Here is a 72,089-nt window from a genome sequence, read left to right as displayed (position 1 = left end):
CGCAGGTGAAGATCTGCCACCGGTGGGAACCAAAAAGCGAGAAACAGCAGCAGCGCGGCGGTTCCGCCTGGACCGGGCGTAACGGAACAGGCTCTGGCTTTCCCGGCATGCGATCCGCTTCGGTCGCTGGATTTCCGGACAAGTGTGAACCCACCCTTAGAGTCAGGGGGAATTTTGTATTCACTGGAAAGATAAAACACGAAAGAGAGAAAGCCGTAATAATTCAGGCATTGCATCAAATGCATAAGCTTGTTCGCTTGGTACAAACGAACACCAAAAGCCAGGTGGCCGTCAAAGGAAGGATCTGAAGCAACTGTGGGTGCGCCTTGCCGGAGAACATGCCTGTGTGAGTATGTTTTTATTTATTTATTTATTTAGAACATACTGCAGGCCTACAGTAGGCCCAAGCAGGAGGGGCGAATACATAATATATGCAAAAAAGAACAGGTTTAGCAAAATTGAAAAATGTTAAATACAAGTTGTAACACAAAATACAGCAATAAATACAAGGCTCAGATGCAAAATACAAAAAGTAAACGTAGAAATAAATGGCTCTCAAATTAAATGCTGTGAAGAAAACATAGAGTCAAAAGAATCAGCTCTGGTTAAGAGATCTGGCGGACACCTGTTCCACTCCTCAATGGTGCGTGGAAAAAAAGAGTATTTAAAGGCGTTAATCCTAGCACTATAAGGGGTTAATGATTGTGTATGATGATTTCGTGTTTGGCGCGTAGTGTTAGGTTTAAGGAAGGGGTCTGCATTCATAGACACTTTATGGTTTTTTAGTAAGAAAAGTAGTTTCAGTCTTTGAATTTTCCGCCGCAGCTGTAATGTTTCAATACCGTGAGTTCGCATGAGGGTCGTTGGTGAGTCAGTTACACGATACTTTGAAAAAATAAAACGGACGGCTTTGCGTTGAATCATTTCAAGGGCCTCGTTGTTACGTTTAGTGTAGGGATCCCAGACGGTGCACGCATATTCTAGTGATGGTCTTATTATCGAAAAGTAGGTTAATTTTTTAAGTTCAGGTGGGGCAAGTTTTAGTTTATGTCTAAGAAAGCAGAGTTTACGAGCAGAGTTTACGTTGGCGGTGATGGGCGCAGATTTTATACGTTCTTTTTACGGGGATCACCGCTTGCAGCCCTTCCCATGCTCTCAGCCAATTAGTGGAAAGAGACGGGGGCGCCCTCTCTAACGATGGACTACTTGAATGACAGCAACACTGAGAAAGCTCAATTCCTCCTGCACTTTTTCCCAAGTATATTTGCTGTTGCTGTCAGTAGCAGTGAGCCTTACTAAGAAAAAAAATTGGACTCAAAACCGAGGAGTTCCATGGCGGGAAGGGCTACACAGATAAGGGGCGAGCCTAGCTGATGAAGATTTCTCTCTAACAGTTGAGGCAAAGGGAGATTGGAAATTCTAGGGAAGCATTAATGCACGCAGACTTCACAGGAAATGAACTTGTTCCTAGCTTTTGCTTATTTTCTTCAGCCCATTCATTGAGTGAGAGCAGAAATTCGAAAGCCTTTCCTTTTCCTTTCTTTATTTCTCCCATTTTCATTTTTATGTCCTGGGGAGTAGGCTTAACTATGTCGACGTCCATGGCTCTTGGACGCCCGTTTCCGAGACGGGCAAACTATGTCGCGTTCATGGATATCGTGACGTCCGAAAGACCTTCGCGTAACTCGAACCCACGATATTGCGGCATTCGAACCTATGACCTTCAACAATGATTCGAACTCAAGACCTTTTTGATATCTCTATCATCATCACTATACCCACTATCAGTATCACTCTCAGCGTTGTTATCACCAACTATCACTATCATCGTCACTACTACTATCTATCTCTAGCACTGATCCCGAGCGGTAGCTATAATTATCACTATCAGTAGCCATCATTATCACTACCATCACAATCTCTACCCTCTATCACTATCATCCTTATAACTACCACTATCTCTAGCAGTGTTAATAATAATAGATATCGTTATCACTATGTATCACTATTGTTTACTATTTACTATCATTACATATATATCTAGCATATCAACTGCTGCTTGATCAACTTTCACACGGTATTTTATCACCATATATATACCACTTATGGCAGACAGTTCTTGCGGACAGCCTGTGTCTACAACTTCCGTCCACGTCAATTATGAGCCAAGAAAGGCTTCTCTCTCGATCTTGTAGAGGGAAATTGCGTTGATGATGATTAATGAAGGATGCTTGACGTCTTGCAGATTCGATATTGCTCATTCACGTCGCTAGAGGATACTTCTGGAGAGTTTACCTTTATATTAAAAATTAAAAAAACAAAGTAATATGCCAGACATTAGAAAACTTATTTACATTTGGCTAACTCGTAGTTTTACTCGACGAAACCAGCCCTCGGTCCTGCCGAAACAGCTGGTTTTGAACCCAATGTCCCCGCCCTCGATGAAGACTGTAACAAATCAGGTAACTCTACAAACATCCCCCCCCCCAATTAATCATTGGGGAAAGGAAAACATAATCAATCATCAAATGGGAACGGACAACACAGCCAATCAATGATTGGGGAAAGAGGATAACTCATCTCGACAAACACTGTATAAATATGTACACATTCACCGTCACGATTTCGGAGGGTTCTACCTTCCTCCCGTGAGCTTCGCGAACAGGACAGTCACCTCAAGGCCCATCTGTTCAATACTGTCACTTACAAACTGTCTTCAAGCCTGCTGCAATGTCCTGTTGACCGCGCCTCAAGCTGTCAACACGCGCCGCTGTAGACTTGGGACAAAAGCTACGCGACGCGACGAGGAACCGCCTCGCCGCAAGAACGTGCACAAGGGGTGCGACCTGACGTACGAGTTCCCGGAGGGGGTTTGACCTCTCCCGTTTTTTCGGAATCCTCTGCTGTCCGGTCCGCCCTATCCCGCTGGGTAGCGAGTGTGACTCACCGCCTTCTCTGAAGTTTTGCAGAGGGCAGAAGAAAAAAAACGCAATAGGCATTCCTCTATCGCGAACCCGGGCAATGCACAGCACCGCGAACTTCACTCCCTTCCTTTTGCTTCGGCTCGGCGACCGATGCTGTTGCCGATGTCTTTGAGGTGCAAGTGAAGAAAGCCCGAGGAGCCTACAACTATAACGCTCTCAAACCGCAAAACAAAGTGCCAGGAATATGGGGAGCAAGACCTACTGAACTACTGACCTGCACATATGGCGGGATCCTATGGAGCAGATGGAGCAGCATGCGCCAACATTCGTTAGCTTTTTGGCCGTTGAGGGCGCTCGGTTGACCTGTTCGTCTGCTATAATCATCATCATCGTTTGCCATTTTGTGCATGCTCTTTAATACATTTGTTTCGTCTTTTTTTTGCTATCTTAACATCAGCAATGAAAACAGCCATAATAACGACTTTTCGCTCTCGAAAAGTATAGAAAACGTCTTCCTTTTTATCCCCTTTCTTTTCGTCGGCACGGTGGCCGTGCCTAGCATAGATAAATGGATGATAATGATTACGTGGACGAACGACAAAACTGCCCTTTTTGAAACAAAATTACGGAGGAGGCCATTTTCTCAACAGGTATATATTAGCGCCACGCCGCCAGTAATATTTGTATCCTAGCGGCAAAAGGCATGAACTAGAACATGCGCGCTGGAGAAGGGCCATTTGTGCAGGTCTGTAGTACAGTAGGTCTTGATGGGGACTACGCGTATATGCGGACACTGCCGGCTGGAGAACGTCGTCTGCCCCTCCCACACAGATGAGGGTTCGTCGCAGCGCCGCAAGATGGCGACTCTGCTCGACCGCTACAGCGCTAGCACAAGTGGAAACGTGGCAAAGGCGCAAAAAAAGGCGCAGCGCAATGACAATCCTGCCCATAAAGAGTGTGACGTTCTGGTCTGCGGCGATGGAAACTCCTGGCGGGTAGCAAAGGCCCTGCGTCGTCAATTCAAAGGCACTAAACTTGTGGTCAGCCGCTCCGTCCGAGACGCCACGACTGCCACCACGCGCGAGCTTCTATGTCAATATCTGGATGGCACAGGACATCGAGCTAAGGTGGTAGTCATACATGCAGGACCCACTGATGTGATCCAAGGTGCACATCCTGAAACTGTTGTTCAGGCCATCAGAGAGTAGGTTGTCCCGCATACAACAAGGCTAATAATAGACACTTTTAGTTGGGCGTACGCAGTAAGCTTGCGCACGCATCGCTTACTACGTTGCGTACGCTGTAAATAGTGTAAGCACGACACTTTTAGCTGGCCGTGCCGTAGCTTCTCTCAGGGGCTGGATGGATGGATGGATGGATGGATGGATAGGAGCGCCCCCTTTGAAACGGGGTGGTGGCAATTGCCACCATGCTCAGCTTTTCTTTATTATTTTTCTTGTTTACTGTGTTGGCAATTCTCATTAAGATTCTCCATCACCTTTGCCTACGGTTTCCTACAATTCTAACTTTATGCCACATCTCTGCTTTTCAGCCACCAATCCTCCAATCGCTTTTTGCTGACTTCCACTGCAGATTTATTTACAAGACCATTGTTATCTTTAAACCCTAGAGCCTCAGAAAGAGCGACTGTGCCTGCATCGACATCCGGATGGATACCATCACATCTGATTATGAGGTGTTCAACTGTTTCCACAGATCTACCACACACTGCACATGTGTCATCTTCGTTAAATTTCTTTTTGTAGCTGCGCGTTCTAAGACACCCTGATCTGGCTTCAAAAGGTAGGGCACTGCCTCTTGAGTTATCATAGAAAAATTCTTTCCTGATCTGCCTTTTCCAGAATCGATAAAGTTCTACACTATGTTTCTTTTCCATTGAATTCATCCAATTTTTAACTTCCGCGTTTTTAACTTGTCGTTTAATGCTCTTTCTTTCTCCGTCCTCATGACCGGCATACTTACTGGTTAGTTTTCTAGTTCTTTTCCGCCACTGTGAGTCAACGTTCTTTCTGTATAAATATTTAAAAACCTTAGCTGCCCATCTGTTATCGTCCAATTTCCTCAGGCGTTCTTCATATAGTATTTTACTCTTAGCTTCCCGTGCCTCGAACGATGCCCAGCCCATATCCCCTTGTACTGCCTCGTTTGTGGTTTTACCGTGGGCACCTAGTGCTAATCTTCCAACAGCTCTCTGATTTACGTCTAATCTCGACTGAACTTCTGCCCTTAAGCACAGAACCGCATTGCCGAAAGTAAGTCCCGGCACCATTATTCCTTTCCAAATACCTCTTAGTACTTCATATTTGTTGTACCCCCATAATGCCCTATGTTTCATTATCCCGGCGTCTCTACGTCCTTTTGCCCTAAGAGCCTGTTCATGCTTTTCCGTGTATATCTGCCCTTCGTTTAGCCATATCCCGAGGTATTTGTATTCGGCCACTTTGGGTATTTCGTGGCCTTGTATTTTAAGCACCGGATCAGTTGTATCGTTAAAAATCATCACACCTGATTTAGTTGCACTAAAACTGAATCCTAGAGCGTCTCCTTCGTCTCCACAGCAATTAACCAAAGTTTGTAAATCTTCCTGGCTATCTGCTAACAGTACAATATCGTCCGCATACATTAAACCCGGGAGTCGCTGCTCAACTACATTTCCGCCTAATCTATACGATAGATTATAACCCAGATTACTTTATTCTAGCCTTCTTTCCATATTTATCACGTAAAGCATGAACAGCAGCGGTGATAAAGGACAACCTTGCCTTAATGCTTTGTGCACCCCCACAGTTGTGGTACTTTTTTCCCTTCCCATGTTATTTCAACTTCATTATCTCGGTAGATTTCCTGTAGAAAATCAATTACCTCATCACCAATACCTAAATCTTTCAATATGCTCCACAGGAGTTCCCTGTTCACGTTATCGTATGCACCGCTTATGTCCAGAAAGGCTAAAAACAGAGGTCGATTTTCCGCCTTAGCTATTTCTATGCATTGGGTAAGCACGAACAGGCTATCATCTAACCGCCTACCCCTTCTGAACCCATTCTGAAGTTCTCCGAGTATCCTATTCCCTTCTACCCATGACTGCATTTTTAATTTCACCGCCTGCATTGCCAGCCTGTACATAACAGATGTTATCGTAATCGGACGGAAGGATTTTATGTTCATGTTATCTCCTTTCCCTTTATAAATCAAATTCATTTTACTCTGTCTCCAGCTGTGCGGAATTTGCTGATTTGTTATGACTGCCTCCAATGCTTTTATCAGCGCGCCCTTGCTTCTTGGGCCAAGTTCATTAATCAGCTTAATTGGAATTTCGTATATCCCTGCGGATGTGGTTTTAGGAATATTCGCTTCCACGCGTGAGCGGTAGCGCCACGCGTGAGCGGTAGCGCCATCTAGTGACAAGACGCCAAAGCACATCAACGCTGTGTTGAAGAAATTTTCATCCTTAACTGCTGATAACTAGGATGGGTGCACTGCGAGCCTTTTTCGTTCCAAGAAGAAAAACTATGCAAATAGAACCAAATGTAACAAATGACTAAAAGCTAGACAACTGCTTCGCCAGGTGTCGTTCTTGCGAGGTAAACACAGGACATTTAGTTAGGCCTAAGAGCTTTAAAATCGGCGAATGATTTGAAAAACCGAGGCTAGTTATCACTTATAGCTCTACGCGTGGGCGAGAGTTTGTGAAATAAAAGTGAACCGCTACCATTTGAGCGAGCTATCGCGTCGAAGAATCCAGCGGTGGCATGCATTTATTCCGAAGCGGGCGAGCAGGGCGCCGCCATCTTGTCAACGCAACATGTAACGCGCCCGTAGCGCACGTACGCAACGACACGATACGTGCGTGCGTACGCAAGTGGGCCAGCGGTACGGAACGTTTTGCGCATGCGCACTCGCGACCCGCAACGCTCCTGCGTACGTAAGCCCGTTTCGTACGGCCAACTAAAAGTGTCTAATCTGTTCTGTGCCTGAAGTGCCCACAAAGGGGAAAGAGGCGCAAACTCAAGCAACGATGTTGAACTCGCAGCTCCGAGCGCTCTGCGCCTCTTCTGAAGCCCCCGGAACAACGTTTCTGGACCTCACACAGACTGCCCAAGGTGAAGGGCGCCTGACTCAGGATGGTTTACACTATCGTGCCGAGACAAGTCGAAGCGCTGCTACGCTGATAGCTACATTGGTCGAGCCTTTTTTTAGGCGTTCCGAGGGGGCCACGGAACACAGACATCGTGTATTCGCGGCGTCAAAAGGAGAAGGCCTATCCAAAAGCATCCTTACCCCGCCAGCAGGGAGAGAGAGCGGTCAAACGGGGACACCTGCCGTCAGCAGCGACCGATGTGCGGGGAATGAAATCCCTACCCCCCAACACAACAGTAACACGCCTCAAATGGGAGGAAATGCAACGTCAGAGTTCATAGCATCACCCCCATTGCCGTCAGCACACGCCCTCCCCAGTCACCGATAGCGAACTCAGGCCTGCTGACTCAGCAACCACAACAGCTCGGGATGACAGTGCAGTCATCCGCACCACAGCAGTTCTTCCAGAGCCCTCTGCTTTATGCTTCTGCCGGCCCATTACCGTCAGCACACAACGTCATCCGGCCTCAGACACTGGACTCTGGCCTACTGGCCCAGCGTGCTCAGCTTCCCGTGCGGTCGATCCAGCTGCCCCCACCACAGCAGTGCTTCCAAGACTTCCCTCCGACTCAGTCTGAAACACCTGCTGCCAACTTGTTCGGCATAGTGGGCGAATATGTACGACACCACCTGATGCAGCAGTGGCCCCCGACGCGACAGTAGACTACCTCTCCCGGCAACATCCTAATGGGTTGACGGGGGGGGGGAGGGGGGGGGGGAGGGTGCCATCGACGAATGCGGCCACGGATTAACATGTCGAGGCCGAGGATTCAGAGGAAACGGCACAAAAGGAGGCAAGCAAAGGTAATGGTAGGTTTTCTACACATACATGGTGGCAGGAGGCTGGCCAGGTGGCAGGAGCTGTACAGAACTTTGCTTGAGGAGGATGTGACGCTGTACGCAGTGGCCGAAACGCACCTACGCGATTTGGAAGAACCGCGCACCAGCCAACTGTGGTGTTGGGCTGGCAGTAACCGATGTGTTGGTTCGCGTAAGGGGGGGGGAGTGGGTTTCCTGCGGCGCTGGAACAGTACATGGTTGCACCTGGAGGGGGCCCTGTACCGATCACACATGGGTGTTCGGGCATATACTTGGTACTCCGGTCGCCGTGTGTGTCGTGTACCTAGGCGGGGCAACGGGTCTCTCGACAAGGAAATGATTGTGTTCGGTGACTTCAACGGGCCCATCCAAGAGATGGACGGGTACACCGATCCCATTGGTGAGCTCCTGCAGACGCTAGCTCAGGACCTTTCACTGGAGGTCACTAATCTGCGGGCGGACTACCAAGGTGCGTTCACGTGGTGTGCTCGGGGGAGTCGCACCTGCATAGACTATGCTCTTGTTAGCAGGCGCCCAGCTTCCCTCATGTGTCGCGTGCACATAGATGAAGAGGGCCGCTACAGCCTTGGAAGCGACCATAACCGCTGTTGACGCTGCCACCAGTTGTTGGCGAAGATGGGTCGGTTCGGCGTCGTTGCTAGCTCGCTGCTGCTGCTGCTCGCTTGACGGAACCGTGGTCAAGCTTCGACACCCGTTCCCACCACCACCGGGACAGGAGTGCCGCCAAGTCAAAGAGTTAAGGTGATGGGAGGAAGATTACAAGAGGGTTTATTTACATCTTTTTACATCATGGTTAGGTTCCAAATGAGGCTCTATGGGAGGCTAAGAGAGGCTTGAAATGAGCTCTTCTGCCACATACGTTGTCGACATTTATAGCCTTCTCGTTCCCCAAAGTGTCTACATTGAGGACGCCCACGCCGGGGTGGGAGGAGCCCAGATCACAAACAACACAAACTTGTGTGCACAAACACACCACTGCACTTAGGGTCACGCCCCCTTCACATGTGGAGTCTGAGGGAAAGAAGGTTGTCGTCGAGGTAGCGTCGACTGTGGTAGGTGATGGCCTCCGGCCAGTCGAAGGTTTCTGCGGGTCACCGACATCTGCTGATAATCAAAGACACCCGCCGCTCGAGGCCGGAAATGGTTCCCCGTGCCTGGAGACGTTCGCGAGGGTCGGAGATGATGCCCGCCAGCTTGTCGCGGTGCTTGGCACGCCAAAGAGCAACAGGAAACGAGACCCTTTGTTCCCTGGCACGGTCACGGCAAATGGGCAAGATAACGTTCGTCTCCCCGAGGCGGCGGCGGCGTTCTACACGTGCAGACCTTTCGGAAAGGGGGTCTGGTTTTGGTCCTGTTCTCCAACCGGGCAAACTCCGTAATTGAAGTCAGCTGGCACCTGGGTCCTCTCGGTGCGTGCGGTCCATGGCGGCAGGCCCGAAAGCAATCACACTCAAGTTGCTCGCAGCCATACACAGCAGAAACAGGTGTGCTGGCTGGCTCCAAACGAGACCCGCTGACGTCGATCTTAATACCGCATACGACTTGAATTTACAACCTCCGCGAGGCGCAATACTCCGAAGGATCGCAGGCGGTCTCCCAATCGCTTCCTGCCCATTGTTAAAGATGAGGTAGCATGGTCGGGCGCCGGAGAGGGAATCTAGGGAAAGGGAACTCTTTAAAACCTCGGCAGCGGTACGGCCGAGGGGCTTTTTCATCCGATGGTCTCATCATGTGCGGTTCTCATGCAGCGTTCCAGAAGTGAGCGTCTCGCTACCGAGCTCACTTGTAAATAATGTAAATTTTGCTGTGTAAAGTTTTCCCTCCTTGTCTTTTCCCGTATCCTCGTCTCCGACCTCCTTCATTCCTTCTCCGGCGCCCGACCATGCTACCTCATCTTTAATACCATCAAGGCTTACGAGGCTGTTGCAGAAGAATTCGAAGCAAGCCTGACCCGCGAAGAGTCCGCGACATACGACCAGTACGTGAGTGAACTGCTTAGCATCATGGCAAGGCATGAGACTCTGGCCCGCTCGAGAGGAGGACGGTCCAGAAAAAGGCGGTGGGATGATGAGGTGAAAGTTGCCTATAAGGCGCGAAGGCTTGCAAACCGCCATCACCGCTATGCTCTGAAGATGCTGACCACAGATGAGGCACTTGCAGCCTGGGGCACCTACCTCGAACGCAAGCACGAAATGCAAGTCATGATGCAGCGTAAGATTGCCGAGGCAGATCGGCAGACGCTCGGAGAGATTAAGTCCGCTGGTAAAAATGCAGCAGCTAAATTTTGGTCGTACGTAGCGTCTATGGACGGCAGAACATCAGACCCGCTGATCAGAGATGAAGCAACGGGAAAGACGGGCGATCTCCACCGCGTACTGACAGACCACATGAGGCAACTATACACAACTGACGGCATGCCATACGTCTTCGAAGGCGTGGAAACACCCTCACGACCTCCGGACGAGGGACAGTGGAAGGGTTTCGATTGAAGCGGTCGACAGAGCCATAGGCAAAATCAGCGCGCGTACAGCCTGCGGTTTGGAAGGCATCCCCGCTGGCCTCGTCAAGTGCCTCGGAGCCCAGTCAAGAAAACAAATGGCGAATATCTTCGGTGACATTCTGGAAGGTGCACCGATACCAGCAGACTGGCTTCGTGCAAGAGTGACACTGATTCTCAAGAGGGGTGAGGACAGCGGCCTTCTGCGCGACTACCGGCCTCTGACAGTGACAAGCGTAATGTACAGAGTGTTTACGCAGGTGTTAAAAGTGTGGATGAGTGGCTGGGCGGAGCAAAATGGTCATCTGACGGAGCTCCAAAATGATTTTCGTCGAGACCGGCGGCTGGAAGATAATATTTTTGTCCTCACCCAGTGTATTGAGGTTGCAAGAAGGGAAGCTCGTGGGCTGAACTGCCGTTTTATGGACGTCGCGAAGGCGTATGACAGCGTACCACAAGAGCCTCTAATGCAACGCCTAGAGTCATTGGAAATGCCCTCTGCCTGGATCGACGTGCTTCGTCGCGCCTCTATGCACGCTGCACAGTGGTGGCCACAGTGTGCGGCGTCAGCTCGGAGCCAGCGGTCGTACAGAAGGGGTTGAGGAAGGGCTACCCGTTGTGCCCTCTTCTGTATATGTTGTACGCTGCAGGGGTGGAGCGCAAGCTTTTGGATGCGCATTTGGGATTCAGGCTAAGCTACATCAGCGGCGGTGTAAAGGACCGATGGATATTGCCAGGCCTAGTCTTTGACGATGATGCCGTATTAATGGCAGAGACAAATGCGGAGCTCCAGGCCCTCATCAACACTATTGTTGATGAGGGCCACTATTGTTCCTATTGTCCACTATTGTTCCTTATTTACTTAAACGACTTAAACTTCGACTCCCCTGTACGGTACCGTTTTTTCGCTGGCGTCTGCGTTGTACATCTGCCTATTCAAAATGCGGAGGATCACCGTGTGCTGAATGACTACCTGTCAGAGGTCTCAAGGTGGTGCCAAGTCTGGCAAATGTCACTAAACACGTCTAAGTGCTCAAAAATTACATTTACGCGTAAAAAGTGCGCTCTTAATTACACATACACAATTAACGGTGCAGCTGTCTCTCCCGTAAACGAATACAAATACTTGGGGGTTGTATTCAATAGTAACTTGAGTCGGAGTTCGCACATCGGGCATATAGTTTCAAAGGAGTCCAACAGGCTTTGGCTGTTAAGAAATCGTCTAAGGAACTGAACATCTAAAACAAAATTAGCAGCTTACACTGCACTCGTACGGCCATTACTGGAATACGCAGATGTGGTTTGGGATCCGCACACCCAAGTAGATGTACAGCGCATTGAAGGCGTGCAAAGGAAGGCGCTTAGATTTATCTACAACGCATATGGAAGGCACGTTTCGGTTACTAATCTATTGAGGCAATCTGAACTGCAGACACTTCAATCTCGTCGCAAGTTGCACCGTCTAAAAATGTTGCATGGTATTGTTAATAACTTAACAAGCATTCATTTTTAGACCTACATGGCATCTGTGATGCGCCACCAGCGCCCTTCAGCACTAGCGGCGGCCTCACGCTCGCTCAGGCGAGGGAAGGAAGGAAAAAAAAAGAAAGCCGCGGGGCGTGGCGCAAGCGGCGCGAGGAGACGAGCTCGGGGAACGGAGCAGGCGAGGTCACGGCTGAACGGCTTCTCTAACCCGGGTGACCAGGCCTGGGGAAGCCATCCTCGCCCAGTCCCGCGCAACCAGGAGCCTGCTGTCTCCTGTCTCCCGCCTGCCTCTCGCTGTCTTGGAGAGCGGGCGCCGTGCCGGGCACAGGCAGGTGCTGCCTGCCCGGGGATCCTACCGGCCTTGCTGTCGGATCGCGCCTGCCGTCCCGTGGCTGGGACCCCCTGCGGTGAAAGGGTGCCTTCCTGGCCGTGCCCGGGTGTCCAGACCTGGGCGGCCGTCTCCCCTCTGGTGCGTCGTCAGGGCCACTGATGCTGGTGCTCCGCGCCCGACTTCCGGCAGCAGGGAGAACAGCCCCGCGGTGGTGCTTGGCCCCGGCGCCTTTCTGGCGACGGGCAGCGGAATCTCACACCGGAGCCACTCCTCGACCCTCGGCCGCAAAGCACCCAACCCATCAGAGACTGCTCTCCTGTTTTAAGTAAAACCTTTTTGTTGTATCTACAGACGTGCTCGGTCTGGGGCGATTTTTCTGGATCCTCCGGGGCCCCACCTCGGAGGACGCTCGAACCTGCTGGGGGCCTTTTCCCCTCACAGAATCCAACACTTCACGACCAACGCGGAATAAACACAATTTGACAATCATGGTGCCACGGTGCCGAACGAAAGCGTATCAGTTTTCTTTTTTTCCAAGAACGATATTGGAATGGAACGGGCTTCCGTGTGACGTGGTCCGTTTGACAGATCCGAAGTCTTTATCTGCTGTCATATCGTCATTTTAAGCGCAGTGTATTCATTCATGCTCTTTTGTTTGCTTTCTTTTGTATTTTTAGGTAACCGAGTGCATTTAATCTTGCTCATTGTCTTTCTATAAAACTCTGCGTGTTAGCTTTTGCTTCTTTGTTCGCATTTTTACTTGCTTTGTTTTGTCGCGATGTACGATGTATCCTTGTACCGCTCCTGCCTTGGCTACCAAATGGAGGCTGGCAGTATTGAACAAATAAATAAAATAAATAAAGATATGCGCTGAAACCATGGCACCACTTGGCCTGAGCTTCAACTCAAAGAAATCGGCGGTGCTGTGTTTCTCAGCGCCGCTGGACGCCGAGCAGCCGGTCCACTTATCTAGCGGGGACGTCCTCGAGATGGCAACGGCATACCGATACCTCGGCATTAGGTTCAGCACTCAGCCAGAATATGCAGCAAGACATGAGGAACACTTGAAACAAGCTTCGCAGCGAGCGGGAAACATACTACGAAGGCGGTGCCTATGGGGCTGCAACCGATTTGTTATGGTCCTCGAGCTGTGGAAAGCAGTTCATGTGCCCGCATTGTCATTTGCGAACTCAGTTATCTGCGTGACATCGCCCACAAGGGAATGGCTTGAGCGTGGTCAACGAGCGGTGGGACGTCTGGCGCCGGGGTGCCATGGGCGGGTGGCTAACGAGGCGATGCAGGGACACCTCGGTTGGTCTACCTTCGAGGCTCGCGAAGCAAGGAGCAAAATAGCCTACGACGGCAGGCTGCGCCTGATGCACACAAATAGGTGGGCGCGCAGAGTCTATGACTATGTAAGTGAAAACTGCCTGCGGACTGCATGTGTGAAGCGGCTCCAACACCTTCGTCGCAAGTTCGGCTTCTTCAGAAATGAAGTACAAGCCGACAGCGCGAGGAAATGGGCCAAGACAGTTAATGCCCAAGTGCGTGCTCAGGAGCGAGAGGCGTGGAGGGCTGCCATGAAGGGAAAGCCGACGCTGGAAGTGTACCGGGCAGCCAAGCAGGACATCTGCGTTGAGAGCTTCTACGACAACAGTGTAGGCAGCCGCCTGTTGTTTGAGGCACGCGCGGGTGCCATGCCAACGCTTGTGTATCGAAAGCGCTTCGACACTACAGTCGAATGCACCCAGAGCAGAGGCTGGGGAGAGCACGACGAAAAAACGGAGCACATCGTCCTACTCTGCGAGAAGCTGCCAAAGCCACCGCACGAGGGCGCTACGCTTCCGCAGGCGCTGGGTTTCCGTTCTTCGAACGAGGGCTGCACAACGGATGCGGCAGACCATGCGGCAGTTGCAGCGACGAAGCGCCGATTGACAGAGTGGTGGACGCTGGTGCGACACTAGAACAGTACTGCTTCGTCGGTATTTGCGTGTGTGTTTGCCGCTTCGCGTTTGACAGTGGTGTTTTTTATGTGTGTTTTTATCCAGCCAGGGCACCTCTGGTAGGCGCCCGCCCGTTACAAAGGGAAGGCTACATCATCATCATCACGGCCAATAGAGGGGCTTCAGCGTTGCCCTTACCCAAGCCATGCGAACCGATGAGGCGACGCCCGGCGCGTGGCTTCCTTCACCTCGCCACGAGAAAGTTAAGCTATGGGGTGCTAGGCGCAGTCTCACCAGGAGATGGAAAAAACAAAAACATAAAAGGAAATTCAAGCTTAAAATCGCCGAAATTACAGCGAAAGCAGAGGAATACACCACACAGCTGGCAGAACAAAATTGGCAACAATTCAGCGATTCTCTCAGTGGGACGCTAAGCACGACACGGACTTGGCGTATCCTTAGAGCGCTCCTCGATCCGACTAAGACAAAAACTGAAAACAATAAATCCAAATACCGGTTGATTCACCAGTTCGAGGGCACTGACTCGGAACTCCTCGACAGATTGCGCGCCAAGTGCTTTGGTAGCACGAACCCGCCGACTTATACAGGGGAGTACCGGGGAGACGATAACGCTAATCTGGACAGATCCATCAGACGAGAAGAGGTCTACGCGGCCATGCGAAACACCACCGGAAATACGGCCGCGGGAGCGGATAAAACATACAACGCACTCATCCTCAACCTCAACGATGCGCAGGTCGCTGAACTGACAGACTTCCTCAACAAACATTGGGAAACTGAAACTGTCCCCGAGGAGTGGAAACAAGCCGAAGTGGTGATGATACCCAAGTCAGGCAAGAAACTGCAGAAAGAAAACCTCAGACCGATCTCACTTACGTCCTGCCTGGGAAAACTATGCGAGCGAGTGGTAACGCAGAGACTTCAAAACTACATGGAAGACAACGAACTGATCCCTCACAGCACGTTCGGCTTTAGAGAAAAATTATCAGCTCAAGAAGTACTCCTTCAATTATATGAAGGTGTACTTCGGAACGTTCCTAGGGACGGAGAAAACGTAATAATGGCCCTAGACATCAAAGGGACTTTAGACAACGTGAGCCACGACGGCCACTAAGAGTGAATACACGCGGCTCAGGGATTTCAGATGAGTGCAAATACGGGCTTGTTGGTACATGTTTGAAGAATTGCAAGAAACAGCGCAACGAAAGACGACACAAGAGAAGAACAAACACCAGCGCTGACTAACAACCAAATGGTTTATTGCTGCAGGTGAGGCAGCATATAAATGAAATGGCACCAGTAAAAACACAAGAAAAAGTATGGGAAAAGGGTACCGCACAACCACACAACTTGACTGAAAAAAGGCAGGTCACTGATTGCGATACGCAAGTACCTTAGGTAGTAGGCAGTAGACACCTGTATCAGTAGCCCATCGATAAATCTACTACCTAAGGAACTTGCGTATGTTAATCAGTGACGTGCCTTTTTTCAGTCAGGTTGTGTGGTTGTGCGATACCTTTTTCTCATGCTTCTTCTGGTGTTTTTAATCGTGCCATTTCGTATATATGCTGCCTCACCTGTATCAATAAGCCATTTGGTTGGTAGTCAGCGCTGGTGTTTGTTCTTCTCATGTCTCGACTTCCCTTGGGCTGTTTTTTCCAATTCTTCAAACTCAGGGATTTATTATTGGTTAGTAAACATACAGGGTGTTTCACGTAACTTGAACCAAGGATAAAAAAAACGGTAAACCGCAGCCCGCTCAAAACCACGATACATCGTTCGCCATCGTGTGGCGCTCCTCAGAATATTTTTTATTGCCCTTAATTAGTTAATTAACTGAGATGAATTATGTATATTCTCAAATATTCATTTTAGTGCCAATACCGTTACGTTAGGTTGTAGAGCAGGTTTATAAGGAACCGATACAGTTTATTGTAGCATCGTATCTCCTACGGGGTCCTTTTTTCCAGCATCTAAAGAAAGCCCACGAAATATGAAAAAATACCACGTGACTACGCTCGTGCGCTACCAAATTGCAGCGCTCTCAACGGCGCTTCGAGCAAACTGAGCGAAGTGAACGGCCGCCGTGCCGCTGCGGAAAGTGCTGACGCACTGTCACGCCGCTGGCAAGAGCCGCCGCGGAAAGTGCTGACGCACTGTCAAGCCGCTGCTAAGAGCGGCGGCCATTCACATCGCCACGGTCAGCGGGCATGCTCAGTTTGCTCGAAGCGCAGTTGAGAGCGCTGCAATTTGGTAGCGCACGAGTGTAGTCACGTGGTATTTTTTCATGTTTCGCGGGCTTTCTTTAGATGCCGGCAAAAAGGACCCAGTAGGAGATACGATGATACAATAAACTGGATCGGTTGTTTATAAACCTGCTCTACAACCTAACGCAACTGTCTTGGCACTAAAATGAATATTTGAGAATTTACATAATTCATCTTAGTTCATTATCTAATGAAGCGCAATAAAAAATTTTCTGAGGAGCGCCACACGATGGCGAGCAATGTATCATTGGTTTCACCATCTTTCTAACAACTTTTTTTTGGCATTTTAGGTGCGTAACTTGCGCAGTTGGGCGTGAAAACGATTCGGCTGTCCCATGCGCACAGCCGCGGCGCTGCGGTGCAACGCCGCCGCACGCCATGATTGAGGTCGAAATAGCAGAAGCACTGCGCCGCGAGCATGTTTTCTTCCCGTGTCGCACTGCCGCTTGGAGCTCGCGTGCATCGAGGATTAGGCCGGGAGTCGTAGGGCGCGATAGCCGCCCGAAACTACGTCGTAAACGACTGCCACATCGACTGGGCAGCTGCGCTAGAGCGCTGCTGGAGCCTGTCGAGGAAACAGGCGCAGCGGCGAAAGTTGATCACGAGTTAGGGTCCTCTCGATTCTCGGATAGAAGCTCGGACAGTGGTTAGGGACAGCAGCGCTTCATTAGCCTCCACGTTTCTGCCGGGAAAAAAGCCGAAACGTGGATGCTAACGAAAAGGGTTCAGCTTAAGTTAAGGACAACGCAGCGAGCTATGGAAAGAAACACGATCGGTGTAACGTTAAGAGATCGGAAGAGGGCGGAGTGGATGAGGGAACAAACGCGGGTTAATCACATCCTAGGAGAAATCAAGAGGAAGAAATGGGCTTGGGCGGGCCATGTAATGCGAAGGCAAGAGAGAAGGCAAGCGTACCTAAACCTACGAGAGGGCCGCAGAAAGCTAGGTACGCGGATGAGGTTAAGAAGTTCGCGGGGGTAAGGAGGCCGCAGCTGGGAGAGGCCAGTGTTGAAGAGGCCTAAACCTTTAGGGTTTAGTTAAAAAAGGGTTAAAGAGGCTTATGCCCTGCAGTGGGTATATTCAGGCAGATGATGATGAGGCTCTGGTTTTGTAAGCCTGTTGTGGCCCGGAGGCACGGTCGTACCCATCTAGGCGTTTCAGGATGCAGCATTGTGGTAAACACGAGAACGTTCAGCGCCCCTTCTTTTGAGTCTCCTACATCATGGACCCCAAAGGGGAAGCGGTTGAATGTGGAGTGTTTTCGTAACCATCAGCCTAGTTAAGCCTATAAATAGACAGAAGACCTCTCCCGTTTCAGCCCCGTTAACCCTTTCCTACTCTAGCTTCAAGCACCCATCCCGATGAAATTTATAATCTAGCCACCCTATTTTTTGCTGCTCCCTGCTGTGCGTGTACCTTCTATTCGATTGCACTCATCTACATGCAGCATCATGTATCGCGCACTCGCAAACAGCTTCACGCGACTACGGTAGGTCTAATCATCACATGGTTTAGTCCCAATATGCGTAGGGAAGTGCTAGACAGTTTTAGCTGTGCGTGCGCAAAAGCTGTGCGTACGCTACGAGCGCACCGAACGCCCACTGCCGGCCGTCCTTACAAAGACAGTTTAAGTTGAGAGTGGCTAGCGTAGGGCTCGATAAGCGTAACATACTGCGACGACATCTACTGACAAGTCAAAGCTCCTGAACTGTGTGCTGAAGAACCTTGTTTCTCCTTTATTATTTGCAGCAATATATGGATTAGAGGGACTTTTATTTTTTTTTAAGCGAGAATCATTTGAATCCGATGAAAATGTAAATTCCAGAGCAGAGTTCGAGAAATACTTCGCCTTGGATTGTTGCTATGCCGACACTGTACACCGTATACACATAGGCTTAACATTAATAAATTGTTCAAGTTCTCTAAAACGATGCTTATTTCTTGCCTATATTATTTCGGAGGGGTGAGAATGCGCAATATAAAAGTGAATACAACCGTTCAGGGCGAGTTATCGCGTCGAAAAATGCAGCGACGACGCAGTATTTGGTCCGAACCGGTCCGAAGCGGCCGGGCAGGGCGCCGCCATGTTGTCAACGTAAACCACGCGAGCAACACAAGGCAAAGTCCGCTGGCTTGCGTACGTATGCGAGATGCAGTGCTCGCGCTTGCGTTCTGCGCGCATGCGCACTACCATCGTGGCTCGTGGCTGCTTGAGTTATGTCTGGAAGAAGCCTTTGTTCCTTCTTTCCACGTACTTCCTCACACTCCTGTCTCATCGGACCCATCCCACGTGCTTGGACGCTATAAAGAGTGAGACTTCAAGCCCGGATAGCCAGTTTCCTGCACTGCAGTCACCGCGTGTATTTCGCACCTGTATTAGCATTCAGTGCGAAAAAAGAAGCTCTCATCCGAATGGGCAGACTCCTTGATATTTAACATTCTTCACCCAAGCATATTCTACTCCAGAGGCCGGCTGTCGCCGCAAATAATTCTACGCATCTTTCCTGTTCGAAGGACCCTCGAGGCAAGAACTACCTCGGCACACGACTGTTGTGTTGTGCCATGGCCTGCATCGACTGCCTGCCTGAAGTGATATGGGACGAAATGTTCAGCTTCTGTATCGTATCTTCATTTGGTGACGCACGTCAGCGGCCAAGCTGTGGGGACCACGCCGCTGTTTGATGCACGATAAGTCACTCGCCCTCTTACGCACCGAGTGCAATATAAAAACACTCGCTGAATAAAGCCGTTCGTGCAATGTTCCCTGGCTACGTCCACGTTTTCACTAAGGCCAGTCATAAAATGATACAGCTTCCTCAGACGGAGCCTCACTGGTTTCCTTTGCCCAAGGAGCTCCGAGCCTCAAGAGCGCAGCCCTGCAGCCCAGACACGTCCGCACATTGACGTTCGCCACTGACACGGACGAGAGGACCCTGGACGAATTCCCTCGGCGTCGTCTGTCCCGCCAAGTGCAAGCACTACGCTTAACCAACTGCTTAGTCCTTCCATCTAGAGCCATCCTCAGCTTCGTCGAAACCTGCAACAACCTCCGAGAATTGAGCTTTGCAGGCTGCGTCGTCGAGCCCGTACCTTTGATTGAGTTGCTCGCACTGAACCTCGCAGGGGTGCGGAAGCTAGAATGGACTCTCCACGAGGAACGCTTCTATGAATCTTGGCTGGACAAAGCCGGTGTGCAGATGGGCGTCGGGACAGCGTCGTCCCAACTGAGCTCGGAAGAAATGTGCATCGAAGTCGCAGCCACACCTGTAAGCATCGCGTTCTTCAAGCTCTTCATGAACAGGTGCCGCGCGCTGCAGCGCCTCCACCTTCATGCCGACCGCAAAGAGGTGGAAGGCTACCGGGCGTCCAAGCGTGCACGCAGCTACTATCGCCAAAAGGGCGTTTCTGTAGTATTTCTTCCTCAACGCCTGCGGCTAGAGGTTTTTGCTGGTCGTTTTGATTTACATTTAGTTATTGTTTTTCCTGATTTTCTGTTTTGATCATGGCTCCAACCTGTAGACCATCACGTTTATAAGCACTTCCCAAACTGCTTCCCTTCTTCGTCGTTTCCATTTTCGTGAGCTTGCTATTGGGCGCGAGCTCCACCACTGGACCGAACGGTGCTAGCGTCGATCTTGCGCAGCATGTGGGTTCACGGGTCTCCTCTTACTGTTACAGATGTGGAGGCTCGATGGAATCTGCGCTTTCTAAATGCTAAAACTCGCGTCATTCTGCATTTTTCGTTGCTAGTGAGTGCCACCCTACTGAAAAAAGTTGTATGATGCAATAAACTCATACAGTTTGTCATATATATATCATAGACTTATCATACAAATAATAGAAAATTATCATACAAATCTCATATATTTCTGTAAAATCATACACTCATCATAGAGATGTCATAGAATATCATACAAATATGACCCTACTGAAAAAAGTTGTATGATGCAATAAACTCATACAGTTTGTCATATAAATATCATAGACTTATCATACAAATCATAGAAAATTATCATACAAATCTCATATATTTCTGTAAAATCATACACTCATCATAGAGATGTCATAGGATATCATACAAATTGTATGATATATCATACAAATTGTATTATATTCTATGATGAAGCCTCTTTGAATTTATTGCATCGTAGAACATTTTTTCAGCAGGGCAGCATTGCACAATTTGATCCTGCGTCGTCACAGGTATGCTGCTACAGTTTTTTTAAACTTTTTGCCATGGTCGATTACTGCTTTTGTGCCTCACTGCCGGACTTACGCGGCGGATCCAGGCTTCCACTTCTATCCGAAAGACAGGAAGCTGCGAGAAGCTTGGGTAGCCAAACTGCGACTGGTAAAGGTGCGAGTGTTTGTGTGTGCAGCAAACATTTCAGTGAGCAAGATTTCGTCTATGGAGTTGGCGCTAAACTGTTCGGTGAGTAGCCGCCAAAGTTGCGGTGCTCATTTATGTCCGTGCACGTATCACTTGTGGAGCTAAGGAAGGATGATTCTTGACAGGATGGAAAAGGCGCTGGCGATTAATCGAAGCAGTGCCGCTCCAGAACATGCCTGTTCGACCTTTGGGTCGCCAGCCGTCTGCTCGGCGTCGCCGAAACAAGGTACAGGGTGGAGGTAAGCTGAATGTGCATGGTAGCGTCGGGAGCGACTAGGCACTTTTAATTTCGCGCATAGCGTGCCGTGCATAGAATACTTACATGTTTTAAAGTAAATATTGCATTCGGTCTCTAATAATACTCTTTTTGCTTCCAGCGCCTGTTTTGTGTGTGAAGTTTTTGATAACTTGGTGTTGTACTGGCGTGTAATTGATGAATGGATGCATTCATTGTGCCACGAGACTAATAAAAACGCACTAATGCTTGCCGGTGGCATGTGAGTTCCATAACTGAGGCAATTTGTTTGGGCGCTCCTATGCTTGTTGGAGTTGCCTTTTCTTACAAGTGATAGAATGAGTGCCTGGTAATGACGCTACATTTTGTGCCCCTTGCACGCGTGTAGCGAGCATGTACGGTCGCATTTTAAAACAGCTTGGCTAAATCTCCACGTACATGCATTCTGAAAATCACTGTACATTATTGCTAAGCTAAAATTTTGTTTCCACAAATGAGCCACGAGTTTGAAACGGCCAACGTTAATAAAATACAAAGACCATATAGCACTTCAGTATGTTGGTAATCTATCTTTGTCGGTGTTACATTCATTATCACTTACGTATATCAATTGCGAGAATCTACATTTGTTAGTCGAGAATGTCATCAGAGAGGAATTAAAACTGGTATAGCAGTGCATGCTGCAAGGGTGGAGAATTTATACCTAGTTGCACAGCAAGCGGTGTGGCTAACTGTTGTAGTTGTTTGCTTTTATGCAGCTAGAAGTTTGTCGTACCACTGTGGGAGAAAGTGACATTTTTATTTTCGCAAGACAGGCCGTTAAGCGACATTTTCCCTAAACAGGAGTTGGCGCTGTTGCCTGCACATGAACCAGAAACTGAAGCAAGTGTATCGCTCCTATCTAATGAAAACCACTTGCTGCAACCTGAACGCTTTCCTGATTGTCTTCTGTTGTACGCTTTAGGGCAAATGCACGTGCGAAGCTCGCGTCTCGGGCTCCTGCAAGCATTTGTTTGCCACTTTGATATATTTAAAAAATAAGGTCCCAAGCTATATTGACACCATCTGAGTAGACGACTTCGATGCACTGGCCATAGTAAGGCATGATTTTGTAGGATTAGCGGCATAAATAATTTTTTTCCTGCTGTCCTTCTCGCCGCAACATTTGCTCAAAATGGAGTGGCCGTGTATTCTATTGAACCTTTCAACTAAATTGTTTATTAAATACAACTTGTTTTCACATTAGCACAGAGGGCACGGTGTATAGGAATGCTTGTGAACTGCAGTTTTATTCTCATGTTCAGCACATGTGAACAGAGCCTTGACATGTTCTCCTGCGCAGACACTCAGCAGCAATGGGAACGTCTCAGGGCTTCGGCCCTTTACGAACCAAGCCCAGTCCACACCTTCTGCCACGTGCAATGGGCTATACAAAAATGTTTGCCAAAAGAAGTGCAGGACAGAATAAGAAACGAGCTGATTGCAGCAGCACCGAATTCTGCCCCGGCAAAACACAAAAGCCGGAAGCGGAAGCCTGCAATAGCAGGAATTGATATTATCTGTGCGGTAACAGACACATTGTTTACACAAGACTACAGTAATCCTGTGCCCGGAGATTACGCTGAATTCGTCTTCTTTGAATGCATTAAAAAGGAAAGCACGCTGTTGTTTAAAAAAATTCTTTGCATATGTTAACAGCAAATGAAAAAAAAATTCTTCTACCAATGTATCGATAAGCCAGTAAGGTAAAAGGACATCTGCAGGTCCACACTGACACAGTCACGCAGACTCTGGCAAACAGAACGAAAAAAAAAAGGATTACCACCAGCAACTGCCGTGAATTGTACACTTTTCATGAGACTGAAAAGCGTACAAGGACAGCCGAACTAGACAGCCTGTACTGCCATAGTTTGAAAGGTAATGAGGCAACTCATTACCTTTCATTACTCATTACATTAGCGTTTGATCCCTCTACAGGACTCAACGAATGTTTCCTGTAATTTGCTGTCGGAGTTGCCATACCTGCCTTACTTGATCTCCGGGACCCAGAAAATGACTGCCCACTATGGGACTGTCTTGAACTCTGACAAACTGGTCAAAGCTTTTCGGTGAACTCAGCTGTACGCCAGCGCGGATGGCGCATCCCTTAGAGGGGCAGGAAATGCCTCAGGCGCCAATAACGAGCTCCGGGAAGGTACACACCTCTTAAGCGGCTGTGGCTTCATCAACATCGTGAAGTACCGCTTAACGCGTTGCCTGTCCTTGCCCGGACCAAACGGGGCAGGGACGTAGCTAAAACCTGTAGGGCTGGCTGTTCGGCCGTTGAGACGTTCGGCCACGTGACACAAGTTTGCCATAGAACTGTCCACTCCAGGACTTTGCGGCACGATTCTATGTAAGGAATGTCTGAAAGCGTGCGCGAGATCTTGGTTTTGAGGTCGAGCTGGAACCCCACTTCCTACGAAAACAGCGCACAAAGATCCCTGATCTGGTCCTCGAAAGAGAGGGCCAGACGGTCCTTCTAGACGCCCAAAGGGTTGGGGGTAAGGGGGATCACGCTCTCGCAAGCCCATGATATAAAGGCTGCAAAATATGCCAGGAATCTGGAAACCGGTGCTATCCGCGGTAATAATCTCTTACTTACTACGGTGTTTGGGCCACAGCCTCTGTGAAGATCCTTAGGGACCTTGGTTTTGTACAGCAAGACTTAAAAGCTACGACTCTCCGCTGCCTGCACGGGGGGGGGGGGGGGGGGGGGGGGGGGGTTCAGGTCCTCAGCCGTCATCAACACATGACGGGCTTTAGATGGTCCTGATTACAGGGCCCTTCTCTCAATATTCTCTCTCCACATCCTACACCTCGGCACTATTGCTGGAACACAGTAGCAATACGATCATTTCTCTCTCATCGCGCGCGACGTCTCCATTTGGCTATCGCGACGTGTTAGTCCCCTCGAAGGCTGCCAAGCATGATGCTTTGCGCTATGGATAACAGTCCCTGGTAGCCTTTGGAGGAGACTAAGGTGGAAGGTGGAAATGACCGAAAAAGAAAGCCAAATAGCCAAGCTCCGGCACAGTTGGGTCCTGGGTCTGTATCAGACGTCCGCCTGATGACCGACTTTTCTGCAGTTGAAACAGGTTTCGACCTGCTCCCTGTACGGGTGCACACGGAATGGACTCTCCCAATAGTAGATGGTGTCTGGAGCCTTCTTTCCGGCGAAATTCAACAGGATGGACATTGGTTGTCCGAGGCGGCGAGCATCCACCACCGTAATACCGTGGTTGCGCTTCAGGAATCCCTGTCGGACCTCATCGGCTCTCCCGCCATCGTATGCGTAATAAATGACGCCTCTCGTGGAGTCGTCCGGCACTGACACGTGCGATGTCCCTTCGTACTCTTTGTCGCCTTCACGTTTCGGAAGCGTCCTGGCGCTAGGCGCAGGGCACTTAGTTCCGGTAATTCCGGGTGCGAAAATGATGGAGAAAGACGCCCCACCGACCGTATAGTTGCTGTTTCGGGCCCGTCTACTGCTCGGCAGGACCGGCTTGTAAGGCTTAAAACATAGTGTTAAGATCTGACTCAGACGTTGAATCGTGTGCAGTTTGTCGCAACACATGTATGAACTGCGGTAGAGCGTTTACCACTAAGGTGGGGCTGAGTACCTGTCGTAGACGGGCCCACTTAGCTGCTTACAACGCTGACATAGTAGTCAGTAAAACGAAACCGCGGTGGCTTCCAGAGGAAAACTTTAGACTTGAACTGCGCGAAGCGCCAAATTTGAAGAAAACAAAAGAGGATCGTGTACATGTGTGTAATATAAATGAAAGGTTACACGTATTCTTCAGCCACAGAACATTTGACAATCTGAAGTCTCACCGGCGTCAGACAGAGTATAAGGCGCTGGTTCAAGACTTTGTTGTGAAACAATTGGAACCGCTGACTGAGCCGGCCAGTGCCAGCAGTGGTGCTGAGGTTCCGGCCAATTCACCGGAGAGCGATGTAACCACCCAATCGGATCACGATCTTAATCGTGAGGAGTTGCGCTCACTGGTAAATAGACCATGCTCCTAACTACTCGGGGCTGACAATATTTGTACTATAGCTATATTGTGCCTGGACGACCAGGATGTAATGACTGCATTGAACAACTACCCGAGAGACTACTTCTTTCGTTATGAAGCAGCACGGCCAGCGCACCGAACATCACAGCGGAAGATGAAGCCTATGAGCAAAAGGAAGAAACGGCGAGTGGAGTATGCCAGGCTACAGGAGCAGTTCAATATAGGCCAAGGGCGGTACGCACGAAAGGTTCAGGGCGGATCTAAGCAGGCGGACGTGCAGAACACCTCAGCATTTTTGTGCACTTGGAAGCACATAATGAAAACTGAGCCACCGTCTTCCCCGCTTGGTATTACAGAGGGGAACGTCAAAGAAGTGCCAATCTTCCAGCCAGTCACAACGAGCGAACTCAAGGCGGCAATAGCAAAACTGAATTCAGCGCCGGGACCCGATTGCTTGACGGCTAAAGACCTACGGGGAGTTCCTGTCTCAGCGCTGAAGGTAGTCATGTCACTGCTAATGCTTTTGGGACGGCTGCCTGTTTGCCTGAAGGGGGCTCGCATCCTCTTCATGCCGAAGAAAGAGAACGCTAGTGAGCCTTGGGAATTTAGGCCCATAACGGTCTTCCCAATTCTATTGAGGCCTTTCCGTAAGGTCCTGGCGGCAAGGCTCCAAAACGCAGTCTCACTAGATCTCAAGCAGTGGGCATTCATGCCAGTGGATGGCTGCGTCGAAAATGTCCACCTGTTGGCGGGCGTCATCCATGAAGCTAGGCGCCGTTATCGTCCGCTGTACATGGCAACACTGGATATAGCTAAGGCCTTTGGCCGGGACACCACAGGAGCCATCCTGGTGGGACTGCGACCTAAAGCACTAGATGAGCCTTTCCTACGCTGTATAAAAGACTTCTACGAAGGCGCAGAGACTGCTCTCGCATTCCAAGGGTCCACACAGCACGTCAAGTCAACAAGGGGAGTGCGGCAAAGCGACCCACTCTCGCTCATGTTGTTCAATCTTGTGTTGGATGGGTGGTTATCAGCTTGCCCACCTGAGATTGGCTTTAAGCGTGGTCCGCTGGAAAAGCTATGGCTTTTGCCAACGACAAGATCGTCATGGCGTCGACGTCGGCAGTCCTCCAACACCAACTGAATGACTTATATGACTACCTCGCACCTCGGGAATTGGCCATCAATGTCAAAAAAGCCTGACGGTGACCTACCTACCGGGTGCAATGAGAAAAGTTACGAATATCGATGGTAGCCAACAGTTCAACATCGGTGGTGATGCTATCCCAAAGGCTACGGTGGACGCAACATGGCGCTACCTGGGGCTGACATTTTCGCCCATTGGAATTACCCCATCGGATCACTTGCAGAACTAAAACTGTGGCTACAGAGAGTAAGCGCGGCACCATTGAAGCCGCAGCAGTGCCTGGTAGTGCTTCGAACATACCTCCTGCCACGACTTATGCACCGTGTAGTGCTCGGTCCGGCTTCTTCAAAATTGCTGAAAAAACTCGATAAGACCGCTCGAGCCGCTTTGCGACGCTGGCTACGCTTACCGCACGATACTACGCATTCCATCTCCATGCGGCCATTGAGGATGGCGAGCTGGGGATTGTGTATTTTCGGGCTACAGTACCTTTCTTGCAGCTGAAGCGTCTGTCTTCCCTAAAGGACTCGACGCATGTATGCTGTACAGTGCTGTTGGATTTACCGTACCTGACTGACTTAGTCTCTAGAACCCAGAAAAAGACTGCCTGCAATGGGACGGCCCTGAATTCTGGGAAACAGGTCAAAGCTTTTTGGAGAAACCAGTTGTTCACCAGCGCCGACGGTGCTTCCCTCAGGAGTGCAGGAAATGCCCCAGGCGCCAACAGCTGGCTACGGGAAGGCACACACCTCTTAAGCGGCCGTGACATCATAAATATTGTGAAGTTTCGATACAATGCTATGCCTGGCCTGTCCCTGCCCGCACCAAACGGGGTAATGATGTAGCTAAAACTTGTAGGGCTGGTTGTTTGGCCGTTAATACACTCGGCCATGTCACACAAGTCTGCCATAGAACTGACCAGTCCAGGACGTCGCGGTATGATTCTATGGTGAGGTACGTCGGAAAGCGTGCAAGAGAGCTTGGCTTCGAGATCGAGCTGGAACCCTACTTCCTAACAAAACCGGGCACGAAGATCCCTGATCTAGTTCTCAAAAGAAAAGGGCCAGACGGTCCTTCTTGACGTCCAAGTGGTTGGGGGGAAGGTGTTACGCTCTCGCAAGCCCACGACATCAAGGCTGTAAAATATGATATCCCTGAATTAATCGAACAACTGCCGGGGGGCTGGAAACCAGTGCTATCGGCGATAAATATCTTTTACCGCAGTGTTTTGGCGGCAGCCTCTGTGGAGATCCTTAGGGACCTTGGTTTTATAGAGCAAGGCTTCAAACTACTAACTTTCTGTTGCCTGCAGGGGGGGTTCAGGCCTTCAGCCGTCACCAACAGATGACGGCCTTTAGAAGGTGCTGATTACGGGGCCCTTCTCCCAATATTCTCTCTCCACATATTAACCCTCTGTACCACTGCCGAAACAAAGAAGTAATACGAACTTTCCTCCCTCAGCGTGCGCGATGTCTCGACTGCATGGAACAAAAGTTAGCAGGCTAGGGCTTCTTGTTCCTCCATAAGTTCCGTGGCTCGGATGCAGCCCTGATGGGATCACCACGAAGGGGGGCAAAAAGATTTTAAATGAAGTGAAGTGCCCTATGCTTGGCGAGTCTCACAGCATCGGTGTTCTGATAGAGAAGAAAAACCTATGCGTCATGCCTATGGAGGAGCAGAACTACAAGCTGAAGATCTCCCACAGCTACTACTCACAAATTCAGCTTGGGCTGCTGCTGCTTCTTGATGACATTTGTCATTTTTTTTGCATTCAGAGGTTCAAAGCTTGACTGTTGAACTAAAACGAGACCAACTGCACATGCGAGCCCTGTTGGGCCGACTGTAATATATGGGCTTCAAGAAAGTACTTGCAAAGTATTACATAGGTAGCAAGCGCATTGCGCGTGTGGTGCTTTCCTGGAACACGACGGACGCTCGGAATAGAAAAAAGCATTTATTCGTACCGATCAGCCAGCTTATATAGCGTGACCGGTCGAGGGTTAGGGGAGGCAGGAACGCGGGAAAGGGTGAGAGACATGCGCTTGGCGTTCGCCACAGAGATAAGGCCGAGCGTTTACAACGTTTCTCTTCCCTTAATAATAAACATGCTGTATTGGCTTCTTCTGGCGCGAGGAACGTCGCAGTGGCTGCGGCGATGCAGTTTCGTCCTGCTGCTGCCGTTGCGGACAGCCTTTTTCCTCTTTCGCTGCTGACGAATTCGCCGGTGATGTTGCCACTGGTGGTGGGGTATCTGCTCGAGGGACCACGCGCTCTACTCCTTTGTCGTGCGAGACTTGCGATGACGTCTGTGCTTACACAGAATTGTCTTCCGCTGAGTTGTGATCCTGTGCACGTGGCGGAGTTGTGTGTCGAACACGCACCTGGTCGACATGACGCCTGACCGGTCCGGATGGTGTCTGTACGGTGACCTTTCGTGACCCTCCTGTTAACGTGACTGTTCCAGGAAGCCATTTTTCTCCCTCGTCAAAGTTCCGTGCATACATTGGTGGTGGTGGTGGTGGAAAACATTTATGTACAGGTATAATACAGGAGGTTATGCATGAGCTGACCCAGAGGGGGCCAGCACTTACAAATACTAGGTGGAGGTCCCTAGTTCGGGACCCCAGTGGCATCGGCCGCCGCCCAGGCTCGCCCGACCAAGGCCCGTTGGGCCTGCAGGTCAGAGCAGCCGAGCAGGGTCGCCTCCCAGTCCTCCCTGGTTAGGTTGGGGTGAGGGGGAATAGGGTTGGAGGGGCAGGCCCACACCATGTGGTAGATGTCCGAAGACTTCTCCGCACAGTGCGGACAGCTGCCCGAGAAAGAAGGGTCGAAGTGTTTCAGAGCTGCCGGGCACAGCAAAGTATTAGTATACAGGCGGAGCAGAAGCCGCTCCTCCGCCTTTGACAGACCTTTACACGGGCGGGGATAAAGACCATAGCCAGATTGATAGAGTAAAATGATGTCTTTGAAGGTGTACGCTGGAATAAATTCGAGTTCCTGATCGTCAGGGTCGGAGGGGAATGTCCGGTGAGAGAGCGCGCGGGCGGCGGCGTCAGCTGCCTCATTTCCCTCAAGGCCCATGTGAGCGGGAGCCCAAACGATACGCCGGTGCGCGTGGTCACCGGTGTAGACGCTGTTTTGAAGAATGCGGTAGGCTAGATGCGGTACCCAGCCCTGCTCGACGTTCCGACATGCCCCTCGCGAGTCGGAAATAATTATTTTTGAATTGGAATCAGATGCAGCCAACGCAATGGCGACCTCCTCCGCGTGTGTTATGTCACGGGCTCGGAAAGTAAGGCCGTTCACTGTTTTGGATTGGTGGATGACTGCGGCTGTGTACCATCCCCCATGGTGGGGGCCTGAGGCATCCACGTAGAATACGCCGGGTTTCGATCCATAGTGGCGGGCCAGGGCTTCCGCCCGCGCCAGGCGCCGGCCATTATGGTCCTCACGGTTCATGTTGGCGGGAAGAGGGCGCACGTGGAGGGCGCATCTCCACTGGGATGGAATACGTACGCGCTCTTCCATGAGAGTGGTATGTTGGATGTGTAGTCGGGCAAGGAGGCGGCGACCCGACGATGTCTTCGAGAGACGTGTGTATTGGTTAGTCAAGTGGGCTTCCCGGAGCTTCCGAAATGTGTTCACCATGCCTAGCCCCAGGAGGCGCTTGTTGCAGGTGGTCACGGGGAGGCCTAGAGCCCGCTTAATAATTTTGCGGAGGATGACTTCGAGTGAATCCTCGTCTTGCTTCCGCAGGTGGAGGTATGGAGTCGAATATAGAATTCGACTGGTTACAAATGCATGCGCCAGCCGCAAGGCGTCCTTACATCGTAACCCCCCGCGCTTGTTAGAAACCCGGCGGACCAAGCGGCCCACCTGGTCCCCCATAAATTGTAAATTGTAAATTGGTTTTCGAGGAAAGGAAATGGCGCAGTAACTGTCTCACATATCTCGGCGGACACCTGAACCGCGCCGTAAGGGAAGGGAGGAAGGTGGGAGTGAAAGAAGAAAGAGAGAAAGAGGTGCCGTAGTGGAGGTCTCCGGAATAATTTCGACCACCTGGGGATCTTTAACGTGCACTGACATCGCACAGCACACGGGCGCCTTTTGCGTTTCGCCTCCATCGAAACGCGGCCGCCGCGGTCGGGTTCGAACCCGGGTACTCCGGCTCGGTAGACGAGCGCCTTACCACTGAGCCACCGCGGCGGGTACCTGGTCCCCCACCTGACGGAGTTTGGCCAATGTTGTTTCTGACCGTCTGTCTTGATGTATAAAGAGCCCCAGTACCCGGACTTCGATATTTTCAGGGGTTGGACCTGTCTCGAGAGACAATGAAATTTTGGCTGCCCACTTTGGTGAGGGGCGTATGTGCACAAATTCAGACTTTTGGGTGGAGCATTGGAGGCCGCAGCGGCGAGCATAACGGTCCACTATGGTCGCCGCCTCCTGCAGGTTAGCCTCAATGTCTGCAAGGGAACCCTGCGTGGCCCACAGGGTGATGTCATCAGCATACAGCGCATACTGCACACCGGCGACAGCGTCCAGCTGGGCCGGTAGGCGCATCATAGCCAAATTGAATAAGAGGGGAGAGAGCACCGTGCCCTGGGGTGTACCCCTGGTTCCTAAATGAAAAGGGCCATGTTCTTTATCCTGGATCCGAATGTAAGATTGTCTGTCGGTTAAAAATTGCCGAATGTATTGAAAGGCATTTCTGCTGCAGTTAGTTTGTGAGAGGTGGGTGAGAATGATCTCGTGGGTAACGTTGTCGAATGCACCCTTCAAATCCAAGGCGAGTACGACCTTTTCATTGTGAGGGCATTGCAGCTCCAGGTAGAGGTGGTGACAGTTCAGTGTGTCTACCAATCTTATGTTTCCAAATTCTTTGAGTGCATTTATAAAATTCTCTGAGTGACACTTTACTGTGTGTTATACTAAAACAGGCTGACACAATGCTGCCTGATGCTATCCTTCTCCAGTAAGGATGTCAAACAGAATTGGCAGTAGTTTAGTTCTGGTTAAACCTGGAGGATTGCGAGAGCAACGAGGAGAGAGAAAGAGGCGATGGAGAGCGCGCGGCAACGGCGGCGGCCTCGGCACGCTAGCTAAGCGCCACTATGCGCATGCGCAACTGGCCAGCTCGGTGGCGGCACCTATGAGTCACCTGCGCAGCGACGGCGGCGGCGTGCCAGCTCCTCACTGCTCCTTGCGCATGCGCAGTATGGCCTTTCGTCAGCTCCACGAAATGGCTCGGCGACTCGCGTAGTGTTGCTTTCGTAACAATAAATCAATTTAATTCCAATTGAATAGTAAGTAGAAGCGTTTATTTCATTAAAGAAAGAAACAGAAGGGAGAGATTAGTAAAGTGCATAAAGAACCAAATAGCTTAAAAAAAACTGCTAAAACCAACTGCAAATCAAATCGAACTTTTTTTACATATGAAATAAAAGGAATTGCATGCGGGAAAACAATTTTTCGAATGTCAGATATTTCTATCTACTGACAGCAAGCACGCTTGTATGGGATCCATGGGACTTGTACTAGCTACTTGTATGGGACCCCGCCAACCGTTATGACATGCTTTCAGTACGTGCACAATGCCTCAGTGTTGTTTCGCTGTTTTTAAGCATGAAATGCTTTTAGCCCCCGTTGTCGGCAGTGTGGTGACGTCACGCCGAGACCGAGAGCCATCATCCGGGCACTGAAATCCACTCATCCGGGCACTGAATTCCAGGCATCCGGGCTCTGAAACGAGAACATCCGGGCACCGTACGAGACTTAACGAGATTTAACGAGACTCTCTAAGCCCTCCTACGGGACCGGCATGCAAGCGCCGGTTGGTCTCCAAAGCAGTCACAAAAAATAACTGCTGCCAGTGCCTTCTCAATGTTTATCAAGATATCAGTCGCTGTGCGTTTGATAATGCACGGAATTATAATTTACGATTTCTAATAACGCGTGCAAAAAGCACATAAATGCCACGATACACTTCGTTGTCATAGGTGATCCCTTAGGGGCTTCGCGCATCGAAGCAAAGCCGCGCAGGCGCGCAGGGGCCCGGGGGAGAAGCGCTGCGTTCAAAGGGCAAGGCATCGCGCCGAACGGGTGGTGGCGTTCCTCCCTTCCTGTACGGTGCGGTTCGGGTGTCCACCGAGATGACATTAGGCCCGTAAACATTTCATGCTTACTCTGCTCTCGGTTACGGGAGAGGCAGATATTTTTAGAGTTTATTTTCGTTCGGATGAGGCACGCTTGCATTTCGGCGTCAGCGAACACTGTGTTTTGAGCTCAAGCTCCTTCACAGAAGCGGCAGCACGCTTCCTTTCCCGTTCCTTCCTCAGTGCATCGGCCCTTTCTTTTCTCGTCCTAGCTCTTCTTTTCAGCGTGCGTTAGCTGCACGCACTATTTGGAGCATCATCTTGGTCAGCTGACGCTGGTAACTCCTCCAGCCGACAACGCAGCGTCATATACGATTCCCTGGGCTACCAAAGATTGATCTTTCTGATTTTCTGGAGCTTTATTTTATGGGTTCCAACACCGCTCTGAACTACAACAGCAACGCCTCCAGAGAGCCTGTTTGCCGGCTCACGGTCACGGCGAAAGACTTTATTCTTTTTTAAAACTTTTTATGAAAATATGCCAAGTTGATCTCCTGCAGACACAGTGCTTCACGAGATAGAGAATTTAAGATATCTGTTGCATAACTATAGTAATTTAGAATTCCACGGCAGTTACTAGTGGATGTATTGAGACCTTAGGTCCCTCCTTGTTGAGGGCCCTGTTATTAAGGTATTTTTTTCGTTTTTCCGAAGAAGAGAGCTCCCCCTCCGCAGCGGCGGAGGCGAGCTCTGACATGTGTCCTTCACATCACTGGAGGTTTAGAGTTCGAGGATCCCGCCGGCAGGGAGGTTGTGGGCTTCTCCCGAACGACGGAAGCCCTCCGGGCTGCCGACTTGGTGGCCGGCGGGTCCTTTTTGTGGGTGGCATAGCCGCTCTCGCTGCATCTGCCGGAGGCCCGGATGGCCCTGCCTTAGTCTCACTATGTGTGAGTTGGGCAGGTGCCTGAGACCAGTGTGGTGAGCTGCGCCCGCGCACCACACCGGCGAAGTCTGTGTGGGGTCCAAGAGAGGAATAAGCCGGGCTAGTTGGTACATTCTTTGCATAAAACAGCGCAGTAGACGGGACCAAGAAGAAAAAACACAAACATAGGCACTGTCTGTCAACTGCAAGAAGTTCATTGCAGCAATGGCAATATGTCGAAACCCCTGTCTTGCCCACATGATAAAAAACATGAAAACATTAAAACTAGGTGATAAGTTTCTCCGTAATCAGCCATTGAGAAATCTGGTCTATTTCTTTTCAAGTTAATGGAAGGAGTGCTGACGCCCTTGTCTCCTCGTTGATGAATGGCATACGCTTCAAATAATTCACGTTCAAGCTGGTTCTTGTATGGTTTAAGAACCTTTGTCCCCTCCAAAGTGGCAGTGCACTGGCAAATGGTCAAGTGTTTAGGTGAGTTCTTTCTTGTGCTGTATTTGATATCGCTATTATGCTCTCTGAGCCTGTCATTCAGACAGCGCCCAGTTTTTCCAATGTATGATGATGCACGCGATAATGAAATATCGTAGACGGCTTCCTCTGTACAGTCAACGAAAGCTTTTTCATGTTTCTTCTGTTTTGGCAGCGTATCTACTCGGTTGACCACCTTGCAAAGTTTTTCCAGTTTGTTTGGCGCACAGAAACCAACTTTATGTCCAACCGCCCGAAGGCTATTTTCAGCGGATGACTCACGCCTTGCAAGCTCGGGATTACAACAGTTTTTTATCTTTCCTCGCGCTCCTGCGTCGTTGAGGCCTCTTGCCGGAAGTCTTTCAAGAACTTGTTGCCAACACTACGGGGAACTTCAACCGGGAACGCAGCAATGCGCAATCGTTGCAGCTGGCCCTTGAAGCTTTCATCGGCGCGATGATGACCTGTCGAGGGCGTTCTTCAAATCGCTTGTCGCTACTGCTCTTTTAACTAGTTTTGAGTGTGCTGAAAGGTATGGCATGATGCCTTTCTTTGAGCGTGGAGAGTAGCACCAAGAGATCTGTTGTGGGCGTATGAAGAGGCGCAAGTCAAGGAACTAGAGTTGGTTGTTTTCAGGTAATTCCTTTGTCAAAGTGAAGTCGTTTAGAGTCACTGCGAAGATCTTGAAAACATCTTCTACATCCCTCTGAGGTCCTGAATTAGGTGCCTTGTAGACGATCAGAAAATCATCCACATCGCGGAACACTCTCAGCGAGCTGCTGGTTTCCAGGGCTTCTTTCACCTTTCTGTCGTAACGTCCATGTAACAGGTCGCTAAGAAAAGGTGCAACGTATGATCCAATGCACACTCCTTTTTGTTGGATGTACAGCCCACCATTAAAGGTTTTGAAGGTGGGGCGCAGATAGAACGCTAACACTTTAATCAAGCTTGTACAGCTAATGCCACAGGCATTTGGAGACCTTGCGGTTTCAAAGGCTTCAATGCTTTCTTTTACCGCCTCGAACATCAGATCGTGTGGCAAAGAGTAGTAAGTCTTTCAAGTCTACTGAGAAAATTTTTGTCCCCAGCAGGCCTTGCTCTTCGAGAAACTTGGAGACTTGCTCTGGCTTTCTTATCAAGAAAGGATCGTCCACTGTTAGCATGGAAAGGGAATCTAGTAGGAAAGGCCGTAAAACCTTCTACGAACAGCCTCTCTCCGAAACAGTTGTTCTGAAGGGCCAGTCCTCTTTGTGCGTCTTGACCTTGAAGAAGGCTTTATGGCTGGCACCTTTGGTCTTTATATCTTGCCCGACTTTAGTCAGGTTGAGGTCATCACAAAGTTCTGCCTTTTTCTTCATCATATGGGGCTTTACTTTCTCCACTTTCCGCAAATTTGCCAAAATGGCCTCTTCTGCTTTCTTCTCAAAAGTTAGCGAAGGTAGGATAACAAAGCTTCCCTCTTTATTATTAGTCAACAACCAAAGGCCTGCTTCTGTGAGGCTTACCACAACTTTGCTGCAGTTTATGAGGGGCTTCTTAGTACGTGCACTCCTTAGAATGTCGACGCCTTCGCTGATACATCTATCAGCTTCTTCCGGGTGGGCTTTCGCAGCGCCTATTCTCACTACGAAAAGTAGCTCGAACTTATCGATACGAGGATCCATGCAAAACATTGGTCCCACGTTGAGAGCTTTTTAGCAACTGCCGGCACTTCCGTAGAATCGAAAATATCCGCCGCCTCGTGGAATTGTCTGGGAAGGTTCGGTAGAATTTTTTTCCAAAGGAAGTCGCTCACTTGTGACACGGTCAGAATGAACTGGACGAATTGTTTCTCTCCCTGGAGGGGCAACTCGAAAGCAGGCTATTCTTAAACAATCCTTGAAAAACCTACCTTGTGCCATGCCTCTGATCGTAGCAGGTGAGACTTCGTTCAGTTGACAGTCAGCGCCTGTGTTTGTGTCTTCTCTTCTTAGTCCCGTCTGCTGCGCTGTTTTTATGCTAAGACTGCGTGGGGTGTGAAGGAGAAAGTGCTTTGTGACACTGCATAACACCTTCTTGCCTCTTTAAATGTGATATTCTCTCTTCGTTGGTTGGCTAGTTGGCCTCAAAATGTCACGTACCTCTTTTGTCTTTATTGCAATCATTTCCTTTTCATCCAGGCAGGACAAGGCCTTGAATAAGCGGCCTGGTCGCTTCGCAGTTTGCACAGCGTGGCGCGGCATCGCAGTGGTCTGATTGGTGGTCATTTGAGGCACATTTAGCGCAGGTCTTACGGCTGCGGCAGCTTTACGAGCCGTGACCGAACTTCTGGCATTTGAAACAGCGTCTAGGGTTGGGTATATACGGGCGAACGGAGATTTTTGCGTAGCCTACCTCGATTGACTCGGGCAGAGTGCAGGAGGCAAACGTGAGGACTGGGTGTTTTGTCGGAATCTTTGTTGTATTTGGGGATTGTAATTCTATGGACACTGGTTACATTTTGAGGAGACAGTCCTTCAAGCATCTCTTCCTCTGTTAGGTGCAGAAAGTCATTGTCTGAGATGACATCACGTACTGTGTTCAATGACCCGTGTGGGGTGACACAGACAGGAATATCGCCAAAGGTTTCAGTGTTTTCAAGCTTTGATATTTGAGTTATGTCGAGCAGTTCGAGCAGGAGGTCACCACTAGGCACTTTTGTGACTATTTACTGAGCGCCCAAGGAATGTGTAAGAATTCTTGAAACAAGGAACGGAGATATTTGTCTGGCTGGCTTTTCTGTTCCTTTACTGTGGACGATGTGGTACTTAGGAAAAGTTGTCTTCCGTTTCTTAAAAAACTGAGGTGTTACATCGGCCCACCCCTTTCTCAGAGAGCCATCATTGGAAAGCAGGGTGGAAGCCATAAAAATTATTTCTTCGGCCATGGTGCCAGCCACCCACCATGGAGCTCATCAAGAGGATGGGTCAGGCACTTGGAAAAACAAGCCCTGCCCACGCCAGCTGTACACCACTGCTATAACCAAATATGACGAAACCCAGGGTAGTTCGCCACACAAGGTTAACCCTAGCCGCCAGGAAAATAAATAAATATGAAGAAGGGAGAAGGAGAGAGGAGTGTTGTAAGAAAGAGATAGGAAGTGAAAGATGGGAGGACAGGAAAAGGCGACTGCAGATTTCCCCTGGTCGGGTCAGGCCGGAGGTGCCGTCTACAGGATGCTAGGGCCAAAGTGGTGTGTTGGCGCCGCCGAGGGGACTTAAAGGTACAAACGCTCGGCATTGGCTCAACCACCAGGAACCCCTTCTCCCCGTGCACTGCGTGCACTGCCACACACGGTAAGCGCGGGTGCTCGGGTCTGTGGTGACGCACTGCTCACCATCATCACCCTGCGGAGATGTCCCTGCGGATGCTTAGGAACCCATGGTGTCGCAACTAACCAACATCTGCACGAATCAGATGCCCCTGTGGCGAGGTCAAGTACACATTTGAACAAGTTGTACAATGCCTGAAGAAATTCGACGAGTTGCCATCCTCCTGCCGCGTGTCCGGTTTTGAAAGCACCATACGCAACATGAAGGCCACTTCCGACATCGAGTATACGACGGCCGTCGTTGTTTTCACAAATTTCTTCCTTGACCTCACGGAGAGATTTGATGTTTACGTTTGGCCCATCCATTGATATCTGAAGAATTTTTGATCGTGATAGTCAGTCTCTAGCACCTTTAAGAGCGGACACCAATTCTTTAGCTCGCGTGCACCCCAGAAAGCATGACATCAGGTAGCGCGTTTTCACACCCTGGTCTGCATCTGACCAAAAGCGAATCAGCGCGTCCATTTGCTCTTTTTGTGCAACTTTATTTAACGATTCGTCAAACCGCACGACGAGGTGGGAGGCTCGGCTCACTTCCGACAGGAGGTTCTCCTTGAAGAAAGGTGCAAGGCCATAGACAACAGTACATCCTACCTTTTCTTTGCCAAGCTTCACTTTCTTGGCTACAGTTGATGATGGGAACATCAAAGGGAGCAGAAAAGCTGATGCCGCGGCAGTAGGGAGTGATGTGTGCGTCATAACAACATTCAGACACCACGTCTCTTCAGCATTGATGACCTCCTAGTCACGCTGAAAGATATCCTTCGCTGCACGCTCGAGTTGGACGTCCGTAGCCGTAGTTGAAGCACTTGAAGGCAGCGCAGAAAAGCTGATGGCACTGGTCCGGCATTGGTCTCAACGGTGGCCGCAGGTTTCAAAAATGAAGCCACAGAAAGTGTCCCGGCTCATGTAATGGCCAGTCGACGCTTCTTATTTTCGGTCACAGCTCTTCTCCATGCTGCTGAGCGAAAACTGCTTTCTGCATAGCGCACAGTACGCTGCATTCGCGTTAGTTTCGATGGGCCTTATTCAGGCTACAAACTCGCAATGTTTCGGATTCGTCCAGCCCTGGACGAAAGTGCACTTTAAGGTTGTCACGCTTGACACATCGCGATAAAGCAGGGTTCACACGAGCGATATCGGCGCGGATGGATCTGAGAAGGCGATGCACGCAGTCACAGTTCGGCGAATGTGCGCCTCTGCGCTCATACTGACAAGGGGAAACAGATAAAGAAAGACGGCAGCGAGCTGCATACGGTCCGCGGCGGCCGCCGGTGCACAAGCGACACGCTATCCCCCTCTTTCAAAGCTGCGTCGCCTGCATTGCTGCATCACGGTGCTATCGCGTGCGTGCACCCCATTCAGCAAAAATGCATGCTTCCATCAAGGTGGTGCGCAGGAAGAAAGGAGCTGCCTAATGTGAAGCACAAGAAAACAAGGGAAGGCCGATGGCCGTTGAACGGCGCACGTGCGAACCGTAGGAAGCGCGCGCTCTGCCGTCGGCCCCAGAAATTCAAAACGCCGCAACGCTTTTTGCCGCCTTGCTAGGATGGTCCATTTCGCACAACGCGGGCGGGAGGTCGGCAGTCGCAAAGGAAAGGAAGCGTAACACCGTAGTGTACAAACCGTGCAACACAGTCCGCTTTTTGTGCACGAGCCAGCATTATCGCGACTTTAGTTCCCTTTAGGTAGAACTGCTGCTAATTTTCCCTAATATAAGCACGAATTCCCTGTGTTTTTATTGATTATCCACATTCGCTGAGAATTCTCGGTTTTCTCGCTTGGTAGACACCCGGAGCGGCATTCATCTGGCTCGAGACTGAATGTGTAACAGTGGGAGGGAAGCATATGTCTAGGCGAGACCGCTGACGATAACCAAGAAGCGCCTCTGAAGGAGACTTGCCTGAACTGTTAGGTGTCCTGTAATTAAAAAGCAATCTGGAAATGTGTTATATAATTTTTCCCCCATCTTGTTGAGGTCATCCTTTATCGTTCTGATTGTTCTTTCAGCCATCCCATTTTTCAGCGATCCCATTCGACTGAGAGTGAAACAGCCGTTCGGAGATGCGTTATATTATTCTTTTCATTAGGGTAGCGAATTCGTTACCGGTGAACTGAGTTCCTTTGTCAGAGGCCCCAGTCCGTGGAATGCCAAGCCTGCTGAATATCTCGCGCAAGCAATTCAATGAAGCTGTACTATTAGCTTGCCTCATAGAGACTGCCTCAATCGACTTGCTGTGCGCATCCAACGACAGTCATGCTTCCCGCAAGTGGCCCTGCGAAATCAATATGCGTCCTTGACCACGGTTCTCGAACAGTCGCCGAGCTCTCTGGCGGTGCTGCGGCTAGCATGGGCACGTTTTGGACACAATTCAGACACGTTGCTGCTAGTTGTTTTATGTCGCGGTCCAATCACGGCCACCAAAATGACGATCTGGCAACTGCTTTCATACCTGAAGACCCGTGGTGTGTTTCGTGCAGTGGGTGTAAAACACGATGTCGTGCTTTCTTTGGCACTATTAAGCGGTGACACCAGTACACCAGTCCGTCGGTCAAATACAGACCTTCTCATTTATCGAAAAATGGGATAATACTCTCATCATCTATGCATTTTGCGGTCGACGGCCAGCCATACTTTGTCAATTTCGCAACCCTTTTCAGCTGCGGGTAATTGGCAGTTAATTTCATCAATTCATCAACTGACACTGTTCCGTCTTCGAATTCTGCTAGAGAAAGAATGTAAAGAGAGGGATCGGCTAACTGAAACTGTGTCCTAGGTAGTGGCGGTCGACTCAGGGCGTCGGCACGCAGAAGTTACCCGGCGAGTACTGGAGCTCGTAACGGAAACCTCCAAGGTACAGAGACCAACGTTGTATGCGAGAGGCTGCCAGCGATGGGGTTGGTTGTTCTGCCCTCAGCAATCCCGGTAGAATCTGGTGGTCGGTAAAGAATGTGAGCTCTAGACCTACGAGAAAATCCCGAAACTTTGTTACGCCAAATACAAGGGCAAAGGCTTAGCGTTCGAGTTGAGATTAATTCCTTGCAGCCTTTGTTAAGGTTCGCGAACGGAAGCCTATGGGCTTTTGCACTGTGCCAAATGTGTGGAATAGCACGGCGCCAATCTCCAGTTTCACACTTCACAGTCAAACTCCAGCCTGAGGTCTGCCGCCGGATTGTAATGGGCAAGTATTCCTGCCTGACGAAAGCCTTGCTTAGCTTGCATAAATGTTGCCTCCTGCTCGGTTTCCCAAATCCATCGTCTGTTATGCTCTAGTGGCTTGCACGAAGGTGCAGGGACGGATGATAATTTCGACATGAACTTTGCGCAAAATGTAATCATGCCCATAATGCGCGCAGCTCCTGCACATTTTGCGGACAAGGAGCTTGCATGATTGCTTCGATATACTGCTTTGTCGGGTGTAATCCCTAACGGTCAATTTGGTGAGCTAAGTAGGAAACCGACGCCTGGCGAAATTTACATTTGTTCAGCCCGTGCTCTTGGAAACGCTGGAGCACAAGCGTTAACGTATCGGTGCCGCCGTCTTTTTCAGATATCAGCATGTTGTCAAGGTAAGCCTGGACACCTGATATGCCTTTGAAAACAGTGACAATTTTCCGTTGAAAAGTTTCAGGCGCGGAAGCTATACCGAAAGGCAAGCGTTTGTAGCTGGACAACCCCCGGTATGTATTGATAACACACAGTTTCTTGGACTGGTCATCGAGAGGTATCTGATTATAGGCGTCAGCAGGTCGAGCATGCTGAATTGCTCACCGCCATTCAAAGACGAAAAAATGTCATCAATGACAGGTAGCGGGTATGCTCCAGCTCGCATGCAGGGTTTATGGTTACTTCGAAATTTCACACATTATAGCTGTCACATCACGTGAACGTTTGGCGAATCCGAGGTTCCAACTGACATTTCCCTGGCGCAGCCAAAGTCCAGATGTGCATGCGGTTGACCGCGTCATCCAAGGTTTCCTCTGTTAGATTTAAGGGTTGGCTTGACCTGCATCGAGAGTTAGCTTTCTGGCGTTCCTTGCTGACGTCGCTAAAACACTTTTTTTCTAGATGCCCAAACCTGCCGCCGCGGAAGCATACGGCTTTCATCCGGCTACACGTGTTTCCATAGTGTTTTGTGCTTCCTCACCATCCACACTCTAATAACGGCTCGTCTAAAGTCCGTCGCCGTACGCTTATCTTCATTACCGCTGTCAAATCTGAGGAAGTCGCGTTGGCGTCCTTTTCTGCTGCCTCAGTGCTAAGCGCTGTCGCTTCGGTGATAGCGCTTAGGGTGAGGTTTGTTTTCGCCAGCAGCTGCTTTTGCAGGGCACTAGATCTGACGCCACATTCTATCTTGTCGCGAAGCGTTCCACCGAGCATGCTTCCGAAGTTGCAGCCATCAGCTATTTGCCAAATTTCAGCAATGAATGTATGAACAGACTGACATTCCAATTGGGGCTAGTTGAAAAAGCGGAAGCTCTCTGCAGCTTTCCGTTATTTCATGGCGTTTTGGATCGAAATACGCACTTTAGACTTCAATTACTTCGTACTTCAGCGCATTTGGCTTCTTCGGTGCAACTTGCCCCGAAAGTACTTGTACTGTGCGTGTGCTCAGTGCAGAAATGAGCAGCGCCCTCTTCTTCACTGAATCTTCGATTCCAGTTGCTTCGAAGTAGGCTTCAACTTTCGTAAGATACGCCCTCCAGTTGTCACTGCGCTCGTCATACTCGGGAAGCTGGTGATGTGCCATGGCCGAAATGGTTTTGTCCAGCGACTCAGCCTTGACCGTCGTTTCGGGTTGACTCTCGTCGTGGGTTCGCTTTGAGCTCGTCGCCACTGTTACAAAGCTAGTATACGCATTGTGGGTGCCGTGCTTCCATGAAACACGACGGACGCTCGGAAGAGAAAAAGCCTGTATTCATACTGATCAGCCAGCTTATATAATGTGACCGGTCGAGGGTGAGGGGAGGCAGGAACGAGGGAAAGCGTGAGAGACATGCTCTTGGCTTTCGCCACAGTGATAAGAAAGAGCGTTTACAACACAAGCTTGTGCAAATAAGCAAGGTACAACAGCAACTTATGTATTTTTGTTTATTTAGACGAGCTGCTGGCTCAATGAAGGGCCCTGGCCGGAGCGGCATCACAAGAACAAAACAATAAAAAGCACAAAGTTGTACAAAGCACATCTAGTCAATGAATGGCCTGTCCCAAATCATGAATGCTTGATGGCACCTGATTCTACTTATTTATTTTGCAGGTAGAAAAAAAGAATTTCAAGATGTTTGCTACTGAAAAACTGCGATGTTAGTGACGAGTGTTGTTGTTTTTCTCCAGTACAGTGGTTTGTAAGTCAATGAAAACTTGTCATGTTTACAAAAGTGGTTGACGTGTGAAGTGCACATTCAGAATGGTTAAGTTTTAAACTGCACAAATACGCTCCCCAAATGAAAACCAGCAATACACACGACAAGATAAGCACAACTTCAATGAAGTCATTTTTAACTGGCTCAGACCTACAACATGCATTCAAACATAAGCACCGATGTGACGAAATGACCGTTTGCTGATCTGAAGAAATAGCAAACTATCAAACGTTTGAAAGGTTTGTAATAAGTGGCAACTTCGTTTCTGGGTTGTCAATACAGCTCGTTCGGAATGCATGGGCATGTTCCATGCATATTCTACACAGTATGATTTAAATTTGCGAGGGCAGTTTGGCCTCATGATGAAAAATCAGCACATAATACGGCACATTTTCACATGTGATGGTCTGTAAATTTTGCAACTGCTCAGGAAAGGAAGGTAGTTTACTAAATAAATTTGGCATCAGCCAGTATTGAAGCACAGAGATTTGTAATGCCACAGCCCACTGGGAAGATGTGATAAACATGTTGCAGCATCTCCAACATTATTGTAGACCTGAAGAATTTGAGCATTTTGATTTTCTGAATGGCTCTTTCCACGTGAACACGAGCCCTAGCTATCTCAACCGTCTTCATGGCCTCACTAGCTTGGAACCGGCTTGACCTGCCTGCAAATGGGGTCCTAACAGTACCAACTGTCGGGGACGTGAACATGTCGTGAATGAAAAAGCCCCTGTCGACCATTATGTCATCGGTAAAATAGTCAAACTTTTCCATGAGGCCTGCCCTGCTGAAAAAAGTTGTATGGTGCAATAAACTCATAAAGTTTATCATAGAAATCATAGAAATATATCATTCAATGTCATACATTTCTGTAAAATCATACAATCATCATAGAGAGTTCATAGAATATCATACGAATTGTATGATATATCATACAGATAGTATGATATTCTATGATGAATTATATATGAGGATATTGCATGAACTTTTTTTCAGCAGGGTGACTGTGCAGTTATAGCCTAATCAGAGGCATGGCCACCAGATGCTTTGCTTGTGAAGGTAATAGTCCCTCGAGGAATAACACAAACGAGAAATATTATTGTATGAGTCGATTTGTACTGCGAATACGTCAGTAAATGGCATGTAACACACGCTGACCTCTCAGGAGAAATTTTAGTGGAGTCTACTACACCACACGTCCTTGTATACAGCTTGAAGTGCACAGGCATGTTGTCGAGCACTTCCTTTTTAGATGGCCACTCAATGGCTGGCTCCAATACTGCAGCTATTAGAGGAAGTGTGTGCGCAAAATACCTGTGCACTGATGCTCCGCTGCATTTAAATAATGTAGCAAGGCATGAAAATGACAGGGCATGTTTCAAGGCAAGAAACATAAGCAAGATCCAGTCTGTTGTTGAAGCTTCCATTTTGTTCTCATCCCCACATGCTTTGACAGTGCGACTATCCTATACTGTCAGGAAGTTTGTGCCCTGAAATTCCAGTTAATGTTTTGAGTATAACATTTGTGGAAAGAAAATCAGAAATTCGGAGCTTCTCGATGCAGTTGTGCTCTGTGTTGGCTTGCATGGCTTCGGCATGCTGTGAATCAGGTTCTTGTTGGCAAGAGCCGACAGCAGAAAACCCCTCTTGGACATGAACTTCTGCAGAGGAGGCAAACATCAAATCATCATTATTTAACAGCTGAGACTTGGTGTACAATAATGTAGATTACAAAGAGGTTTTGGCAAGGACGCGCGTCGTCAACCACCGAAACCTGAGCTGGAGGGTGAGTTGAGAAAGACTGCTAGTAGCAGCACCCGACAGCGTGAACAGAGCATGAAAACAACATTGCAGAAATTTATTCTGTGAGCAATGAAGAGACGACCAGAAACATGGCAGACACTACGAGCATTTGCACAGTTTTGTCTGGGGGGGGGGGTGTGCTGTTTTTATAATGATTCCATAATTTCGAACTAACCAGCCTCAAAAGCTTTTTACATCTCTGGGGATAGTGCAACCGGAGATCCGGCTTGGTTCATTCGTTGCGATGGTTGCAGTGATCGCGACCGAAGCGTGCACATGACGTTTTCTGCTACGCATTCATTACCATTTTGATCGCGATTCGTGTTGGCACTGTGCTTGAGAATTGTCATGTGTGCGACGTGACGCGAGCTTGGGTGCACGGCCGTCGGACTGTTTTCTGCGGCGACAACAGCGATGTCGCCATCCTTCTGCGCCTTGGTGCTCCATTCAATACATTTTGTGATGATGGGTGCTCGGGTTACGACTCGCCGGAAGAACTGTGTAACCTGTGTGAAAACATCGGTGCAGTGCAAATGTACCTTCGGGAGCGTCATTTCTTTTTATTTCCTGCCGGCTGTGCGCACATTTGCCTGCAATAAATATAACGGCGTGATGAATGGGTGACTGAACACTTCCTCTAGCCATTTCGGTTTAGGTTGTAAGAACATGGTATTACGCGATTACAAACTAGAATCATTGCCGCTTTTAAATCACGGCTGGTTGACAGTGTACAAATCTCTAATATGTGCCAACTCATAAGTCTGTTTCTCATCAGCATTTCAACTGATGTAGTGCAGAAAAAAAAAGTGTGGCAGCAGCTTATGCAATCAAAACTGTCCACAGAGCAAGTTGGGCATAACGACTTTTGATGACAAACAAAAAAAATGAGAAAACCGTTGCCATTGCTTTTTTATCTTTTTTCTTAGCAGTGTTAAGTCAATGTTGGCAAATGCTTGGCAATATTAAGTTGAAGTGGGATGTTGGTTCCCACTGCAGTCAGAAAAATGCAGTGGTCTTGAAGCGCCTCATTGGCAATGCCAGTGTTTGTTGGTGATTTTGCTCATGGTCACTTTCGATTGGGAGATCAGTGGTACGAAACTGGATGTGTTCACAATGCTATTGTCAGAGCTGCGCGCGAAATGGGCTCTATTGGTGTTAAGCAGTTGTTCAGAAGCGCTTCCTGGGTCAGCCACAGCAATTTGTTTAACACGCCATTCTTGAAGTCTTGAGAAGATTTTGTCAATGCACTTGCATGTCTATCTGCTACCTTCATTTGCCTGTTACTGCTTGCTACAGACATGATTACTTGCAGACTGCAGAATAAGCCCTGTGGAACTGGTAAAGCTACTCTAGGAACAAAGACCACGGTAACAACATCACTGCACAGGGTAGCAATTCTTGCTCTGTCGTCGTCCCTTAGCACAGTTTCGACATGCCAACTTGCCACCGGTGCACGCCACAGTACGCTATCATCAAGTTCTGTGAAATTTACAGAAAGCAACAACGGGAGAGGAAGCAGGTTGTGCAGGCAAATCTAGTGCACGCTGTGCAGATAGCTTCCTGCCTTATTATAGCCTGGCCCCTCTGTTTCTATCCATTCGTCACCCAGCACCTATGGCCCTATTTGTGTTATTGGCATGTGCTGCAAATTACCAAACACATTTCATACTCTTGACCCTGCTAGATTGCTTTGGCCCATTAAGTTTTTTCATCCACATCAGCAAGCTTTTCGAAAACATTTCTGCAATAGCCAACTTTTTCTTGTTCTTCAGGACGTGCACCTTGACTGCAACATCCCCCTATGATGCTTTCGTTCTTTGCTTTGAAAAAGCATGAGAATCCCTTATATATGTAAGGCTGGTTTTCTCGTGCTTTAACTTGCATCCATTAGCTCTAAACTGGATCTAAGCTTAAACAGCCAGCATTGAGCAGATTTCCCTTGCCAATTCTTGTGCATCCTGCCTTTTCCTGCAATCTCGAACGTCCCCTGAAGCGCTCCTTTGGGCCTCAGCTTTTTATTACTTGCATTATTACCGTCCCTTCAGTGTTTTTTCACATGCCTTCACTGACAGCTATATGGGGCCTGCTATATTGCAATCAATACCAGCATTTCAGCTCTCCAAAACAACATTTAGCATGCCCTGGATTGGCCTGTTTGCTAATGTTACCAAGAATGCACTAATATTGTTTTTTTATTGTCAGCATTACATTTTGCCAACTTATAAGGCCTTCCGATAAAGGTATATTCACTGTATACTGGTTCAAATACCTAATAATCCTCATACACTCACCCACAACCCATGATATTTACACTCGACGTGTCCTTAGTATCACCATCTTCCAAGTTGCTTGCGTTCAAATCCCCTGTGTGACATCAGCTTGTGTATTCGAATGGCACATGCCACAAAATCTAACTTAACTGGAATTATGGCATGAGTTCAGACCTGAGGCGCTTGTTTTATTCTTTCAGACTATTTTTGAAGCTCCAGTGTAAGAGCACTAAAAGTGAATCTTCAAATTTCTGCATGTCGTGCAGAAACTGCAGATTTTTTTAAACTGTTTATTGTCACATAACCAACTAATCTCTTCTGAGTCATGGTTCCTTCTGCGCTAATCGCACAAGCAGTGTTGTGCCTCAGTTAGCTCATGCCACTGCATTTCAAGATTCATTTTTGTTTCTGCCACAAAAGGCTGAAATGGCATTCCAACTCACAGGGCTTACTAACCTCTTCTTCTTTGAGCTAGTCACTGCAGAAATCCATGCAGTAAATGATGATGTTCATCCACTGAGTTAGGTAAATCCCCCAAGGGGAAGATTTGTGATAAGGGAGTAATAAATCATTAGCATCAACTCAAGTGAAGCCATAAGGCTACAAAGAAAGCCAGAAAGCTTTCCTTTGTAGTGGTATGGCTGTACTTGGATGCTAATGGTTAATTACTTCTTGTTAGTAAATTACAAACTCATCAAGTTTCTACTTGGCGTATCATGTTAGCTCACCACTCAAGTATTGTCATTTAGTACTGTTTAGGTATAATAAACCTGTCTATAAACCTGTTATACCTGTGGTATAATAAATACTGTTTAGGTATAATAAACCCGAGGAGTTCCAGTCGACAATGCGCGACGTAGTTGTGACTCGAGAAGGTATTTTTAATTTACTCTTAAACTTGGACGTGAAAAAAGCAGTGGGGCCAGACAATATTCCTACAGCATTTCTGCACCGTTACGCAGAGTGGATATCGCACTACTTGCATGCAATCTTTACTGCTTCGTTGTCAAGCTCAGCACTGCCTGCCGACTGGAAAAACGCGCGTGTTGTCCCTATTTTCAAATCCAGTGATCGTACAACGGTATCGAATTACCGCCCCATTTCCTTAACTTCAGTTAGTTGGAAGCTATTGGAACACATAATTTGCAGAGAACTAGTTCAATATTTGGAAGAAAACCGCTTATTGTCAGATGCCCAGCATGGGTTTCGGCGCGGGCTCTCCACCATCACACAGTTAATTACTACCTGCCATGACTTTTTTCTTGCAATTAATGACAGAGGTCAAATCGATGCAGTGTTCCTGGACTTTGCCAAGGCGTTTGATAGGGTGCCACACAATAAACTGATACAAAAGCTTTATAACTTTGGAATAAACAGAATACTTATTGACTTTATAAAAGCCTAACTTGACAACCGCGCACAGTATGTTAACGTAAATAATAGTTCTTCAGATAGCCTTCCAGTGACATCAGGTGTACCCCAGGGGTCTGTCCTGGGCCCGGTTTTGTTCCTTATTTATATCAATGATATTGTTACCGAGATAGACCCTGGAATAGTAGTTAAACTTTTTGCGGACGATTGTGTTGTGTACACAACGGTCAGGTCACCACACGATCAAGAACTCCTGAACGCGAATCTTGGCAATATTTACACCTGGTGCGAAAAGTGGGAAATGGCTCTGAACATAAAAAAATGCTCTGTTCTTCGTGTCTCAAACAAGAAGCAAACATTAGCTCACACATACAATATTGGCGGGCATGTAATTAACGAAGTATCAGCTGTAAAATATCTAGGAGTCACAATAACATCAACTTTAACCTGGAACAAACATATTGACAACATATGTTGTACCGCACGTAAGGCCTTATGGGGGATTCGAAGAAAATTGGCGACAGCCCCAACACAGGTGAAGCTCACTGCATACAAATCCCTGGTTAGACCGATTTTGGAGTATGCGTCATGCATATGGGACCCCTGCACCAAAACAAATATAGATAAGTTGGAAAAGGTACAGAGAATGGCCGTCCGTTTTATTTGCAACCGCTACAGACGAACAGATAGCGTAACACAGATGATTAATCTCTTGGATCTTCAGACCCTCAAATCCAGACGCACAGAATACAGCCTTAAGTTCTTGTACCTCCTGTACAATAATAAGACAAAAATAAACGAGACTCTCTACCTTACCCCTGCACCTCGAGCTAACACACGGTCTAACCACGGGAAAATCTTAAAAGAATACCAGGCTTGCATCGATTCATTTAAATATTCCTATTTTCCTACTACTGTGTCCGACTGGAATAAGCTGCCTCAGAATGTTGTCGATTCTCCTGACGAAGTGGAATTCATTGCTGCGTTGAAAAGTTTGAATGTATGACTTTTTTCTTTGACTTCATTTAGTATTTTTGGTATTATTCATGTATTTTTTTTGGTATTATTCATGTGTTTCCCACTCCTGCTTGGACTCCAGAAGGAGTCTGCAGTATTCCTAAATAAATAATAATAAATAAAATAAGTTCTAATGAGGTGCTTACCTGCTTCTTCAGCTCAGCAAACCAATACAATACTATCTTATGCGTAAGAGCTTTCCGCACAATCTATTTCAAGTAATATTAGGGCAGATTTACATAATAGTTTTGTCGGACGGTATACAGTGGCATTTAGGCTAACTTGCTCACTGCACAAGCCAGGTCTAGCCAGCTAAACTCATGCACTGAAAAGAAGCATGCATTACTGTGCCTATCTGTGTCAGTCTTTCCTTGGCGCTTCTCTCTTATCGTATCTTCAGGTAAGCAAGACATCGACTTCATAACGTGGCTCATTGAGAATGCTGCAAGTGCATACTTCTGCATGTGCTTTCATATATTCAGGACAGTGTTAACAGGGCTGCTGGTTCATCATAAACACAAAAGCCGTCAACTTCAAGTTGCAGGATAGAGATGCCAGAAACGACAAAAGCTATCACTGCTTTTCTGTTTCTCTTCGGAAGTCATATTGGTGTTTTCACAATTCCTGTTGCCTGTCAATGCCTCAGTTAATTTCTTTCTTTGAAAGCAGACTGGCAGTGATATAGGTATATTTTGCTGAACATGTTGATAGTCAGCAAGTAACAGCACTCTAAAATTCAGCATATGTTAAGTGGTATGGAGATCAGTTAACAGTTTGCAATGCTCACTTTTGCTGGCTACCTTGGGAGCTGGTCATCACTGCATTCAGCCATTCTACATTTTATTGATCAGTGAAAATAACTTTAGACATTGCTTGAAGGCTGTATCAGAGGACATATACATATATACCTGTCCCATACTTAAACGGCTTATTGGTAATTTCATTTTATTGCACATCATAGTTCCCTTACTGGAAATCCAATGTTACAAATTCTGCTAGAGATGTTAGTGTTTTCTCGAGATAACCCGATCATATGGCCATCGTACCCTGTTTCCCTGAATATACAAGCATTCTTTCTCAGCCTAAGCAGGGAGCCATGGCCATGTAAGCCCTTCAAATTGGTTCTTGCATTTACTCTACCTGTAATCTAGTTTACTGACTCCGAAATCTCATTATATATATATTAATGATAATGGCATGTACAGACTTTTGTGCAATACAAAGGCGCTCACTTTGTTTTTGTATTCACAACAACATTTGAGAATGCTTTGGAGTTGCACAGAGTATATGCCAGCTTGTTTTGTACATGGCAACAATGACATGGCCTTCAGCAGAACTTCCCATGCTTGTTTTCAACACTGCATTCTGGCTTGTGCAACTGCAGTATGAGCTCAAGAAGGAATGCTAAACCACAACTTGATGGCCCGCTGTCACTGGGCAGAAAAAAGCCATGCACTTTTAGCCCAGTGATGCGCGTCTAAGCTCCTTTGTAGCCACATAGTGCTATTTCTATTTTGGCTTTATTAATGGCCTGAAAAACATGACAAAAATAAATCACTATTGTTGCATTGTCACTGTTCTGTGAAAGGCAGAATTGCTTTAATTGCAACTGATTTTACCTGTTCTAATCAACTGGAAACACAATTTCTCTTGTCCATTAGCATTTGTGTTTGAAAGCAGTGTTGTGCTAAATTGTGAATTTTAAATGCATGCACAATTCAGACACACACACACACTTTATATATTGAATAGGTAATCATGTCTTTTGCAACAATAATATAGGGAGCGAAGGAGAAGGCCGTTTACATATTACAGTGACTGTACAAAATGCTTGGGAAAGGCTGGAAGTGCGATTATTTTTTTTCTCTGTCAGCAATGCAGTGTGCTATTTTGACTAACTGACTAAAAATTTTTAAGTATGTAATCTTAACTATTTAGAAAAATGTGATTATAGCGATTGTAATTACCGATGGTTGTTAGCAGCCTATACTGCAGCCTGGCCCGATCGAAAATTCGCAGTAAGAATCGCGTCGTCGTTGTGAAATCGTCGGGGCAGCGTAACTTTCACAGCAGGCAGCATTTTGTTATTTTGGGGGAGGAATCACGGGTCGTTGTGAGAACGTATCGTCGAACGAGGAGTACTCGATTGCGATGTGACGCGTTTTTCTGTCTCTTGGGTAGAAATGATCCAAACACGCATCGTTTCCGACGGCATCGCTTCAGATGAGCAGACATCGCCTTCGATCTTGCAAAGTTTTGTCGCGAATTGTTTCGCGGCCGTCAGGGTCGTCTGAACCGAGATCCGTGCCGTCCCAGCCCGAATTAGGAGTTACTGTATAGCCCGAATCAGAGCCGGCCACGAGTCTACCTTCGACGAAAATCCCGCAGCAAAATAAACGTTGACGCAACGGATATTGTCTTGAATACGCCGCAATTAATACGGGTAATTTCTGGCGCAAGATATCTGCGTGTTTCGCTACAAACACATGCCTGTACCGCCGCACGCGATTAGACTGGCGGCAGTCCCGGGAACGCCAATCGGAACTTTCGGACCATCCGTCTCGTCCGCCGGCAGCAAAGTGATCGTACAACACCATTCCGCCCCACGCCCGGGCGGAAGCTGAAAGCGAGCGGTCCGCTAGCTGGCGGATCCACCCAAAAAACGATCGTAGAACGGCCTTTAAGCTGCGACGCGTCGGCCTACAGTCTTGGGGCAGTAATTTTTCACGTCATGCCTGATGGTTCGGAAAGACCCATTTCATTTGCCTCCAGAATATTGAGTGCAGCGGAGCGCAACTATGCGCAAGGCGAAAAGGAAGCCCTAGCATTAATTTTTGGTCCGAGCAGGTTTAATAGATACATGTACGGGCGCAAAGTCATGCTGTATACAGACCACCAACTACTGTTGGGGATCTTAGCATCAGATAAACCAATTCCTTCTTTGGCTGCAGCTAGGATTCAGCGTTGGGCTATCACCTTAGCAGCTTATCAGTACACACTGCGCTACAGGAACGGCAAAAGCATGGAAGTTGCCGACGCTCTTTCAAGGCTTCCACTTCTGGTCAAGCATAAAGACGACACTGAAGAATGTCTTGCAGTGATTGAGTCAACGCCTCTCACTGCGAGCCAGGTTGCTGCTGCGACTAAAAGGGATTGCCTTCTTTCCAAAGTCGTGCAGCTCACCTTATCTGGCTGGCCCGCGCACCAGGATGATAAATTTCAGCCCTTTTACGTTCGTCGAAACGAACTATCGTATGAGCAAGGCTGCATCACGTGGGGCCAGTGAGTGATCATTCCGGACGAACTTCGAGAAGCAGTATTAACATTTCTACACGAAGAACACCCTGGAATGCGAAGAATGAAAATGCTTGCTAGGTAGTTTGTTTGGTGGCCGTTCATTGACATGAACATTGAAGACACTGTCCGTCAATGTACAGTGTGCCAAACGACCATGCCTGCGAAGGAATCAGGGCCATTGCATCCATGGGCTTATCGAACTCGTGTTTGGCTGAGAGTCCATGTCGATTTCGCCATGAAGGATGGCTCGAACTTGTTCCTTCTAGTAGACTCTTACTCAAAGTGGATAGAAGTAAAATGCCTCCGCACTACGACAACGTCGAAAACAATCGACTGTCTCAAGGAGATATTTGCAGCGTATGGCTACCCGGAGTAACTGATCAGTTATAATGGACCTCAGTTTACTGCGCAGGAGTTCTCCAATTTCACCTCTTCTCACGGGATTCGCCACACGCGTACGCCACCCTACCACGCTTCATCGAACGGGGCAGCAGAAAGGATAGTTCAGACGACAAAGGCCACTCTACTCAAGCAAGTGCTGCACGATAACCTAACAGGGCTGAACAGAACTCTGAATCAACGACTTAACGACTTCTTGCTTGCTTACAGGAACACCCCGAACTCCGTAACAGGAAGAACGCCGGCTGAGCTGTTCCTGAAACGACAACCCCGAGTGAAGCTTTCGCTCCTGAAGCCAAGTTTTGTGCAGCACATGCGCAGCCGCCAAGCCAGAGACGCCACTCATCGCAACGAGGGCCGAGGGAGGGACCCGGAGATGGAAGCCGGTGGTGCAGTTCTCGTCAAGATTACCAGAGGGGAAACCCTGTCATGGGAGGAAGCGGTCGTAATGCAACGGGTAAGCGACTCTACGTTTGTAGTCAAAGTCGGTGACCAGTTTCGTTTTGTGCATATCGACCACTTGAGGATATCGGGTGCAAAGTCATCACTTCATCCGGACGTCGCAAAAGAAGCGCATCCTGAGTCCACTCCAAGTGCCGCTGTTCCGCGAGACTTGCCATCAGCTCCATCGGAAAAAGATTCACCTGCTGGCTCCCTGATTAGTGGTCCCACTGAGGACAAGCTTGAGGATGTTCGCTTAGATGGCGCCACTTCATATGAGGAATCGGCATCGCAGCCTGAGGCAAAACACATGGCAGCGCAGCCTTCGAGTTCCACCGCATCAACCATGGCTACACCCGAAGAGGCTCATTTGCGAAGAAGTAATCGAACAAGACGGCCTCCTGATCGCTATCAAGCATCCAGTTATCACCGCGGAAAGAAACGCGTGTAGATTTGATTAAGGAGGAAGGAATGTTCTGCATCAGCCAGTCGGTCTGATAACATTGTACCAGAAATGACGTGTGCCTGACCGGCATGCAGCGTTACCTAAAAAGGACGCTGCTGCCTTGAATAAAGAGCTTTTTGCGTTGCTGCCACCGAAGCGTCTGTCTGCTGCTTAGAACAGAACGGTTATCAACACCGTTCTCAGGGATGTACTCAGCTTCAGGTACGTGCCAAGGCTAATATGCGTGTTGCCTGGGCCGTAGCGTGGACTGCCGCCGCTGAGAATCCATGACGAGATTGAAAGGAACAGCCCTGATATGAAGGTGCTCGCGGTCACGTGGGCCTTAAAAGCATCCACAGCTGCGAGGGTCTTCAAGCAAGCAGATTTCTCGACCAGAGGCGCAAGGTCGCGAAGCAAGTGCCCATGCTTGTCCACGCCCAGCTCGAGCGAGTCCAGCGGTGGTAAGGAGAGTACAGCTGCTGTAAGGAAGCCAGGGAGAGCAGAACTCGGTGACGTCAACTCCAAGGACAGCCGCTTCAACGTCAGGTTATTCCAAATTGCGTCGCACATCATGTTTTCATGGTCATCGAAGATTTCGTTGATGATGACCTGTGCAACGCTGCGGTGTTAAGTGAGCAGATGGCACAAGAGTGCCGCGACCTGGTGCCTCTTTTCCACCACGTTCAAGTGCTTCACACTCGTGCCGTCACTCGGTGGAACAAGGCTGAGTTGTGAGACAGCGTCCTCTCGTAGCTCCAGATTGAAGAGCCAGAAGAAGCGGTTCCAGGCTTTCAAATCCTTTACGACGTGGCACAGATGGCCTTCCCGGCTCGTGCAAGGTCGACGGTAGTCGACTCTTAAACCATACGGGCTCCAGACTCCGCCCATCTTATCCAATGGCAGCGACCATGCCATGGGCACCTCAAAGCCTTCGGGCTTCTGCACGTTTTCGCACACCTCGGCGCCTGCTGGCATCTCGGCGCCTGCTGGCATCTCGGCGCCTGCTGGCATCTCGGCGCCTGCTGGCATCTCGGCGCCTGCTGGCATCTCGGCGCCTGCTGGCATCTCGGCGCCTGCTGGCATCTCGGCGCCTGCTGGCATCTCGGCGCCTGCTGGCATCTCGGCGCCTGCTGGCATCTCGGCGCCTGCTGGCATCTCTGCGCCTGCTGGCATCTCTGCGCCTGCTGGCATCTCTGCGCCAGCTGGCATCTCTGCGCCTGCTGGCATCTCTGCGCCTGCTGGCATCTCGGCGCCTGCTGGCATATCGGCGCCTGCTGGCATCTCTGCGCCTGCTGGCATCTCTGCGCCTGCTGGCATCTCTGCGCCTGCTGGCATATCTGCGCCTGCTGGCATATCTGCGCCTGCTGGCATCTCTGCGCCTGCTGGCATCTCTGCGCCTGCTGGCATCTCTGCGCCTGCTGGCATCTCTGCGCCTGCTGGCATCTCTGCGCCTGCTGGCATCTCGGCGCCTGCTGGCATCTCGGCGCCTGCTGGCATCTCGGCGCCTGCTGGCATCTCGGCGCCTGCTGGCATCTCGGCGCCTGCTGGCATCTCGGCGCCTGCTGGCATCTCGGCGCCTGCTGGCATCTCGGCGCCTGCTGGCATCTCGGCGCCTGCTGGCATCTCGGCGCCTGCTGGCATCTCGGCGCCTGCTGGCATCTCGGCGCCTGCTGGAATCTCGGCGCCTGCTGGCATCTCGGCGCCTGCTGGAATCTCGGCGCCTGCTGGAATCTCGGCGCCTGCTGGAATCTCGGCGCCTGCTGGAATCTCGGCGCCTGCTGGAATCTCGGCGCCTGCTGGAATCTCGGCGCCTGCTGGAATCTCGGCGCCTGCTGGAATCTCGGCGCCTGCTGGAATCTCGGCGCCTGCTGGAATCTCGGCGCCTGCTGGAATCTCGGCGCCTGCTGGAATCTCGGCGCCTGCTGGAATCTCGGCGCCTGCTGGAATCTCGGCGCCTGCTGGAATCTCGGCGCCTGCTGGAATCTCGGCGCCTGCTGGAATCTCGGCGCCTGCTGGAATCTCGACGTTGGGAACTTGCACCGCTACAGGAACGTAAACCTCTTCGGCCACAGGTACCTTTTTGGGCCCCGGTACCTCCTCTTGGCCTCTTTGGACGGGAGCGCTTTCATCTGAGCGCTTCCGCTTGGGTATCGTGTAGCGCCAGCACGGCGGCAACCGGCCTGCAGGGAAAGCATTGCGGGATGGATGTAAGGTGATTGGCGTAACGCGAATGACGCGACACGGTTCCTGCTTATCTGAGAAGGGTGGAGAGTTGTGTCAGCGCTGTTTCTACCATGACGTACTGATAACGCAAAGGGTGGCGGCATGAGGAGTGCGGAGCATCATGAATGTAAAAGACGCATCACGCATGCTTTATAGCAACGCGGCTGCATCGCCGTTGTAGCGCATCGCAAGTGAAATGCCCACTGCTCAGTGGTAGAGTGTAAAAGGGGCGGACGCTTCGTCAAGGAACTTTTTTTTGCCTTTTTGTTCGGCTCCTCGGTAACCAAGTGTTATTGAAATAAACCTGAATCGGAATCTGGACTCTTGCATTCACATGATTTGAATGAGCGTGACCCACAATGTCCTCATGGGTGTGTAGTGTTGCCTGGAAACCTGTATGCATAACAATCTTAAACTTGTCACAAGAGTTTTCTTTGCCCACTTAACGCCTCTTGACCCTACCCTGTCGGCTCGAAGCTATCTCTGCAGTACAGGCATGTAATTGCTTACGTCACGTGGAAACCATTTATCTATCCACAGAAGAAACGAAAAAGAAAACTTCAGGACACTTAAGTTCCACCTTAAGGGTTAGGTCCCTTCAGCGGCATGAGGTCCCCTTTGCGTGTCACTTGCAGGCACGGACATGTATTCTTGGATCATATCACATCACATAACGCTAACCCTATGCTTACAATCCTTCGCCTAGGTTCTGCCAACGTGCCCATATATGCGGAATGGGTCGTTCTCTACTTTATATTCATAGTTCGCGGAAAGTCCTCATACCGCTCCTGACGCAATGGTGCAGCGGGTAAGCGGTGCGCCACTGCCCTGCTAAACGGCTATTTCGAACACAACCTCGGTGGGGCTTGTGAGACCTTGGGGAGCTGTTCCCGAACGAAGAACCTCTCGCTACCAATGAATTAACTCAACTGCACCCTGGCACGGTTTGCAGTGTCCTCACACTCCGGCGGGCAGGTTGTGATAATGTCACAAGGTCACGGAACCTGGGTAGACCACCTGCTTTTTTCGACACGGCAGCGACACCGGAGTTTCCGCTGAACAAGATCCCGAACGCTGCCACGTTAAATACCTATTGCAAGGATCCGTTCTTACGTGCCATGTGACGTGCTTCACGACATGACAGAGGTACGGCTTGAAAGCCGCCGGATGCCACGCTCAAGCACATAAACATGTTCCCCTCGTCCTGAGGTTTCGTAGCGCTAGCGCTGGCGGCATGTGTTGTCCCATCGAACCTCCGTCTGGCCCTCATCCCAAGAAACATGTCTCCTATCTCACACAGGGGCCGCCGGGAGGCCCCACGCCTTACACTCTTAAAAAAAAGTTAGTCAAAATGTAGTAAAAAGGTAGTAAGTACAGCAGTTACTAGCTCTGACTTGGTTTTACTACTTTTTATCAGCTATTTACCTCTTCAAGGTATACTTAGTAAAAGTAGCCTTCGTTACCTTTTTACTAATTATGGTCGCTAGTTACTACCCAGTTAGTAACCGTTTCTTAAACCCTAAAATAAAGTCAAATAATATAACTGACACAGACTGTCGTGCCAATAAATTGGTTTTGTAATTAAACATTTCTGCATGGGCATATGGTTTTGGCCGACTAGGCAGTTTCTACAATCCCAACGTCATAATTAACACTGTTATCTTAGCTCAACCGGGAAGAACCACTATAGCACGTAAATGAGAGTCTTATTTACGGAGTATATAAGACTGAGAAAGGCTACATGCGCACGCGCAGTGCGCGGTTGTGACTCTTTCTGATTTGTGCTTTTCCTGCATTCTGAACCTTTGTGTGCGCACGGTAAGACTGTTGATGCCATCACCTCGCATAATTTGTACAAGTAATGCGCGATAAGCTTAACCCTAAGTGTGTGATTTACGGCCAGCACGCTCTGATAGCTCTGTCTGGATTCGGGAATTAGTTAAATTGACTATAAGGCTTTTTTTATTTTTCGAGTACGCATACACTTGACATGCCACGCCAGCACACCGGACGATGAATCTAGCAACATATGCGAGGTTCTATTCATTTTCCTAGTAAATACTACTAGCTTCCCGTTACTAACTGCAAGTAGCAGCCGTTACTAACTCAGTGGGTTAGTAACTCTCACTAACCTTCCCGTCACTAACTGCAGTTACTAACGGGGTAGTAACATATGTGACAACCAGTTACTACCCCGAAGTTAGCAACTACTACTACCTTTTTTTATGAGTATACATCGTCCTGCCTCCCCTTTGTGCAGTACGGATCAGGGCCGGATAAAGAAAAATGGGGGCCCTGGGCTAGTGCGCATGTAGGCCCCGTCTCCCTTTCCCACCACTGACCCCTCTGCTCCGGCTACACTACTGCAACATACCCATGTTTCATTGCAATTTCACCTAATTAAAGAGAACGAAGTGCGATCAATATGATTCATGCAACAGCGAGGCGGTAGCAATAGTTTTACAGCGCACAAAACACAATGCGACTCTTGAAACGCGCGACACGTGTCCATCTGTGGCCGAGCGCCGAACGTCACGGAAGAGCAACGTGAGCCGACCGACAACTTCCGGGGCTGCATTGCAGCACGCTGCAATGCAGCCCCGCAAGTTGTCGGTCGGCTCACGTTGCTCTACCGTGCGCGCGCCGCCTGCTCTCCTCTTGCAATGACACCGTGCACAAGCAGACAGACGGGTTTTTGCTCGCAGCACTGTTTTAAAGCTAACGCATTAAAGAAAAGCAGGCTGAGCTAGCTTCCTACAGTTGAGCTGGGTGCTCCGGCAGCGACTAGGAAATAGAAACACTCGTTAATTAGAGCGCCGAGAGGGTATTATTAAAAGTTATGAAAATTAGCGTGATTATACCATAAACGTTTACTAATGCCCTCATGGAGCACATTTCAATAGCAAAAATGAAGACCTGGTTCAGTGGTGAGCATGCTCGACTGCTGAGCCGAGCACCCGGGTTCAAACCCAGCAACACAGCCGCCGCGATTTGATGGAGGTGAAATGCAAAAATGCGCCCGTGTGCTGTGCGATTTCATAGCACGTTAATGATCTCCAGGTGGCCGAAATTATTCCCGAGCTCTCCACAACGGCACCGTTTTTTTTTTGCTGCCGCGGTGGATCAGTAGTTATGGCGCTCGGCTGCTGACCCGAAAGATGACGGTTCGGTCCCGGCCACGGCGGTCGAATTTCGATGGAGGCGAATTTCTAGACGCCTGTGTACTGCGCGATGCCAGTGCACGTTAAGGAAACCCAGGTGGTCGAAATTTCTGGAGCCCTGGAGCGTAATGAAGCTTGAAACGGGCACGCTACGGCAATACTAAAAAAAAGCGCCAGGAATCGCTAGTGGCGCTATTACAATAGCGCACTAACTGTAACCAAAACAAAAAGTCATGGCGAAAAGCACCAAGCACAAAAACATGGGAGAAGCAACATTTACACAACGCTGAAAGCGTGTCGCTTCTTCCAGTGTTTCGAGCAGTTGCGCTGCTAATCGGAAATGGATCCAAAAAGCCCCACTCTGTATATTAAGGCGAAAGCCTTTTATGGCTCATACTCGCGGCCGTGGTCACGTCCGGTGTAACGCTGTCTTCCACGAATAACGCGGCAACTAGCCAGGATAGGAGGAAACGAATGGTAGCATCTTCCACACTGCTCTCCTTCTGTCTTTATCTCCCAAATTCCCCTCCCTACGCAGAGTAGCATGCCAGCGATTTTTAAACGCCGGCTAAATTCTCTGTATTTCATTAGTCTCTCTCTCTCTCTCAGACAGAGTGGAAAAAGCGTAACCCCGACGCTAAGTTTGATGACTGCAGAGTGATTAGTGAATTGGTTGCAGGCAATTATAGCGAAAAAAAGAAAAGGAAATGCGTCGATACAGCGCGGACGTCGATATAGCGACGTGAATGGTGTGACGTCACATCCACCGAAAGCCGTAACAGCATAGTGAAAATTTTCACAGAATGGGCGGAAAAACACCGGATTTGTGTCAAATAGGATTGAAAAATGTTTACTTAAACGTAATTAGTACTTAAGATCACCGGAAGATTTAGAATTTCGGTAAAAATTGCTAAAGAAACAAGGGAAAGTGGATGATGACGTCAAATCAGACGAAAAGACGTCGGAGCAGCGTGATCCGCCGCCAAGCAACAACTGCCGACGCGCTGCGCATGCGCAACGTGACGTCACCGCTTTCTCTCGCCACGCTCTTCTCCCGTGTCATGAAATGAATTCAAGCTCGGCAAATTCAAACCAGTGCAGTGAGTCGCAAACGGTTTTCGCCATCCCGCGCTTAAGAGATAATTAAGTGCCTCCAACGAATTTTTGGTTGATCTCTGCTATTCTGTCGTATTAATTTTACCTATCTACTTAATTGCGTGATTGTCTTCGCGCGCACGAAAGAACCCCACCCCAGGTGGTCGGAATTTCCGGAGCCCTTAATTCACTACGGCATCCCTCATAGCCTGATTCGCTTTGGGACGTCAAACCCCGATAAGCCAAAAGGAAAGAGATTACAGCTCTTTCGTGCCTCCACCGAGCGAGTGCGTCGTGGGAAATGCCAGAATTGGAGTTAGTCTCAGAGGTATACGCCTTCCGTCACTAATACTGCTACTTATCTTTGCAGAGTTTACGACTAGTAGACTTCACGCTAAATGTCTTTGGACCATTAGTGCTAGTTACTGACCAGTACGAACTATTAAAAAAATGGCTAGCGTTTTAGCAATGCTAAGCCCGAAATAGTGCATGAAAGCGCAGTTGTTTGCAGGTGAACACCACCGCCACGTACCTGAATGCGCGATTGAGGCGTCCACTGGCCCTGACAGCCAGTTATGCGCCTTTCGTTTTGCTCAAAATCAACTGAGTGTACATTGTTGTTAACGCCAACGCCATTTACCCAATGGACGCCTGTCGCCAACTGCTCCAGATCCGCGTTTCCCCCACAACGTTGCCAACGCCAACGCATGCTGTGGACATCTCTCTGTCACTACCGCCTCGTAGCTGAAAACCCGATGGAGGTGTCCGCTGACCCAGAGAGCCAGTTATGCGCGCTTCCCTTCCGTGACTGTCTCAGAAGCTCCAGGTCCGCCTTCGGATTCGGCGGGGTAAAATGAGAAATTGAACGTCGTCTACCTTATCTGCCGCGTCGCTCTGCCCTGGAAGGAGGCCGTACGTCTGAACATGCGTCAACAATAGATTGCGTCGCGGTGCTGCACGCGTGCACCAATCGTGGTAGCATACTGTGTGACGTCATAGTGGGCCTGGCTTTCGAAAGCCCCGTCCAAGAAAAATACTGAGTGCCCCATTAGAACCGCGTGTCTATTACTGTCGCGAAAGCAACACTACGCCCACCGTTTCACCTCTTCGGTGTGGCCGCACTTTCGCCGTGGCGGCGACTCCACGAATGACCTTCAGCCCCGTCACCTAGCAACCGCAGAAGCTGCCGCCGCCGTGCATCGCCAGAAGGCCAGTTGTGCGTAGTAGACACACACTACTTTACTGACCATCGAAGCGTGTTCTTTGGAGTAAATAAAGCTGTAAGCAATGCCTAACTATGGGCCTTCTTCGTGTATAAAGAATAGATCTTAGCCTAAACGCCTAACCACAAGCGAATCCTAAGCGTAGCCAGGCAGCCGTTGCTTTCGCAACGCAACCAGGTTTAACCAGAGCTAAACCACTGCGATTTTTTAAACTATTCAAAAATTTGAGAACACATTTGATTCGTTTCGAATAATTTTGAACATATATTATATGCTTTGTTAAGCCTATCAAACAGGAGGATATTCGATGCGATACTCGAAGATGTCGAATATTCGCGCACCCCTAGATGTTGCAGCTCATGGTTGCTTGCAGCGGTACACCCGATGAAACTGAAATGTCGTCCCTCCTGCCGCTGGGGTAGGAAGGCTCATACTACGAGCGATAACAAGCCAATCAGCTGAAAGCAATGTGAATTCTCGTCTTCTCTGCCCCTGTAAGCATTCACCGAGTCAAAAATATCCGTGTTTGTTCAGTTGCACGGGCTGTATGTTAAAGTAATGCTTAAAGGGGTATAGACACCTAACTTTTGGGTGCATGTTTTCTTGGTTGTAACTATGCGTAAAGCCCGTTTCGCACGCCAGCGAAAATGCTAGCGAATCCTGCCGCCGCCGACCGATGACTGTGAAGTAAAGTGCGCTTAGAGGTCACTTGAGGCACGAAAAACTGCAACATAATCGCTGCTTCTACCGTCATTGCCTTCTCCGGCTCTTGAGGAAGGCTGGTTTCTGCACTGTAGCGAATTAAAATGATGAAGCAGCTATTATATCGACGTTTCTCAATGCCTCATGCGACGTATAACCACTCTTAGACATCACAGCCATCGTTAGGCTGTTGAAGCCGAAACAGCTAGCATGACAGAAAAATTCGATCATAAATTATTTAGCGGTTCTAGGCCAATACCACATCGTGATTCATCTAGAGTAGTGTCTTTTGCGTCCTTTAGAAAATAAAAAATGGCACCAAGGCTAGGTGTCTACACGGGAACACGGAACTGCCGCCCCAGTTTTGACATTTCCAATCCCAGCAAGGGATACGCGGCGCTCAAGTCGTCGCGTTTGTTGCATTTCTGGCATGGTTATGCATCGTATTAGTGGACCTATAGATTTACAATGCATTCGATGTGGTTTCTGTCGAAGAATTCATGCAGAGAGTGACGGAGGTTATCGTCCCTTGCAAATCGTCCGTTCAGTCTTCTTTCATTGCTGTCGCAATATTTTTCCGCGCCTTGTGGTTGGGTAAAAAGTTCGTGCCGCCCCTTAAATTACATTTATTCGTTGCTGTGTAACTGCTATTATTTTCAAATTAGTAACTGCGTGCTTTTTTTTCTGTCTGAAGCGGCGCTGCCTACACGCCTCTAACGTTCGTGAACAAGTGCGGTGACAACACAAAGCTGTGGCCTTATTTGTGAAATGTATACAGGGTGTTCCACCAAACAATTTGCACAATTTTTAAAAATAGGCTTTTTTCAATTAGAACAGCGCTTTTTTCGGCATACCATTGTCAGCGGTGTAGTACATCAGAATACAACTAAGATGTGCTATCTAGCAGGCTGGTCAACTAATATTGAATAGTTATCTTTTTAACTATTATAGTTAGGCTCCTTAATTAATGAGAGGCGTGTAGCTCTTAGTAATATCCATGAGATGTTAACATTTCGATAACTTGGCTACCCTCGGCGCTGTGGCCGAACAAATTTTTTCTACATCGCGCCAAAATCAACACACTTTCGAGGAGCTTGCAGGTAAAGCAGCTTCTCTAGTGCCCGTAACTCGTCGAAGTAGCCAAAATTTCTTCGTCCATAGCGTCGAGGGTGATCGAATTTTCGAAATTGCAGAAACTCTTATGGATATTACTTACGATGGGCTTCACGTCGCTCAATCATTAGGAGCCTAACAGTAACAGTTAAAAAGTTAACTATTCAACATTAGTTAAAGGATTACTGAACCAAACATTTCGAGCTGTTCTTTTAGATGTAAACAAGAGCTTGACTGCTAAAATTGATAAATGCGACAAGCATGTTAGCGAAAAAAGCGGAAAACAAGTATTTTCTTTCGCGATTTATTGGCGTATCGTTGCACCTAGCAGCCGTCTGCGGAAGCTGCGACTAGACGTCATGACACCCGCGAGCCCACCACTGATCTCCACTAGGTGGCTGGATGCCGCATTCCCGCTTACCGAGACGAGCGCGAGTGAAGCCACCGGAAGTTGGACGGCTTGTCCCGGAAGTCGGGTGTTTGCTGTCTATTTCAATGCAAAAAGGCGCGTCTTTCGCCCTTTCGTCTCAGTTTTTTTGCGTTGTTCTCGTGTAATGTCTGTTGTTATGCACGTCTCACCCTGCCTCGGCAAAGGGGTACGTGCATTAAACACTAGGTTCTTGCCTGGTTCTTGTCTTCCGAGCGTAACGGAGAAGTAGTGGAATGACGATGAGGCTAGGCCATCTTAAAACCAAATTTTCGCTTCTGACAGGAAATACGAATGCTGCAGTGCGCGTGAGAACCGCTGTTAGAAGTCAACTGCACCAAGCACCACGAATTAAAGCACATTCAGGCTTAACTTGCTCCAATACAAAACAGTACATGACACGCTCCGTCGGAAAAGCAGTACCATACCTTTTGGAGCCGCTAATGTGAACCAACCGAACACCGTCGACACCTCACAAGATACTAGCCTTGCCCTCGCTCCGGTTCGGTCTAAATATAATTCGGTAAAATGATCGCTGCAAAGTAAGCTGCCTGGTGAAGGTTTCCACCTATTTTTTCTTATATTTATCCCCCATTGATAGCATAACTTGGCCTTGAGCGAGGGAAGAAGTATCACAGTAAACAGCAGAGTTGGCGAAGCTAGGCAAACGAGACAACACCGAGCCGAGTAGACGAGGCTCCATACTTGCTGCGTGTAGCGACGTCCTGTCGTCTGCTAGTGTCGCCCCATTACGATGCAATGAGCCCTTATTTTTGAAACGACTTTCCCGAAGACTTCGCTTGTCTCCTCGCTCAGTTGACGGCGCAACAGGGAGGCAGGGAGTGTTATGTAAAGATACGAGAACGACGAAAAGACGAAATGCTAAGTGGGAAAACAAAACTGGAACTGAAAAACCGTGCTGAGGTCCCATTTCATGCACTGCCAAAGGCTGACTTCCGGGACGAGGCCGCTTACTTCCGGTGGCTTCACTTTCGGGCGCCAGATGCGCCATCCAGCTCGCCTAGTGGAGATCAGTGGCGCCCACTGTTCCTGCAGAAGCACGATTGCCATCGCTACTTGCGGCTTTTCCAGTTTTTAGTTTTGCGTCGTCCGCTCGTCGTCTGTCTGCCGTCTGCTCACAGCGTACACAAATATGTAAAGATGTTAATCGATGCTGTTTACATACCATAACCGTATAAACGCTTACGCATGCTAAATGCAGCTATTTTTTCAGGACCTTACGCCATTTCTAACATTCTCACCATTAAAACAGATGTCCGACGATGTTCAGACTACTGGCGCCATCTGGTGATTAGGAGGTTAACCATTGTTGTCAATTCATTTTTGAAACAGCGCAACAAAGACGGGACGTGGAAACTGAGGGGTAAAGACACACAGGCGCTGACTAACAACTGGGTTTATTGAAAAAAACACACAAATACATAGACAGAGTTAGGAAAGATTAATAGCCACTACAGTCGACTCATGCCACATGGGACGCCAGATACCCAATCTCCCCTTCGGAAAGGGCGACCGATGGACAACTAATGCACGTTGCGCCCTTCTCACGTATAAGAAAAGCTTCAATAACTTGTCGCGTCATCTTATCACTATGGCGGAGCACGATGCTGGTGTTCTTATAGTCGGGGGTACATTTGCATTTCTTGCAACGAAGTGCACATTTAGCGAGAGGGTCTCCTTCTAATTTTCTTTTTTCGTAATCTTTTTCATGTTTACATTTGCAATTTCTGCAGTGGACCGCCACTTGTGACAGAGGGTCTTTTTTTCTGGTGTACTCATGTTCCATGAGTCGCTTGTTGATGCATCTTCCTGTTTGGCCAATATATGTGGCGCCACACGAGAAGGGAAATTTGGTATACCTCCCCTACCTCGCAAGGTACATAAGGGGAAACATGGCGCACCTGACAAGCCCTTTTGTTGCCCTCGTGCCTGTGGCTTACCTGTTTGCACATCCTGCCTAATTTCTTCGGGGAAGAAAACACGACGTCAACGCCATATCTGCCTGCAACTTTTTTGAGCCCATGGGACATGCTGTGCGCATATGAAACCATTGCCGTTCTTTTATTTTTATTTTCATTTCTTGCACTCGGCCGAGCCCCATACTTCACCTTCCTAAGCAATTTCTCCGCTGCCCTTGAAATCAGGTGGGCCGGATAGCCATTCGCGCATAATCTGTTTGATTGGGCTGCAGTGCTCTCCCCAATCATTTCATGGCAGGACTTCTCGAGTGAAGATTGCAGGCAAGACAAGATAATGCCTTCTTTTATAAGCTTGGAATGACCTGGCCGGAAGTTTAACAGGGGCTTAGCCGATCTTGGCCGATAACACCAGCACACGTGCTTGTCTCGGGAAAACAAAACAAAATCTAGACACTGCAGTTCCTTGTTCGTGGGTTCCTTGTAAACTTTAGCCCACGCCCGTACTCATTAAACACCTTAAGAACATCGACTATCATTCTAGACAGGCTGCTTGGCGGGGTAAACACCAAATAGTCGAAAACATAACGAAAAATACGCACCCCTAACTCCTTCGAAGCTTGCTCAATCGCCCTGCCCACAGAACTAAAAAAAATGTTAGCCAAAACAGGTGCAACCCTGGAACCAATGCATACCCCGGATGCTTGCACAAATTACTCGCCCTCCCACTCAACAACTGTTGCCGACAGGTAGAACGACAAGATTTCTAAAAAACTATCAACAGACACACCACATTTTTCAATGAATGCACTTTCGTCATTGTCCTGTGTGATGCACATTTTAACAGTCCTCATGAGCTCTCCGTGTGGCAATGAATAATAAAGGTCCACTACGTCAACGCTGAAGAACGTGCAGATCCCAGGGTTATCCAGCTTAAGGTGCTCCACCAGCACATCCGAATTCGGAATCACGAATGGGTCCGGCAGGGCCAGCGCCTCCAGTTGCCTTTGAAGATATCCTGAAACCACATGCTGCCAGATCCCCCGTTCAAAGACAATGGAACGGAAAGGGTGGTCCGGCTTGTGGGTCTTAATGGTAAAAAAAACTTCGAGCTTCAGACCTGGCGACTTATTGGCTGCGTCTGCCAGCTTGCTCAAATTGTGGTGTCTCAAAAGTTCGACCGCCCACCATTTCACCTTAGAACCACTGAAGTCAACTTCCTTGAAGTTTCTCCGCAGGGCTTCTGAAGCTTTATCCGCATAGGTACCTGCCGGAAGGACCACAAAGCAACCCTCCTTATCAGCCGTCATCAACGCGAGCCCACTTTCAGCCAGGAAATCAACCAGGAAATAAAAACCAGGAAATAAAAATAAAAGACCGGCAATGGTTCCATATGCGCACAGCATGTCCCATGGGCTCAAAAAAGTTGCAGGCAGATATGGCTTTGACGACGTGTTTTCTGCCCCGCAGAATTTAGGCAGGATGTGCAAACAGGTAAGCCAGAGACAGGAGGGAAACAAAAGGGCTTGCCAAGTGCGCCATGTTTCCCCTTATGTACCTTGCGAGGTAGGGGTAGTGTACCAAATTCCCTTCTCGTGTGGCGCCACATATATTGGCCAAACAGGAAGATGCATCAACAAGCGACTCATGGAACATGAGTACACCAGAAAAAAAGACCCCCTGTCACGCGTGGCGGTCCAATGCAGAAAGTGCAAATGTAAACATGAAAAAGATTACGAAAAAAGAAATTCAGAAGGAGACCCTCTCGCTAAATGTGCATTTCTTTGCAAGAAATGCAAATGTACCCCCGACTATAAGAATCGTGTTCCGCCATAGTGATAAGATGGCGCGAGAAGTTATTGAAGCTTTTCTTATACGTGAGAAGGGCGCAACGTGCATTAGTTGCCCATCGGTCGCCCTTTCCGAAGGTTAGATTGGGTATCTGGCGTCCCATGTGGCATGAGTCGACTATAGTGGCGATTAATATTTCCTAACTCTGTCTACCGTATTTTACGGTGTATAAGACGCGGCTTTTTTTCGAAAATCTTGCTGGCGCGTCCTATACAGAATGCGTCTTATATGCGAATTTTTAATCTTTTTTTGCGAGTTCATCGATTACTCCGGCTCATGCTCAAGCTTTTTTCACCTAAAAAATATCACTACCAATAACGCGGTTGTAACACGGTTATTACTTCAATACCGGGACCGCCATGCGCGACATTCTAGGTGATCTTTATCATGAAACGGCGGGGATGACGACTTCCGGGATCACAAACGCGCGGCTGTTTCGGAGTCCCCAAGCAAAAGTAATGAGAAGCGCCAAAAGATGGTGACAATCGCGCTTCTCGCCATTGTCAAGACAAGCCGGCGTTCTTTTTTAGTCACCCTTTGCAACTTTTTTTGCTCCGTGTACGTAGTGCATGTTTCAGCCGAGTTGCTTCCAGAAATGGGTGAACCTTTTGATAGCGCATCTGAAGATGAAGACTTCGAAGGTTTCAAGTAGAAATAAAATGTTATGGACATGTGGGGAGCTGTATCGTTTTTTCTTTTTTTGCTAAAACGTGGACGGGTATGGCGTGAGTGTTGCCTTTTTCGATCACTTAGCGATGCTTAAGAATTGCTCACAGGTACGTTGCATTTCGCGATAGTCGCACAAGCGTGTTTAATTAAGGCTCACTAGCCTAACTGGGTAAACTTGGGTGCGTCTTATACACGGGTGCGTCTTATATACGAACTTTTTCAGTGACAGCTTGCATATATGGCAGGTGCGACTTATACAAGGGTGCGTCTTATACCCCGGAAAATACGGTATATATTTGTGTGTTTTTTTTCAATAAACCCAGTTGTTAGTCAGCGCCTGTGTGTCTTTACCCCTCTGTTTCCACGTCCCGTCTTGTTGCGCTGTTTCAAAAATGAATATGTACCAAGTTGCCCAAATTTCTGCTTTACTCATTGTTGTCAACAAACCGACGCTCCTGTTAAGCCTAAAGGGGGCAGAATCGTCACTGTAAATAAAAAATAAAGCAAATTTATTACTCGTACGTTTTCTTATGGGTGACAGGAGACGAAGCGAAAGACCGGTTGCCCATTTATGGCCACTGAACGCGCTGAAGAAGGCAGTTACAACGACGAATCCAGTCCGAAGCAAGGCTTCATTCATCGGAGGGCGCCGCCATATTTGTCGCCGCGGGAATGCAAAGGGGGTGCCATGGCGTCACGCTCTTCGCCTCGCGCCGGACGGAAGCGCTTGGCGCGCGCCAGTGAAACATCGAAAATAAAACCATCCGCTGAAAAATATGCGCAGTGACGACTAGATTTCAGTGTAATCACATTCCGAGAATCTGTTTTGAGCGTTTCTGTTTTCAGATTTTGCTTGAGTTAGCACGTCTAAGCTGTATACGTGCGTACTACACTGCTGACAATGATATGCCGTAAAAAGCACTTTTTCAACTAAAAAAGCTTATTTTTAAAAATTGTTTAAAATCTTAGGTAAATCACTCGTATGACGTGTGCTGTTCAATTCAAACAGTTTTGCCCGAACCAACCAAAAGTCCAGTCCTGTAAAATTATGTACAGATGAGTTGGTTGGTCACGTGTTGTGCCCTGTCGCTCTCTGTTGGCCTCCAATGGGGCTCTCAGTCAACGCGCCAGACAAGCGACGGCGGTGAAAGACAGTGCCGTGTGGCGACGACCTCGAATCCCTGGAACCTGGTGGAAGCAGGAACGTTTTCATTCCTCCCCCCATAATAAATAAAACGCAGGAGCCATACTCTGCTTGTCCCCTATGGTCGGGAGGCAGGCTGGCGCCGGAGGGCGGGCCGGCTGCCTCTCCAAAGCCAACGCTCCCCTCTTTAGCCTCCTCAGGCGGCGTGTATGCTTGACCCCGTTGGTGCTGAATAACACCAGAACTAAATGGCATGACGACGGCAAGCTGTGCACGTGCAATCTCCGGAAGCTAATCAAGTGCGGCCATCGGAAAGAGCTCACAAGTTGTCAGAATAGCCAACGAAATGGGACCGTTGATAACTCATGAATGATAACATCCCAGTTAAGAGACGCGGGCCTTGCAACGCCCGTTGTCGCTTAGCACAGGTAACCCGACTGTTGCTATCGATTCTACGTGAATCATCGCGCAGATCAGTCGCACCGGGTAGAGGTCAGTTTTCTATGGCACTGCAGCTAAAGCTATAGTCGGACACAACTGAAGAACGCGACGGCTTTACACCGTCAAATGATCCCCCTCTATCCAACGGCGTCGGCCGATTCTCAAGACCCTACTAGCTTGACAATGCAGTAAGTGGCGTCACAATGGAGAGACGTGTCTATCCCCGACCACAGAGAGAAGGGATTATCCCCATTCATCTAACACTCCCTGCTTTTTCACAATAACAGGGTCATGAGAATCGGTCCACACCATTAGCTGGAAGAGATCCTTTGAAGAGGAAAAGCCGCTGCGTTCTTTAAAGCGAAGGAGAGGTGTTGTCCCCTTGCATTGCCATCGCGCCAATCAGGTCGGACAGTTAACAAGGGTTGTTTCCGCCCGCTACGTAAAATGAAGCTTCTGCCGCTGATTTCTCCCCTGCTGTCTAATCTTGCAAGTGATAGGGGCGGCTCGCGGGGTTGTTCTCTCACTGAGCACGAAAAAGCAGCAGCATATTTTCTATAAACGTGTTAGGATCGTTACCACAGTCTTCGGGACTATAATCTACAGAGAATGTTTAGTACTGCTTAAAAGGAAACAGCGCAAACACAGGACAAAGAGAGGGACGTACATCACAGGCGCTGACCTAGTTTTTATGTCAGCGCCTGTGTTGTACGTTCCACTCTTTATCCTGTGTTTACGCTGTTAACCAGCTAGCCCGGAAGAACACCCTCGTGAGTGTTTAGCACATTGGAATGAGTGCGAAAGCAAGGATTTGTGCTACGTAGAAGACGGCGAAGAGCGGACTATGCCGCGGGAAGGAGAGCTCGCGCTAGGCCTACTACGAGCAGGCAAGGGAGCAGACAACGGACTATTTTGCTCGGGTTGCTGCTACCGATCGGATTAGTGCTTACTCACTAATAGCCCTGATTGCTGACTCCAGGAGAGTATTCGCCCACTGCTTAGCCAAAAGATGCGATTGGTTACCGCAGAGGGATACTGTGAAACCGCGCTCTTCTCTGATGGACACACACACAAATAAGAACGAACTGCAAAAAATATATATACATAATGCCGCGTCTACAACAATAGCCGCTCGGCGGCTATTGTTGTAGACAATACGCTACGTGACAATATATACGAGCTTCAACGTATAAACTATTGCTACATTATTACATGGCGATATCTCTAGAGCACACTCCTGCAGAAGGCGACTCAGAAAGAAGCGAAACGAGGCAGTAAAGAGAATCTCCGTCTCCTGCTCCGGCATGCACTGATCATACTACGCGCTGGACAACAAAATTTGGTTTATGTGGTTTAACGTCCCAAAGCGACTCAGGCTATGAGAGACGTCGCAGTGGACGGCTCGTGTAATTTTTACCAACTGGGGTTCTTTAACGCGCACTGACGTCGCACAGTACACGGGTCTCAGCATTCCGCCCCCATCGAAATGCGTCCGCCGCGGCTGGGATCGAACCCGCGTATTTCGGGTGAGCAGCACGGGTCAGCAGCATAGAGGAATGCTATCCGTTTTTCTGGTGTACAAGCATTCCTTGTGATACAGGAAATCATATTAACAGCTCTGCACAAGAAAATAATTAAAGACTTTCGTAGGAAGTTGTTTTCGCTTACCGTGGAGGTGTGGCAAACAGGAAGAAGTGCGACGCGCTGTGCCTGAGTAGTCTTTCACAGTAGACGTGTAGCGATGCTGCAATGCCACGGCGCGTTCGAGTCACTGCGGGTGGCACTGACCACCGGCCGACCGTCCGCGCAGAACTGCTGACAGCCACCCGCAGTGGAAGCAGTGCGCAGAGAGACCCCCGAAGACCAAAACCAAGGGGGAGGAGCTGGGAAAGTTCTAGGTGGAGAGAAGGAAGCCCCACGTGCAACGTCGCCCTCCCCTGTATCAGCATGGCTTTGACAAGGGTGTATGATAGCTGAGGGAGTTAGTTCCTGCCACGGAGGGACTGAATGCATCGGCGCGCTCTCTCTTTCCGGCCTGCGCAACGGGGGCAGTTGCCGCCTGCGGCCGCAGCTTGAAGGCGGCGCTGCTGCCCTGCCCCTCCGCTTGCGCCGTCGCGCTTCGGAATGCATGCGCGCGTATGCTGCGGGTTTTTCGGGCTCGGTAGGATTGCCGGGCATGAGATAGCAGGCGTGCAGAAATGTACCATGATCGACTTTCGCTTTCTAGGATCGCACAGGAGCAGCTGGCGAGCGGAAAAATAGCAACACAACCACTCCGCCACTCATTTCTGGAGAGTTAGTATTTTTCATTCTCGGTCATTGAAGGATTGCACTGCGTCGCTGTACGGTAAAGCTACAGGTTAACGGTGGCAGTGCGCTCAATATTAATAATGAATAACATAAGCTCTGACATTTCACTAAGTAAAGTACGCCGATCAAAGTGCAAAATACCTTTTATTTACAGTACCAAAAATTTCACAGCAAGACACAACAAATCTGGTATTACATGCGAGCTTGCTGGCGAAACATCACG

The 72,089-nt window shown here is 48.8% G+C and overlaps 2 pseudogenes across 1 annotated transcript; both read right to left on the bottom strand.

Annotated features, from left to right (window-relative positions):
* Window positions 1-33,180: 33,180 nt before the first annotated feature.
* LOC149327147 (uncharacterized) lies at window positions 33,181-37,859 on the bottom strand (annotated as a pseudogene).
* A 5,648-nt stretch (window positions 37,860-43,507) lies between these two features.
* On the bottom strand, window positions 43,508-71,404 carry LOC149327146 (uncharacterized; annotated as a pseudogene). Its single transcript, XR_016286190.1, has 2 exons — window positions 71,225-71,404; window positions 43,508-44,188 (listed from the first exon to the last, which is right to left on the bottom strand). The product of XR_016286190.1 is annotated as an uncharacterized LOC149327146 (transcript).
* Between the last annotated feature and the right edge of the window lie 685 nt (window positions 71,405-72,089).

The sequence above is a fragment of the Amblyomma mixtum genome, chromosome 10 (assembly GCF_055824585.1).
Source record: "Amblyomma mixtum isolate Tamu chromosome 10, ASM5582458v1, whole genome shotgun sequence".
In the NCBI taxonomy this organism is placed as follows: domain Eukaryota; kingdom Metazoa; phylum Arthropoda; class Arachnida; order Ixodida; family Ixodidae; genus Amblyomma; species Amblyomma mixtum.
The sequence above is the reverse complement of the archived record's forward strand: the minus strand, read 5'-3'. Positions and strand labels throughout refer to the sequence as shown.